We start from the raw sequence: 72,089 nt of genomic DNA on the forward strand, positions 1-72,089 counted from the left end.
CTGCCCCTGGAAGTGTTCTGGGTCATTCTGAGATGAGTGGTGTCAGTAGGAAGGGGTGACCTTTCATCACAGAGAATGTGGAGGAATGATCTGCCCATGGAAGGGTTCTGGGTCATTCTGAGATGAGTGATGTCAGTAGGAAGGGGTGACCTTCCATCACAGAGATTGTGGAGGAATGATCTGCCCCTGGAAGGGTTCTGGGTCATGCTGCTGGGGTCAGTTGTATGGAAGATTTCGGTGTCATTGCTGATTGGGTTCTCTCATTCCGACTTTTATCCTTCTCATTACAAACACACCAGTCAGATAATAAGAAGATAAAAATCTGTTTTCATACTTCACACTATTAAAGATAAATGAAATTTGGCAAATATATCGGAGAAATGTGCTGTTTATGTGTAAAGATGAAACCAAAGAATCAACTGAATTCAAATTAATCTTATCTTTGCAGGTCATCCCGTATATTTCCTCGTAAGGTCTCCGCCACCCCGTGTATTTGGTGTACGTGGTGATGGTTAGTATGTCATTTAAGTAGGGCTCTCCTCATAACTGGCATGGCCTTCGTAATTCAATTGGTGACCCTCATCATACCATAGATGCAATTCCCAGATCCCCAGTAACTGCTCACTGTCTTCATGCCTTCATGTCCTCCACTGGTGTCTGACCTGGAGAGGAGATCATTATCCAGGTGAGGGTGAAGGGAGTGGGGGGATGGTAGCCTCCACCTCACCACCTTTGAATCGATTTGAATAGTTTTCTAATCAATTTCGAAAAGTTTTCAAATTCGATAAGTTTTCAAATTCAAAAAGTTTTTTGAATTTGAATAGTTATTTGAATTTGAATAGTTTTCGATTTTTTTTTTCCAGTTTCCAAAGAGAATAAAATAGAATAGAAAAAAAGGAATATAACAGAAACAAAAATAGAATAGAAAAAAATATAACAGAAATTAAAATAATAGAATATAATAGAGTAAAATAGAATAGAAAACAACAGAATAGAATAGAAACAAATAAAATAGAATAATAAAAAAAAAATTAAATAAAATAGAAAGAATATAACTATGTTCTGAAATTCAAATTTCAAATATAATCAATTTGAATTTGAATACATAAGAAAATAATAAAATTGAAATGAATGGAATAGAAAAAAATAATAATAGAATAGACTGTAATAGAATAGAACAAAAATGGGGGGGCGTGGCTGGCCAGCACGGATGATGGCTGCTTGATCCTTTCGCTCGTCTGCCAGGGAGAGGAACGGAGCGAATAACACCCGCTTTCCCTCCAGTCCTCCCTAATGTCTGACTTATCCTCTATCTTCACTAAACTTTCAGCTGACATGCACGTTGTGGAGGATAGAGTGACCCACTTAGAGAACAGCATGGAGGACTGTACTGCTACAGTGAATGACTTAGTTGATTCATATGGGGATATACAGACAGAGCAGAAATGGGTCAGAGCCAAGTTAGCCGATTTGAAAGATCGTTCCAGAAAAAATTACTTAAAATTGCGGGGGGGTCCAGAATCCATTATGCCTGCTTTTTTTTTTTTTTTTTTTTTCCTTCGCTCCTCGCCCCCCTCCCCACCCCCAGTACCTCCTTTTACTTTTCTATATCTTATAATCAATCTTCTTGTTGCATACTTAGGTTGTATCCCGCCATGAACAGATAGAACTTCTTACATCGTCCTATCCCGTGCCCTATGCACCCATCAACTCTGCAAATACCATAGAGTGTTTGAACTCCGACCATTTCGACCATGTCTTAGCGTATTCCTCCAAACCATCTGTATCGCTAAACCTTAGGAGCTCTAGGTTTTGAATGTAGTTTATTTTGTTAAACCATTCTTTAATGGTGGGACTTTCCTTGTCTTGCCAATGACTAGCTATTAAGCTTTTGGCAGCTGTCAATAGATGGGGTAAAATACTTTTTTTTATATTGTTTCGTTGAAATTCTAATCATTTGGTGTAAACAGCCCCATGGGTCATCTGGTATCTCTATATCTGTTACTTTAGTAATAAGCTGTCTAATCCTTCTCCAGAACCACTTAATTTTAGGACATTGCCACCAAATATGCGACATGTCTCCGGTCTGTCTACATCCTCGCCAGCACAATTCTGAGGCCTCCTTCTTGATTTTGTGGGCCTTGTCTGGAGTAATGTACCATCGCGTCAGACATTTGTAATTTAATTCGATTATCTTACTGTTAACTGACGTGGTGAACACTCTTCTCCATATTTGTTTTATTTCAGGAAGACTCAGGGAATATCCCAGTTCTTCCTCCCATTTTTTGATATATGGTGGGATGTCCATGTGTCCCAATTCTATTAAGCATTTGTATATTTTAGAAATGACTCCTTTCCCGCGATCCTCCTGACTAATTCTCTCTAGGGGGCGAAGATTTTCCATCGATCTGTGTGGCTGTGGGAGAGATTCAAAAAAGTGTTTTAGCTGGCCATACCGCCATTTGTTTATGTCTATTATCTCCCCTCTCTACTTTAATTCTTCGTAGGCACCTAATTTTTCCTGCGTCATGACATCCCTCAACTGAGCCTTTTTTTTCTTGATCCATTTCCCAAAATTTTTCTCTAACCCAGGTGCAAAGTATCTTGAATCCTTTAGTGGTATAAGTGGTGAGTTAAAGTCCCATTTTTCCCTCTTATGGACTCTGTCCCAGACTTTGATAGCGTGCTGTGTAATGTTATGTGATTGTTTATCTAACTCCCTATATTTTTCAGGAATCCAAATAATACTCCCTAAACTGGCCTTGCTCAACTCGTATTCCATGCTTACCCATCTTTTTTGCTTGGTGTCCCTAATCCAATCTATCACTCTAGTGAGTATTACTGCTTCATAATAGCTTCTAATATCCGGTGCTCCCCATCCCCCTTGTGTCTTATTTTTTTTTAAAGTTGCCCAGCTGATACGCGCTTTTTTACCCTGCCAAACAAATTTTAATAAGATCGTTTGTAGGGTCTTAAAATACCTCTGCGGTAAAGCAATCGGTAACATCTGTATCTTATACATGATTTTTGGTAGAATTACCATCTTAAAAATATTCATTCTCCCCCCCCCCCAGGATACCTGTCCAGTGGAAAGTCTGCTCACTTCTGTTTTAATTTCCTCCAGTAAAGGTGCAAAATTTTCTTTATATATCCCATCTTTTGAGATAGCTATTTTTACCCCTAGATATTTTATTTCCTTTTTCCCCCATACAAATGGAAACTCTTTTTGATAAGTATTTTGATCTTTCTTAGTTATATTAATAGAGAGAGTTTCAGATTTGGTTGGGTTCATTTTATAATTGGACAACTCTCCATATTGTTTCATTAGTTTTAGTAAATTTGGTAACGTTGTTCTTGGGCATGTTAAGTAGAACAGGATGTCATCCGCGTATGCCGCGAGTTTATGTTCATCCTGTCCTACTTCTATGCCTTTTATGTCTGGTTTCTCCCTTATACTCCTTAGGAGTGGCTCTAATGCTAGGACAAACAAAAGGGGAGACAAGGGACATCCCTGTCTTGTGCCGTTATAAAGTTCGAACCTCCCTGAAAGAGTCCCGTTGATTTTTACTCTAGCAACCGGTTTGTTATACAATACTTTGATCCAGTTTAACATTTTTGGCCCTATTCCTATTCTCTCTAATGTCATATATATGAAGCCCCAGGCCACTCTATCAAACGCTTTTTCCGCGTCTACTGATAAGAGTAGGCCTGGGGCACCACCGTCCCTAATTTTCTGAATGGCTAACAACGTCCTTATCCCATTATCTCTCCCCTCCCGTCCTGGTACGAACCCCACCTGGTCGGTATGGATCAGGTCCTTCATTATACCCTTCATTCTTTCTGCTAAAATTTTGGAAAAGATCTTGGTGTCACAGTTCAATAGGGAAATCGGTCTATAATTTGTGCATAATGTGCTGTCCTTCCCCTCTTTCAAGATTAGAGTGATAGTAGCTTCAATGGCTTCTTTACTCATATTCCACTTATCTCCTAAGCCATTAAAATACGAGCACATTTTCAGGGCCAGAATGTCGACAAACTTTTTGTAGTATAACACCGTTAGACCATCCGGTCCTGGGCTCTTACCGTTTGGTACGTTTCTGATTATGTCTCTAATTTCTCCTTCAGATATCGGAGCTTCAAGCTTATTAAGATTTTCTTCAGATATTTCCTCCCACTCTATTTTCCTTAGAAATTCATATGTTTTTTTTTCCTTTACACTTTGCTCTTCCTGAGTTTCCTGTTTATTAATTGAATACAGTTTTTCGTAATACTCCTTGAAACTCTCTACTATTTCACTAGATTTATATGCTACTTCCCCCCGACTTGTTTGTATTTTCTCTATAAAGTTAAGATTTTTTTTATTTTGTAATAACTTTGCCAGATGTTTCCCTGGTTTATTATCCCATAGGTACCTCTCTTTCTTTACTTGGTTAAATGTACTTCTGGTTTATTGTTCTATTGTCTCTCTTAACTCTTCTCTCTTAATGTTTAATTTTAGCAGAGTTTCTTTATTTCTGTCTTGTTTGTGTTGCTGTTCTAGTTTATAAATGTATTTTGTAAGGGTTAATCTGTTCTCCTTATTTTTTCTTTTTTTTTCCGCCCCGATCTTAATCAATGCTCCCCGCACGTATGCCTTATGCGTGTCCCAGACTATAGCCTCCAAGACATCCTCTGTCGAGTTTATTTTAAAAAATTCCTCCAATTCCTTTCTTACACTGATTTCTATATCTTTGTCCTGCAGGAGATCTTCATTAAGCCTCCAATTCATATTATTTTCCCGTTTCTCTCCTATTTTAAGTCGCATTGAGATGGGAGAATGGTCGGAGAAAGTTGCTATACTTATACTGGAATCACTTATTTTTTCCAACAGCCTATGTTCCACCAAAAAAAAATCAATCCTTGAGTAGGTCTCGTGCACTGGGGAACGGAATGTATACTCCTGCTGTTTTTTGTGTTGTGTCCTCCATACATCCACTAATTGAAGCTGGTGGAGTTTTTTTTTCAGTTTGTTTCTCCACGCCATTCCGATCCCCTGTGCACGCGATGTACTATCCTAGTCTGGGTCCACATGAAAATTAAAATCCCCCCTATTATAGCAATTCCCCGTTTAAATTCCATGAACTCCGTTATCGTTTTCATAGCATAACGTATAGGATTTTTATTTGGGGAGTATATGTTTGCCAGTGATATCTCTTCTCCATTCAGTTTTCCTCTCAGGAACAAATATCTACCTTCTGGGTCTGCCCTTCTCTCATCTATTATAAACCTGATCTCCTTAGTAAAGCCAATGGCGACCCCTTTCGCTCGACTGATTGGGGAGTCTCCAAAAAACCACATCGGATAATATTGTGTCATATTTTTGCGATTTGCTTCTGTGGTAAGATGGGTCTCTTGCAACAGAATCAAATCCCCCTTCAGTAAACTAAGCTCCTTCATTATATTTGCGCGTTTGATGGGTGCATTTAGGCCTCTTGCGTTATAAGATATTATGTTTACCTCCAACATTTTTGTAAGATACTCTGGCTAATTCATATGTTTCTGGGGTACCCTCCACCCTTCTACCCATCCCCCCCTTACCCCCCCCACTCTACCCCCCCTTTACTTCCCTCCCACTCCCCCCTTCCCCCCCCTCCTCCCTCCCCTCCCTCCCTACCCTTGGAGTAATTACTGGTCTCTCAAAGACCATTGGCCGTGGCCCTCCTTTCCTTTTCCCGGCCGCCGGCTTCTCCTCCTCGAGGTTGAGCTCTGAGAGAGTGCAGAAACTAATCACCCTGCCCACCTATGTGACCCAGAAAAACAGATTGCTCCTTTTATTATATTTTTTCTTCCCTTCTTTTGTCCCCCCCCCTTTTTTTTTTTTTTTTCCTTTTCCCATTCCCTTTTCCTTTCATCCCCTTTCTATCTCTCCCTACATTTTCTTTCTGCCCGGTGGTCTCTTCCAGACCGGCTGCCATTCCTGTGCTTCCTCTGAGTTATCTCTTTGCTCTTGCTTCTCCCACCATCCTGGAATCTCGATTAGTTCTATATCCATTCTCTTACAGAAGTTAGGAGTATCCTCTGGAAATCTTAATGTTGCCGATCGACCCTCCTTACGTCCTGTCAAGCAAGCCGGGAACCCCCATGTGTACTGTATATTTTTTGATCTAAGAAGCTCCAGTAGTGGCTTCAAGATTCTTCTACGGATTACGTTTCTCCTGCTAGATCTGGGAAGATCTGTAAACTGGTCTCTCGATATTTAGTCGGTTGATTCATTTTCATATAACTGTTTATCTGCTCCTTGTCTTGATAATTATGAAATCTAGCTATCACGTCTCTTGGTGCCTCTGCCCCCACCTCTGGTGGCTTTCTAATCCGGTGTATCCTTTCAAACTTAATTTTACTTGGGGCATCTTTTTTTCCCAGCATATGACCAAATATCTCGTCCATTTGTTCTTGTAGATTTTCTTCTCCTTGCTGTTCCGGTATGCCTCTAATCCTTATGTTCTTTCTTCTATTCCTATTCTCCTGATCTTCGATTTTATATCTCATGTATCTCTGTTCTTTACATAGATCTTCCACTTGTTTCTTTAACTCTTTTAATTCTGAGCTATGGCTATCCATTCTTTCTTCTACTTCCTCCACTCTTTCCAGCATATGCTTCATGTCCTCCCGTAAACTGTTTCTAGTTCCTCTCTCAGCAAACTGGCCGAATCCGTATGTATTTTAGATCCCGCCTTATTACCTGGGCTGGCTTTTCCACCCTCCTGTAATATATATTTCCTTATGGATCCGGGGCTCGAGCTAGCTCTGGGTAAATTTGCCGTCGCTCCTCTCCCCGATCTCCCCCTCATTTTTAGACTCATGCGAAGAGCGTTCTGTGTATACCCCTTTTGTTGGGTCGGGCTAGGGATTTGACTAGAGGTGAACAGGCCTCCTATACCAAAATTAGGCCTCACTTAAATTAGACTGGTATGGACTTTTTACCTTCACCCGGCCCCTTCGTGACTACCAGTGCTGGAAAAGATTTCCGCTGTATGCACTTATAGACTTAAAAACTGGTAGTCCTAATGTAACTGATTTCTAATCTGGGGGTTGACACCCTACAAAACCACCTCCCAAAAAGGGGGTAAGGAAGTGGCGGTAAAAATACGAAATAAGGCTTAGAGCATCAAATGTTCTGGTGAAGACCCACTGGTCTATATATGGGTATATGCGGTTGTAAATATAGTACTTGCCAACAGTTTCCTATTGATTCCGGTGGATAAAGATGAGTGAGTACCTTGGTGGAAATCTAGAGGTGTACTCCACCACCACCATAGAATGCCACCTGACAAGTGGGTATGAGCATCCAGTCAGTTAATCATTTGCACTTCTTAGACCAGGTTAAAGCCACTTAGATATACACCAAACTGCCGTCATGCCGTCGGGTCAGTGAGCAGCCAATGGGCAGCCAGCTAACCGCCCCTGCTCACCGCTGCCCGAGCCCCCAGGCACAGCGGTAGCGGCAATAGCCGGGTTGGCACGGGTCAGTACAGATCAATATAGGTCAGTACCGATAGGAACGGAATAAGATGATGAGTATCACACGTATCATAAATGTCATAGGTATCATAGGTCATAAGTATTAGTAGTGCATACACACCTCAAAAACTGTTCAGAACCTGTTCCACCACTGCTGTTCTCACTGATCATACTACAATGCACCGCAGTGCTCAATGGCAGGAGTCTCCATGAAAAAAATGAGCCGCATCGGCGGCAACAGTGAGGGCAGCAGCGGGCACAGCAAATGGCACAGCAAATAGCCGACAGTGGGCACGATGGGTGGGCAACACAGAACGGAGGATCCCGGAAGCAGCATCCAGAAGTACACAACCTGTCCCTCTCCCGATCACTCTTCCATCATATCCCATCATGTCCCACATCCAGGGGACACATAGCCCTGCTGTGACCCGTCCAGCTCTGCTATGGACACAGACTACTTGCCCGCTACACCTACGCTAAGACCAAATAAGAAACAGGGTATGAATATGGGTATGGCTGAAAAAACTGATATGGCTATTATGACTGATATGGTCTGACTGTAGCGTAACTAGACACACAGAGCGCCTGGCTTATCGTAGGCTTGTTATACTTGTAGTTATACTTGCAGTTTTGGCGCTCATCTTACCATTATGCCTGCTGACCTTCCTAAATATGCTAAAGAACTTATGCACCTAATGCTCCCTGACGCATCTCCCAGAGATCTGATAGTTGATCGGATCCACAGGATTGCTAAACCGTCCACCTTGCTGAGACGGTCCCCAGAGATGTACTGATGAGGGTCCATTTTTTTCATGTAAAAGAAAAGCTCCTGTCGGTCGCAAGGACCAACCCACCGCTGCAAGGCCCGTTTGAAAATGTCCTGTTTTTCCCAGATCTCTCGAAATACACACTGCAGCTTAGACGCCAACTCAATCCAATCACCAAGGGCCTTTCTAACCACAAGATCCTGTATAAATGGCGCTACCCTGCCACATTGATAATAACCAGGAATGGTACCACTCAGGTGATACAAGATCTACAGAAAGGAATGCGCCTACTCCACTCCTGGGGAATCATCCTGGAACCGCCACGTGACCTCGCACCTCCGAAGGAGCAACGTAGGACCCGCATGCTCCGACATGACCCTGAAATGGGCGAAGATATTTCAGACCAAGTGGCTTAAATGCCTCCGAGTGTACTTATCTACTTGTTAAATGCTCTCCCTGGCATTCAGCTGCCTGCATGTTTTTTTTTTTTCTTTCTTGCTATCTCCAATATTTTTTCTCGTTTTTTGCACGTTACTGTGACAGCCAAGTGACACTTGTTCCTCCACCCAGTGGTTTAGTTGGATTGTTAGGTCCTTTACTCCACCGCCTGACTTTATCGGTGGCATCTCCACCGTTTGTTATTACTGATAGATCTATCTCTTTCACGTTCGCCAGTTTTTCTTGCTTATTCAAACGATAACATTAGTGTTTCAGTTACAGCATATACAGCTCCAGTGCAAGGCACCACACATTGGTAATCTTCATCTGAAAGCGAATCCGACAGTGGAATCGACTTCCCCGTGCTGCTACCGTGGTCTTCATCTCCAACTCTTTTACGCCGAGAGTGCAGGGACCTGCACTCCTAGGATCTACACCTGACAGCGACCTCCAAAATGATCTTTGGTTAACGCGTACTGACACGCACAACTTCTTCTTCAAACTGTAAGTGACTTCCATCTCATTTTTTGCTCACGCCCAGTCCCCAATGGCTCTCAAGATCCTGTCCCTTAACGCCAATGGGTTGAATCACCCAGCGAAAAGACATTCCCTTTGGAAAATGGCACTAGACCTGAAATGTGACATCGTATGTGTTCAAGAAACACATTTTCTATCTACAGGGGCACCTGTATGCGCTAACAGGAACTTTCCTCACGTGTTTTCGGCCCCTTTCACCTCCAAGCAGAGGGGGGTGTATATAGCGGTTAGAGATACGGTCAAATTCCTTTTGAAACATGTTGAATTAGACCCTGATGGCAGGTATATTGTTCTTGTATGCAACATGAATGGCATTGATTACACCTTGACTAACATTTATGCTCCTAACGTCAAACAGATTGGATTCCTCCGTAAAGTGATGAAAGTCATCCTACCCATTAAACAAGGGCGCATTATCTTGTGCGGAGATTTCAATCTGGTCCCGGATGTCCTTCTGGACTCCCCCACCGCCTCTAAACGTAGAGAATCTCCTCTAAAACAATTCATGACCTCACAAGATCTGTTTGACGTCTGGAGATGCTACCATGGCTCTGAGCGTGACTACACGTTCTTTTCTCCCCTACACAAAACCTATTCACGCATTGACCTGTTTCTTACGGATAAATGGCTCTTGCAATCTATCAGCGCATCTGTGATCCACACCACGACCTGGTCGGACCATGCCCCCATAACACTCACGATATCTCACTCACAAAATGCACGCCCTACCTTTGTTTGGAGGGCTAATAACTATATATTGCAACACCCTTCTTTTTCTCCGGAGATATCTGATCGCCTAAAAGAATACTTTGACACTAACACAGGCTCTGTGCCCGATCCAGGCGTGGTGTGGAACGCGCATAAGGCATTTGTAAGAGGCATTTTGATTAAGCTTAACTCAGCTCATAAAAAATCCAGATCATTGAAGATTGATACTCTTGTGACGCAATTACACCTTGGAACGACTCGACAAATCCAACCCAAACCCTAACAACTCCGCACGACTGTTGTCCCTACGACAGGAACTCAGACTCCTCCTCTTACAGTCATTTGAACGCAACCAACGGAGATTGAAGGCGTTCTCCTACTCCACAGCCAACAAAGCGGGTAGGGTCTTAGCACAACGCATTAAAGGGCGGAGGTTGAAGAATAGAATAGACCACATTTTTCACCCACATACGAAAGAGCGACTTAAAAACCCCCAGGAAATCGCTGATGCATTCAGCACATATTACAGAGACTTGTATAACCTACACACTGACCCTGACACGCACCAACCTTCTTCTAAAGAAATTGACGACTTCCTCAGCCACGTTAGTCTCCCGTCCCTCACCACTCCCCAATTGTCCAAACTGAATGAACCCTTTACCAATGCGGAAATAATAGCTACCATAAATTCCTTACCTTCGGGTAAGTCCCCTGGACCGGATGGTCTCACTGGGGAATACTATAGACAATTTGCTCACCACCTAGCGCCAGCACTGACACCCCTATTTAACCATGCGGCCACTACCTCCAATCTTCCAAAGGAATCCCTACAAGCACTTATTGTAACCCTGCCCAAGCCGGGAAAAGAACCAACGACACCCCAAAACTTCCGTCCCATCTCACTTCTCAATTTAGACCTAAAAATTTATGCGAAAGCGATTGCCACGAGACTCCTTACTATCAGGCCTACGTTGGTCCACAGAGACCAATCGGGGTTCACTACAGGACAGCAGGCGTCCGATGCCACAAGACGGGTAATCGACATCCTACACCATGCTGAAACTAGCGGAACGCCTTCTCTGCTTCTAGCTTTAGATGCAGAGAAGGCGTTCGACAGAATCTACTGGGGGTATATCCGGAAAGTTCTCCAGAAATTTGGATTTCAAGGTCAAATAACGAATGCACTACTCGCCTTATACTCTTCCCCGTCGGTGCGAGTCTTCTCAGCTGACATGCTTTCACAACCCTTTAATATAACGAACGGTACTAGACAAGGCTGCCCCCTCTCTCCGCTGATTTTTTATTTACTTATTGAACCCCTTGCGGAACATATTAGGCAAAATTCAAACATCTCAGGATTCAACATTGGCACCACTTCCCACAAAATCAGTTTGTTCGCAGATGACGTCATCCTTATGTTGACTAACCCGGCTTCGTCACTGGCGGAAGCACAAAAGACCCTTCAGTGGTTCAGTAAAATATCATACTATAGAGTCAACGCCACTAAATCCTATATCCTTGACTTAGGCCTAGACGCCACCACTAGAAACCTTCTCCAAGCCCAATTCCCCTACGCGTGGGCGGACCACGAAATAACCTACTTGGGAGTTCACCTAACGGAATCCACGAAACACCTCTTTAAGAGCAACTTCAAACCCTTCCCGAGCTACACTCCAAACAGAAACTCAATCACTGGCCAAACACAAACTATCCTGGATAGGAAGGCTAGCAGCATTCAAAATGCTACATCTTCCCCAATTGTTGTACTTATTTCGGACAATCCCCATACCCATCCCATTGTCATACTTTCAAGCTCTCCAAACAACCCTGAATAAATTATTGTGGTAAGGCAAAACACCTCGGTGCGCCAAAAAAATTCTCACTAAACACAAAATTGCAGGCGGGGCGGGATCCATAGACTTCAAAGAATATCACTGGGCTACGTTACTCGCCCAGCTTAAAGACTGGTTCCAACCCCGCCCCCTTACTCTTTGGGGGCAGCTGGAATCCATGATGGTTAGACATCACACCCTCCGAAACTGGTTACTGGGGGTCCCACACGGCTCTTTAGTATCCAAATCGCTTCCCCCTACGATGAGGGCTTCGGCCCTAGTGTGGAAATTTCTGGTCACACAGGGTGAATTACATCCCCAGCCGTTCCAACCTTCTCTCCCACTGACCATACTGGAACAATGCACGACCGACCTTAAGCTGTCACACTGGACATCCTCTGGTGTACACTATATACAAGACATCTTCAAAGACTATTCACTGCTCTCAATTACAGGACATATTTAAACTTAAACAGGGGGAGCTCTTCACGTACATTAGGATTAAACATTGTCTGTCTCGGTTGCCAAAACCTTGCTACTCCATTCCTCCTAAACTTTGGTCATACTTGACCGATACCTCCTCCAAGCTGAAAGGAATTTCCGTATTCTATAACTCTTTTCGCCAAAAACAGGTCTTCACCAAAGCCAAACCTCACACTGGCGCTCAGGACTCACATCTGTATACAAGTCCACCCGTAATGCAGCCCTGTGGGAACTCACAATAAAAATCTCTCTCCGGTGGTACCTCACGCCTGCTAAAATAGCTAAGTTTGGGAAGGACATTCCCGACTCCTGCTGGAGATGCACCAAACCCAAGGGTGATATCCTCCACATCTTCTGGACTTGTCCGTCTATCGGGACATACTGGACCAACATTTTTCGCATCCTGTCAGACATTACAGGGACCACCATACCACCCTCGCCAGCAATGGCGTTGCTCAATATGCATGTAGACAGGTTCCCCAACAACTTGAGATTGGTAGTCACCAACATTTTACTTGCAGCCCGACTGAGCGTAACTAGCCTCTGGAAAACTACTCAACCCCCGACAATTGTAAATACAATTGACTTGGTTAATTTACACTACAACTATGAGTTGACGATGGCCTCCAGTTCTGGAAAGTACGCTGAGATTCACACCAGATGGCTTCCATGGTCACGTTGGACCGGGGCAGCAGCAGTTTTGAGAACCCAGCGTCTATTTAGGCTGGGCTTACCCTTCAGGTCATACTGTCCTTTGTAATCTTTTGTAGTCTTCGGTGCTAATTTGTCTTCTTTTTCTCTTTCGGTCATTCGCAGCGAGACCGATCTACCGCTCTTTGATGTATACATTTTATGCATTGAACAATTGCAACTGATTGTAACCTGTTACTTGTCTTAACCACTACATTCTTACTCTTGACGAAAAACTGGATTGTATTATGATACTGTATCTGTGAAAACTCAATAAAAATTATTGTTAAAAAAAAAAAATAGAACAAAAATGGAATAGAATAACAAGTATATAACCATTTCCCAAACTTCAAATAGAATCAATTCGAATTTGAATAGAATAGTCAAGAATAGATTAGAATAGAAAATAATAGTATAGAAAAAATAACAGAATAGAAAATAACCAACTTCTGCATTTTGAAAATAAATGAGAATAGAATAGAAAATAGAAAAGAATAGAATAGAAAAGAATAAAAAACAATAGAATAGAAAAGAGTATAACCATTTCCCAAAATTCAAATAGAATCAATTCAAATTTGAATAGAATAGAAAATAATAGATTAAAATAGGAAGATGGTTATATTCTCAGGTGGATGTATCCCAAAAATACTTAAAGCCGCATCCTGGACTGTCTCAAGTGCTCAAGTCCTACCAGGATACCTTACAACACAAATCATCTTCCCTCAAAATCCCCCCTCCCAGCACAAATTCCCCTCTCTCCCTCCATGAACTTACAGACCTCAGATACAGCACAACAGAATGTTGGGGTGATTGTTTCCCCCAGGTTCCCTCTCATCTTGTGTCATGTGACACAGCAGAGCCAATGAGGAGTCTAGGGGCAACCTCCCTTGACTCTGAATTCTATTGCTCTGACAGCAGCCAGCAGGGAGAGACAAGGGGGTTACACTCACCCATCCAGACGCAGGGCAGCTTAGAAACTAAGGGCCAGATTCTCGTAGACTGGCGTATCTTCGCGGCGGTGTAACGTATCTGATTTACGTTACGCCGCCGCAACTTACATGGGCAAGTGCTGTATTCTCAAAGCACTTGCTCCGTAAGTTGCGGCGGCGTAGCGTAAATCGGCCGGCGTAAGCCCGCCTAATTCAAATGTGGAAGGGGGGGGCGTGTTTTATGTTAACCAACTGTGACCCGACGTGATTGACGTTTTTCACGAACGGCGCATGCGCCGTCTGTGGAAATCTCCCAGTGTGCATTGCTCCAAATACGCCGCAAGGACGTCATTGGTTTCGATGTGAAAGTAAATGACGTCCAGCCCCATTCACGGACGACTTACGCAAACAACGTAAATTTTTAAATTTTCGGACGGGGGAACGACGGCCATACTTAACATTGGCTGCGCCTCATAGACCCAGGGGCAACTTTACGCCGGGAAAAGCCTAACGTAAACGTCGTAACGTTACTGCGTCGGCCGCGCATACGTTGGGGAATTTGCATATCTAGCTAATTTGCATACTCGACTGGGAAATCGACTGAAGCGCCACCTAGCGGGCAAAAAAAAAATTGCATTTAAGATCCAAAGGCATAAGAGACTTACGCCTGTCGGATCTAATGAATATCTATGCGTAACTGATTCTAAGAATCAGTCACATAGATACGACGGCGCTAGGCAGAGATACGACGGCATATCTGGAGATGCGCCGCCGTATCTCTTTTGAGAATCTGGGCCTATGAGCCTAATCTTCACCCATCACGGTGGGTTCCTGGCACTTGAGGACCTTCAGGGACTGGGTACCTTTTCATGTTTAGTGTCCACTCCCTTGGACCTGTACAGCACCCTGTAGAAATGCCTTAGCGCTGTAGTGTCCATGATTCTACTTTGCAGGGTCCAGCACCCGGAGGCAGCTTACAGGCAAAACCTTGCTCAGTCTTCTTTGCAAGGTTCGGGTACCATTTGTCTAAGCATATAGCCTCTGTCAAATGGATTCGATCAGTCATTCCCTTGATTCATTTTTGGAACCGTTTGTGGGAATAGAGGGCCAGATCCTCAAAAGGGATACGCCGGCGTATCTACTGATACGCCGTCGTATCCCTGTTTCTATTTTTGGAACTGATCCACAGAATCAGTTTCCAAAAGATAGGCAGAAGATCCGACATGTGTAAGGGACTTACACTGCCGGATCTTAGGATGCAGTACCGCATCCGCCGCTGGGGGCATTTCGCATCGAAATGCCGCTTCGGGTATGCAAATTAGCACTTACGGAGATCCACAAAGCTTTTACGCTTCATTTTTTCTCCGTAAGTATTAAGTTGCATGTGTAAAATTAGGGCTGCTTTTAAAAAGTGTAAACTGTTTACACCTTGTAAAAGTAGACCCTTCTTACCCGCGACGCTGTTATTTTTTTTTTTTAAAAAAAAAGTTTTCCGCCGTATCTTTTTTTTTTTCCCGACGCAACTTTTTTGACCCGGCGCGATTCACGAAGCTCGGCGTAACGTAATTTCGCGCTATGCACGTCGGGAAAATGACGTCACGAGCATGCGCAGTACGTCCGGCGCGGGAGCGCGCCTAATTTAAATGGGACTCGCCCCCATTTGAATAGGAACGCCTTGCGCCGGCGGAATTTAAGTTACACACCCGAAAATTTCTAGGTAAGTGCTTTGTGGATCGGGCACATAGGTAGAAATTTTGCGGCAGTGTAACTTAAATCAGAATATTGCAGTTACGGCGGCTCTTTGTGGATCTGGCCCAGAGACCTGGAGCTCAGCGAGCTCAAACAAACGTGCCATCCACCTTGTAGACACTGGTAAAAACTGAAGTAACTTCCTGTATGGGAGGCGTTATAGTCTTCCATGTCTTCCTGTCTAAAGACCTGGGTCTACCAGTGTCCATTCACTTGATGATGTAGTATAACCCAGCAGTTAATGAATATTTCCTCTATAGTTTCCTGGGTCACTGGGGTAGCGATCCAGTTGAATACGAGCAACCCACATGACCACAGTGGCCATCTTGGGACAGTCAGAGTCTATTTAAGACCCTGGCTCCTGGGTTTGGCGGGCATTTAGCATGTGGGTAGTGTAGGGAAAGGTCACCCACCTGTTAGGGCCAGTATTAGCAGTAGGGAAAGGTTCCAGAGGAGTAGGGAAAGCTTAGGAACCCTCCATGACTCAGGTAGCCTGGATACCCTGAATTGGACCATTAACGACACTAACCCATACCACCCCCTCTTATGCTAAATTAAAGAAACTGAGGCAACACCTGAGATTGGAGAATAATTGGCCATAGCAGCCGTAACTTTTATTAACACATTTTACATAACAAGAATTTTGTTAACTTTTGCATTATTTTAAAATATATAAATATAATACATTTTCAAACAGCCATATAAAAAATGGCAACCATACACAGACATGTGGTCCAAGGAAGTAACACACCTAACATTTTACACCATTTTACACCATTCTCCTGCGGGACATAAACAAACCCCAGCCGCCAGCCTTAAAGGCATAGCAACACCCCCTATCCCGCAGTACACCAATTCCCGTGTTCCAGCGGACACCATTCCGGTGGAATACGGAGGGGGTCCATAACCGCTGGACCCCCACACTTCCGTCTTAATTGTTCCTTTCTTTGACCTCCTGGACCACCTGACACCGCCACAGCCTGAGAGGTTAACCCCTTATCCTCGAGGGCCACCCCACACCCGCAGGGCCCTACGGATTCCATCCTCCAACCCCAAGGTCCATAGATCAATCCCTATATCAGATAGGTGAACTCCGTCCCCCCTGTGAAACAAACCTACATCCCTCTCCAACTCAGAGTGCCGTATAACTATTCCTCCGTTACGTGCCACAAACCTCCCCACCACTTGATTGACCTTTATCCTAGCCTTGTTCAGCCTATCCACTGATCTAGCCGTCCGCCATGCCGTCCTAACCACCATATCTGACCATACTACGATTAACCCTGGGAATGACATTCGCAGGGACATAAAGTCCGCCTTAATTGCCAGTATCAGCTCCCCCATCGGCCGGACACCCAAATCATTTCCCCCCACATGCAAAACCAGCACATCTGGGGGGCGATCGAGCCGGGCATAATGGCCGACTTCAGGAACCACCCTGCTCCATTCCATCCCCCGAAAACCCAGCCAGCGAACCCATGCCTCCCGCCTAGAAATGCCCAGTTGCCTGCCATCCGGTCGGGCGTTGGCTCTCCTGGCACCCCAGAACACATAGGAGTGCCCCAAAATCCATACGAGGCACGGGAAGCTGTCATCTGTAATAAAAACAATTTTTTGTAGCTATATAACACCAACCTTCGTCTTAACCTTACCCTTCCCCACGCATCACCCTTAATCATTCAGCAAATGTGGACGCACATAGGAGCGGAATCTCCTAGATTCCCACCTGCCTATTTTTCTAACGGCCGCCTCATCCAACCCGCACCGCGCAGCCTCGGTGGCCGCCCCGATGCGGAAGGAGTGCGAAGCATACCGTTTTCCGTCATACCCCGCTGCACACAAGCATTTTCTGAACACCTGTACAAACTGAAATTTTGATAAAAACGTCCCATCCCTGTGTGTAAAAAATTCCCCCAGCCCTATCGGGCGAACGCACACAAACTCCCCAACAGTTCTAACCGGACACACCTCGGAACCCGGTAATGCATAAAGCACCACCCGTGTTCCCCTCCCCACCTGGTCCGTCTTGGACCGGCGCAACATGATCACCACCCTGTCCCCCTCCACTCGCACATCTTGAAAACCGAATCCACCCTCCTCCGATTTTGACGGGCTAACCAATTCACCCAACCGAAAAGCCCCAAAAAACGCCACCGCAAAAACCGCCCGAAAAAGGATCCCCTCATATCCCGACGAACACACCTCCCCCAGCTTGCCGCAGATCGCTTGAAGCACTGCGAACGACACCGGTCTACGCAAATCCCTCCGCACCTTACCCCGCCGGTATCCTTTCACCGTTTGTTTAACCCAAAAATTCTTTGTAAAATCTTGCAACCCCTGTAATTTAAAGAGGAATGCGAGCCCCGCCAGCTTGCGTTCAATGGCGGAAACAGACCCCCCATCTTCCATGTGCCTAGAAACGAAATACAGCACTAACCAAACGCCTTCCTTCCCCCCACCCCCCAAATCAACCCCAACCTGTCGCAGGAAATCGAACCACTCCACCCAGACTCTGGAGTACGCCGTCCACGTCGCCCCACTCACCGACCGTTGGATCCAACGCGCGGCAAGTCCAAAGCAGTGTCCCAAAGCCACGCCGGGCAAGGCACCCCGGTCCGCTCTGCCGTAGGAGCCAACTCCCTGAACCTGCCCCACTGAAAACGAGACAGAGAGTCAGCGAGCGTGTTGTCTACCCCCGGTATGTGCACCGCATATAGAAATACATTAAACTGCAGACACCGTAGTACCAAATGTCTCAGCAACCGGACCACCGGCAATGAGGAAGCGGAGATCCGGTTGATGACCTGCACTACCCCCATATTGTCGCAATTTAGCCTCACCTTCAAATTTTTCCACTCTTCCCCCCACAATTCCATTGCCAGAACCACTGGAAACAACTCCAGCAGTACTAAGTTCTTGAGGAAACCCGCCTTCCTCCATGAATCAGGCCAAGGTTCCGCACTCCAACGGCCCTGAAAAAAGGCCCCGTACCCCGTCGACCCAGCCGCGTCCGTGACTAAGTCCAAGTCGAAGTTACTAACAGGCCCCTCCATCCAAACCGACCGCCCATTAAACGTTTCCAGAAACGTGTGCCATACTCTCAGGTCCTCCTTCAGTTCCCTGGTCAATCTTATGAAATGCCTAGGCGATTTCACCCCTGCGGTGGCTGCCGACAGCCGTCGGCAAAACACCCTCCCCATGGGTATGATCCGACACGCAAAATTGAATTTTCCCAGTAATGATTGCAATTCCCTTAGTGTGACCTTGTTGCGCCCCAAAAAATCCCGAATCGCCAGCCTAAGATTCTCCACCTTGTCCGGCGGCAACCGGCACTCCATTGCCTGGGAATCGATCACAATCCCCAGAAAACTGAGCTCCGTAGTAGGGCCTTCCGTCTTGTCCGCCGCCAAGGGGACCCCAAATCTTCCCGCAATGTGCTGCAATGTCGCCAATAGAATCGCACACACCCTGGAGGAAGGGGGTCCCACGCACAAGAAGTCATCCAAATAGTGGACCACAGAGTCCACCCTAGCCACATCCCGGACCACCCATTCCAAGAAGGAACTGAACGTTTCAAAAAACGCACATGAAATGGAGCAACCCATGGGCAGACACCGATCCACATAAAATTCCTCCTGCCACCGGCAGCCCAACAGGCGAAAACTGTCTGGGTGTACCGGCAACAATCGGAAAGCGGCTTCAATGTCCGATTTTGCCATAAGTGCCCCTTTTCCATACCTCCGCACCCAGCTCACCGCCGCATCAAATGACGTGTATGACACCGTACATGCTTCCGGGTCAATGGCATCGTTCACCGACCCCCCTTTTGGAAAAGAGAGGTGGTGAATGAGGCGGAATTTGTTGGGTTCCTTCTTGGGTACCACCCCCAGTGGAGAAACCACCAAATCCCGTAACGGTTGTTCCTTAAATGGCCCCCCCATCCGCCCCAGCAACACCTCCTTTCTCAATTTTTCCGTAACTACCTCCGGGTGTTCCAAAGCGGATCGCAAATTCCTTGCCAGCGGAGGCGCTGTCGACAAGGTACACGGTATGCGAAACCCCTCCGTAAAACCCGAAGTTAGCAATTGCGCGGCCGCGATGTCCGGATACCTACCTAGAAAAGGACGCATCCTTTCCACTTTCACCGGCGTCACCCCCCTTTCCCGCAGACTCGCCACCCCGCTTGCTACGCTTAAAGCACTTGGACAGAGGGTGGTTACCCCCGCAACCCGAGCACTCGTGCTTGAAACGACAAGATCCTCCAAACTTGCAGGACCCCTCGTTAAATTGCCAGCAAACTCCCCACTTTTTTCCGGCCGACGGTCCCGAGGCTGCGGCCCCCCCGGCCCCCCCCTGAAAAAACTGACCCGGCGCCCGCGGCGCCGACATAAGTCGCATCCACAAGGTGATATCCTTGTGGTCCCACCTAATGGATGGCCGTACCGCCATACGCTGCCGGAATTGCTCGTCGTAACGCAGCCACCCCGTACCACCATAAACTCGGTGCGCTTCCCCGATCGCATCCATGTAACAGAACAATGCTGCACAGTGTTCTGGCTTTTTATCGCCAATAACACTGGCCAGTATTGCATAGGCCTGCAGCCAATTTCCAAAGGTGCGAGGGATGAGGCGGTAACGCCTCTTCTCCTCGTCCTCTTTTTTTGAATCATCGGGCTTAACCCTATCTAAATTAAATTTTTCAAGAGGAAGCAAGGAAAAAATCTCCACATACTCACCCTTCACGATTTTCTCCCTCACTTCCGGCTTCAGATGCGAACCTAGGGGACCCTCAAAACATACATATACCTCACATTTTGCTGCATCTGCAATCCTAACTATATCTGCTCTGGTAGCCGCTGTTTTATCTTTAGTGGTGTCCCCTGCTTCACTGCCTGCCGGAACAGCCGCTGCCGCGCTGACGAGGGGGGCGACCACCACCGCCGCAGGAGCAGCCGCTGCCCCCCCATTTTCCCCAGCCCCCCCACCCATGGTGCAACCTGCGGCGGCACCGCAGGACCCCCAGCAAAACGCTGTAACAGGTCCCGCAGACCCCCCAGCAGGTCCTGCAACTGGCCCGGGACCCCCGGAGCGGCGGGAACCGCCCCCGCAGCCCCAGGCGCCACCGGTCCCTGTGCAACCGCACCAGCAGCCCCCGGGTTAACCCCCCCCACCCCCAATAAGGTACACAAAGCATTAGTGAAATCAAGAGTAGGTAAGGAGGTAGTCCTACCTGGCTGCCTGGGAACCGCACCACCAGCCGCCGCCGCTACATCCACCGATGGTAGTCTGACGTCCTCCTCCTCGTCTTCGGACACCTCGCCCTCCGATCGGTCTTCTGCTGTACCGCACGGCACTTGTGGCCCCCCAGGCGAAGCAGATCTGGGAGCCGCAGACCCCAGGGGACGCCTGGATCGCACTTCAGCAGTCTTCTTCTTGGCTTGGCCCCCCTTCCCCCCCGTGTTCTGCGGCCTAGCCACCTGCTGATCCTCCACACAGTCCTGGGCTTGCTGCCCCCGACCCCCTGATGCAGCTGCCGTGTGGCTGGACGGCCCGCTGTTCCTGGCCCCACTATTCCCTCGCCGGGCCTCTCCACTGAAACCCACACTAGCGCTGGGTGTTGCTGGCCTCTGCACCTGTCTCCCTCTTCCCGGTGAGGACCGGGCGCCATCCCGGCCGTAGGCCCCGCCTCCCGAGCTCCTCCGCGTGCGAGGGTACCGTCCGGACTCCCCCCCGGCCGCAAGCTGCGACCGCTTGGCCGGCGGGGGCGACGGGTCATCCACTGGGCTCCTGGCTGCTCTCCTCAGTCGCCCCGATATCTCGGGCGAGTAACGCACCGGCGGCCGCGATTGCCGTGCGCGCGACGGCGGTTCCTGCGACCCCCCCGCTTGGTCCTCGATGAGCCCCCCTATCTGACACTCCAGCCACTCCGGACCTCGCTCCGCCGCCCTGGCCCTAAGCCTTGCTAACAAAAGGTCCACCTGTGCCATAGCCGTTACTTTGAAGGCGCAGAGCAAAAATCTGCCTCCTTCTGCTGTCTCCCTACACGCTGCTGAGCCCCGTAGCTCCGCCCCTCCCTTAAATAAACTCCCAGAGCCCGGGAAACTGCTCTCCAGCACCGCCTACCCCCCTCTCCTCACAGCCTGGTTAACCCCCTGTGTCCCAAGCACGCTGGTCATGCCCGCCCTCTGCCTATTCCACTGCTTTCCATGCTCCGGGCTTCTCTCTCTTCTTGGACCAACCAGGCCACATGACATAGACAGCTTGGCTGAGGCCTGCTCTGCTACACTCTGTTGTCCCCCGTGAGTGTTCCCGGTTGGGCTTTCATCTGCCCGACTTATGAACTGTTTTTCCTTGTCTTCAATACAAGCCCCACTATTTACATGTGGAGTGACTGTGTGTTATTGCTGCCGCACCACGCTGAACCCACCCACACACTGATATGTAAAAAGGCACAATAGCCGAGATCTTAATGAATAATGAGGTTGATTTACTAAAACTGGAGAGTGCAAAATCTGGTGCGGCTGTGCATGGTAGCCAATCAGCTTCTGAATTCAGCTTGTTCAATTAAGCTTTGACAATAAGCCCCTGTTCATATCGGTACGACTTGACATAGGATTTGCCGCAGCCTATTGCAAGCAACGACTTTACGGCGCCGCACCAATTTCCAAAAGTAGTTCCTGCACTACTTTTTGGCGACTTCGGGGGCGATTTCAATAGACATCTGTGCATGGACCCGCACAGATATCTTCTGAATCGCCCCCCAAACTCGCACTCAATTTCAAACCCGCGTTCAGTGTGACAGGGGTGAAAACCTGGAAGCTGATTGGTTTCTATGCAGAGCTTCACCAGATTTTGCACCCTCCAATTTTACTAAATCAACCCCAATGTGTCTCCACTCTAGGGCTGTCCCCTGAATATTATAGGTTTGCTCATTTGGTGATATCAAAGGCCACATCTAAGGCCTCCTATATCAGGAAATTGGACCATCACTGTCCCCGTAGGGCTTCCTGAGTGTTGACTTCATAGGTCTCTCTCTGGTTACCTGCAGCTGGTTGCCATTGGTTCCCACTTAGGTGCAGAGGGTTCCCACTTAGGTGCTGAGGCTTTCCTGCTTAGTTGCTGAGGGTTCCCGCTGTGTTGCTAGGGGGTTCCCAGTATGTTGCTAGGGGTTCTCGCTTAGTTGCTGAGAGCTCCTACTTGTTCCACCCTTACTCCCATTTGCTCGCTACTCAAAGACCAGTCCAAGGTATTTTTTTTATTTTTTTTTTTATTTGGAACTTGGATGAGAGAAGGGATGGGTGGGATACTCCAACTAGAACTACACTGTATTACCAACAGCTAAGGACAACTCTCACTTGGCCTCACTGGATTATCTGTGGAAGCAGACACACTGCTTGAATCCTACAGCCACAGGTATGGAAGGGTTAAGTATTCTTGCTCTCACTAGCAGCAGACTTGATGCACTACATTATCTTCATTATACTCTCTAGCATCCCCTTTACTGACACCCGTCCACTGACTCTTCTAGCTGAAGGGGGCGGCCCTCACTTGACAGGCCCCAAAGACTCAGATCAGATCCTCCCTGGTGTGCCCCTTTCCAGTCAGGACCACTGGATTTAGCTTCTCTCGCTTTACCACCCAGGTCTGTTCAACCGCCTCCGTGGAGGAGAGGGCAGCTGTCCCTCTCCCTCCTGGGCTCTGTTCCCTGGCTCAACTCACCCCGAGCGCATGTACACTGGCTTTATATACAGCATCCCACCATGCAATGCAGCACTTTTCCTTCTGCCAATTGCCAAGGCTGTAACAAAGCCTGTGCACTCACTTGTCAGGTCCCCTCCCACTGTCTAATATGCCTCCCTATTGGGTCAATGAGGGAAAGTCAGAACAAGCTGAGCTGCACCTGAGTACAATGAGCAGACCTAACCAATAGATCCTGCTCCCTGGTAGGCCGAGAGCACTCTAAGTTTTACCTGACTATCTTCCTGGTAAGCAGAAACTATACTCTCTTCTAGCACCTACCTAGGAGGGTGCTACATAACAAATCATAGGTATGTATTAACACCATAAGGGCTTAATGAAAATATCTTCTACCATGTGACCACAGAAGGGAAAAAAACTGCGCTATTAAAGCTAAATTAAAAATAACAAAAAATATGAAATAAAAATGGATGTACCAATCCAAACCGCAGCAGCCAAATGTGGGATATACACAAAGCAAAGAGGTAGGAAAAAGCCACGCTAATTACAGTCCACAGATAATTGGATCAATTGATTGGAGGGCATACATTTATTCCAATGCTTCCAAAGGCAAATGAGTTCATCCAGTAATAAGCACCACAGTGATTGTTTCACAAAAGTGCACCGCCACCTTAAGGAAAACTCGCTTACCAGATAGCAAGCAAACCGGGCATGTGGCTATGGCCCAGCCAAGGCCTTTGCTTGCACAGAAGATCTCAGGAAACCATTTCAAAGTTTTAAAATCGCGCAGAAACAGTAAAAGCAAACTCCCGTCCTCCTAACGAGACAGCGTGGTGACGTCAGTACGTAACCTCCTCCAGACGCGATTCGTTGACAACGTCACATATGACGAAACGCGCCTGGTGAAGGTTACGTACTGACGTCACCACGCTGTCCCATTAGGAGGACAGGAGTTTGCTTTTAGCCCGCCGGCTTTACTATTTCTGTGCGATTTTTAAAACTTTTAAATGGTTTCCTGAGATCTTCTGTGCAAGCAAAGGCCTTGGCTGGGCTATAGCCACATGCCCGGTTTGCTTGCTATCTGGTAAGCAAGTTTTCCTTAAGGTGGCGGTGCACTTTTGTGAAACCATCACTGTGGTGTTTATTACTGGATGAACTCATTTGCCTTTGGAAGCATTGGAATAAAGTTATGCCCTCCAATCAATTGATCCAATTATCTGTGGACTGTAATTAGCAGGGGTTTTTCATACCTATGTGACCACAGAAACCTGAGCTCTGATTGGTTGCTGGGGCTCAGAGCACGTGGTACATCCTCGTTACTGTGTATAAAATAACTTTTATATCAATGAAAGATCAAACTTAACTCTGTGCCTTCTCTTCTCTTATTTTCAGTGGCCTTTCCCTATCCAGGTAAGGAGCTTCATTACTAAATGTCTTTTTATGTTTCCATCTGTAACGACACCCCGAGTATGAAAGGGGTTAAAGTCGTTTAGGACATTCCATTCCTAAACACAAATAGCTAGATTTAGGATGGCGAGCGCATACTTGCGGCGGCGTAGCTTATGGCATTTAGGCTACGCTGCCTTAAGTTAGCGAGGCAAGTACATGATTCACAATGTACTTGCCTGCTAAGTTACGGTGGCGTAGCCTAAAGCGGGCGGGCGTAAGGGCGCCTAGTTCAAATTAGGCTGAGGGGGTGTGTTTTATGATAATTAGGCTTGATTCGACGTGATTGACGTTTTTTTGGAACTGCGCATGCACCGTGCGCCTACATTTCCCAGTGTGCATTGCGGCTAAGTCCTCCGCACGGGCCTATTGATTTCGACGTGGACGTAAACAACGTAAATCCCGATTCACGGACGACTTATGCAAACGACGTAAAATTTTCGAATTTCGATGCGGGAACGGCAGCCATACTTAACATTACTATTCCATCTATTTGATGGAATAACTTTAGGCCTGCTAATGTGTTACGTAAACGGCGTATCTGTACTGCGTCGGCCGGGTGTACGTTCGTGAATAGGCGTATCTATTGATTTACATATTCTACGCCGATCGCAATGTAAGCGCCACCTAGCGGTCAGCCTAAAAATTGCACTTTAGGATACAAGGGTGTAAGACACTTACGCCGGTCGTATCTGAGCCTAATTTAAGCGTATCTGGTTACCAGAATACGCTTAAATTAGCACTGACGCAAATTCTGTATAAGAAATGTATAAGAAAGAACCGGGATGGCCGCACTCCAAAAATAAAAATGTGTTCCTTTTAATAAAAACTGGTCACAACATGGATGTCACAGCAAAAAATCAGGAAAAGGGGCTAACGCGTTTCACACTCTCATACAGTGCTTATTCATAGCTCAGCCAGCCTAAGTCTCTCTGAATCTAGCTATATGGCAGCTACCGAACGCCAGGCCACTTTTTGCGATTTGGCACTGCGTCGCTTTAACTGACAATTGCGCGGTTGTGCGACGTGGCTCCCAAACAAAATTGACGTCCTTTTTTTCCCACAAATAGAGCTTTCTTTTGGTGGTATTTGATCACCTCTGCGTTTTTTATTTTTTGCGCTATAAACAAAAATAGAGCGACAATTTTGAAAAAAAACAATAATTTTTACTTTTTTCTAAAATTAATATCCACAAAAAATCTATAAAAAAAAACATTTTTTTTCCTCAGTTTAGGCCGATACGTATTCTTCTACCTATTTTTTGTAAAAAAAATTGCAATAAGCGTTTATATGATTGGTTTGCGCAAAAGTTATAGGCCCAGATTCACAAAGCACTTACGCCGGCGTATAACAAGTTACGCCAACGTAAGTGCAAATGTGCGCCGTCGTATCTGTGCGCCCGACCCACAAACAGATCTGCGCCTTAAACCAGGCTACACCCCGCCAACGTATCTTGCTTACGCCGGCATAGGGTGGGCGCACATTTAGGCTGGGTGCATGTTGCCGCTCCCATTGATTAGCCATTAAAACATGCAAATGAGGGAAATACGGCGATTCACGAACCTGCGTGCGCCCGACGCAGGCTACGCGAGGTGCGCGTAAGTTGTACGTTCGGCGTAAAGTTATTCCCCATAAAGGAGGTGCAACCCGGCAGCAGACATGCAAAGGTCTGCACCAGGGAACACAAGCCGGCGTATTTTACGTTGGACGTGTGTCTGGCTGGGCGTAGGTTACGATCACGCCGTACGCAGTGATCTGGTGTAGTTTAGGCAGTTGTTCTGACGTGGTTGTGAGCAGGCGCAGGGGGATGCGTCCACGTCACGGCGCATGCGCAGTTTGTGATACGTATCTGTCTGGCGCTCGGCCCATCATTTGCATGGGGTCACGCCTCATTTGCATGGGTCACGCCCACTTCCACCTACGCCGGCCTGCGCCCTCGAAACCTACGCCACGCTGACGCAGCGTTGGGAGCAATAGCTTGCTGAATGCAATGCTTGCCTCTCTGCACTGCGTTGGCGTAGCGTACATTGGTTACTCTACGGCGGCGTAATGTGCGCCTTGCTCTCTGTGAATCTGGGCCATAGTGTCTACAAAATAGGGGATAGATTTATGGCATTTTCAGTAATCTTTTTTATTTTACTAGTAATGGCGGCGATCAGCGATTTTTATCGTGACTGTGACATTATGGCGGACACATCGGACACATTGGACACTTTTGGGACCATTGTCATTTTTACAGCGCTATAAAAATGCACTGATTACTGTAAAAGTTACACTGGCAGTGAAGGAGTTAACCTGTAGGGGGCGCTGAAGGGGTTAAGTGTGACCTAGGGAGTGCGTCTAACTGTTAGGGGGCGTGGCTTGCCGTGACATGTCACTGATCGTTGTTCCCGATGACAGGGAACAGACGATTAGTGACATGTCACTAGGCAGAACGGAGAGATGTTGTGTTTACACTTACCTTTCCTCATTCTTCAGCTCCTTGACACAATCGTGGGACACCGACAGACATCGAGTCCACGGGTCCCTCGGGCACAGTCACAGAGCTCACGACAGGGTCGCGAGCGTGCCACCGGCGGCACGTGCACAACCACACGGCCAGCAAATTAAAGGGGAAGTATTTATATATACGCCCATTTGCCCAGCCGTGGCAATCTGACGATGTAAATAGGCGTGCGGCGGTCCTTAAGTGGTTAAGGGGGCACATGACAGATGACCAGCTGTCCTCCTGTTTGTTGTAATGTGACAATCATTGTAAAATGTTTCTTGGACAATGACTTCAGCTCATATTTTGATGTTTTCAGACAAAGAAACAACGAACTTTACCCATCGAATCTACATAATTCCATTGAAAATGTATTTGACTAGCTGGTGGCTGACGAGGTTTGTGCCCTCCGTCTATACCGTGGTTCTCCTCGTGGCTCTTCCTCTCAATATAATGGCGATTATTATGTTCTTGGTGAAGGTGAAGGTGAAGAAGCCAGGAGTGGTGTACCTGCTGAACCTGGCCGCTGCTGATGTTCTCTTTGTTAGTATTCTTCCTTTTCACATTGTGTACCGATTCTCAGGAAATAACTGGCTGATGGGGGAAGGGATGTGCCGATTTGTCACTGCCACGTTTTATGGTAACATGCGTGGATCCATCCTGCTGATGACGGGTATCAGTGTGGACCGGTTCCTAGCTCTGGTCTACCCGGTCCAGTCCCTTTCCTGGCGCACAATGAGACGAGCCTGGCTGGTGTGTTGCGGCATCTGGGCGATATCGTTCGCCAGCACCGTGCCGCTTCTCATAAGGCAACAAACCCAAAAATTTCCCAACCTGAAGATCACAACCTGTTCTGATGTTCAGGAAGCCGATTTTTTTTACAAGTTTTATGTTTACTACTACTTTCCCATGTATATAGCACTTTTATATTTCTTACCTTTAATTGTTACAACCTTCTGTTACATTGGAATCTTCGGCACCCTCCGCACACCGAGCATCAAGGGCGCCCAGAAGAAATCCCGAGCCGTCTTCCTGACCGTGGTTGTGCTGTGTATGTTTGTCCTCTGCTTTGGCCCAGCCAATGTTATTTGGTTCTTGCATTACCTGCAGATCTATAAACAAGCCAGTACCTTCCTGTATGTCGTCTACATTGTCTGTGTCAGTATTAGCAGTGTCAGTTGTTGTCTGGACCCTCTTATCTATTACTATGCATCTTCCCAATGGCAGAGACACGTCTACAGCCTGCTGGGTTGTAGGAGAGAATATAAAGCACTTGTCAAACAGCATTGAGTCCTTATCCAAAAAGAGAAAAAGTTCCAATAAACCTCCCGAAACTTCCCGGTTTATATAACTTGATGAGGCAGAAAAATTTCCAGAAAATAATCCCCGTTATAAAGAATTAAAACTAATATATGCTTTACTAATGGCTAAAAATGAAGGGCTTACAGTATATGCCGATGTTGGGTTCACATACCTCCCAACCCGCCCAGATTCTGCGGGAATTTCCCGCATAGACACTTTTTTCCCACAGTCCCGCGTTGGGCTTCCTGAGAAGTTTGCTGGTATATCTCCAGTACTTCTTTGTGTCCCTGGCTTCCTGAGAATATTCCTAGTGTACCCCCAGTTCTTCCTTGTGCCCTTGGCTTCCTTAGAAAATAACTAGTGTACCCCCAGTGCTTTCTCATGTCCCTGGCTTCCACAGAGGAATCCTAGTGTACCCCCAGTGCTACCTTATGTTCATGACTTTCAAAAAAAAAATCCTAGTGTACCCCCAGTGCTTCCTCGTGTCCCTGGCTTCCTGAGAATATTCCTAGTGTACCCCCAGTGCTTTCTCATATTCCTGGCTTCATCAGAATACTCCTATGGTCCCCCCAGTGCTCCCTTGTGTCCCCGGTTTGCTCAGAATATTCCTAGTGTACCCCCAGTGCTTCCTCTTGTCCCTGGCTTCCTGAGAAGATTACAGTTGTACCCCCAGTGCTACCTTGTATCCTTGGCGTCTTGAGAAGATTCCTAGTGTAACCGCAGTGCTACATTGTATCCTTGGCTTCCTGAGAAGATTACGGGTGTACCCAGACTTTTTGAGAAGATAACACAGTGTTTTCTCATGTCCCTGACCTCCTCAGAAGAATCCTAGTGTACCCACAGTGCTTCCTTGTGTCCCCGGCTTCCTCAGAAGATTCCTAGTTCACCCCCAGTTCTACCTTGTGTCCCTGGCATCCTCAGAAGATTCCTAGTGTACCCCCAGTGCTTCCTCTGTCCCTGGCTTCCTCAGAAGAATCCTAGTGTACCCCCAGTGCTTCCTTGTATCCCTAGTTTTCTGAGAAGATTCCTAGTGTACCCTCAGTGCTTCCTTTTGTCCTTGGCTTCCTGAGAATATTCCTAATTTACTCCCAGTGCTTCCTTGTGACCTTGGCTTCCTCAGAAGAATCCTAATGTGCCCTCAATGCTTCCTTGTGTCCCTGGCTTCCTGAGAATATTCCTAGTGTACACTCAGTGCTTTCTTGTGTCCCTGACTTCATTAAAAGATTCCTAATTTACTGCAAGTGCTTCCTTGTGTCCCTGACTTCCAAAGAATATAATTGGTGTACCTCCAGTGCTTTCTCCTGTCTTTGGCTTCCAGAGAATATTCGTAGTGTACCCCCAGTTCTTCCTTGTGTCCCTGGCTTCTTCAGAAGAATCCTAATGTACACCCAATGCTTAATTGTGTCCCTGTTTCCTCAATACTCCTAGTGTACCCCTAGTGCTTCCTGAGAAGATAACTGGTGTACCCCCAGTGCTTCCTTGTGTCCCTGGCTTCCTGGGAATATTTCTATTTTTCTCCCAGTGCTTCCTTCTGTCCTTGACTTCCTCAGAAGAATCCTACTGTGCCCCAAATGCTTCCTTGTGTCCTTGGCTTCCTGAGAAGATTCCCAGTGTACCCCCTGTGCTTCATTATCTCCCTGGCTTTCTGATAATATTCTTAGTGTACCCCCAGCGCTTCCTTGTGTCTCTGGCTTCCTGAGAAGATTTCTAGTGACCCCCTGCACTTCCAGTGCTCTACCGGACTCCTAGTAAACGTAATATTGTTAAGCCCCATACACACTATGGTCCGGATTCACAAAGCACTTATGCCGACGTATCTCGAGATACGCCGCGTAAGTGTAACTATGCGCCGTCGTATCTGTGCGCCGTGCCCACAAAACTGGATACGCCTGAAACTAGGCTTCCTACAACCGACGTAACTTGTCTACGCCGGCGTTTAGTGGGCGCATATTTACGCCGGGCGCATTTGCCGCTCCTATAGATTTTCTATGCACTTATGCAAATGAGGGAGATACGCAGATTCACAAACGTAGTTGCGCCCGGCGCATCATATACGCGGTTTGCGTAAGTCCTAGGTCTGGCGTAAAGTTATTCCCCATATAGGAGGTGCAACTCATGCAAAAGGTATGGATCAGGGAACACAAGCCGTCATATCTTTTGATGTTTACGTTGTACGTGAATATGACTAGGCGTAGGTTAAATTCACGTCGTAGGCAGTGATCAGGCGTATCTTAGGCAGTTCTGACGTGATTCTGAGCATGCGCACTGGGATGCGGCCACGGGACGGCGCATTCGCCGTTCGTTTTAAGTACTTCTATGACGCTTGGCCCATCATTTGCATGGGGTCACGCCTCATTAGCATGGCTCACACTCACTTCCACTGGCTTACGCCGAGAAAACCCAGCGTATCTTTAACAGTGAGTGGGAGCGAGTGCTTTGTGAATCCAGTGCTTGCCTCTGTGCGCTGCGCCGGCATAGCGTAAAAGAGATACGCTACAGCGGCATAAATATGCGCCCATGTATGTGAATCCGGGCCTATCAGTTTTCCTGCAGGTTTTTCTCTTCAGGTTTACCAAAACCATCTAATATGAGGTCAAACCCTAAGAGTTTCAATTTGTGTGCAATCAGGCAGGCCCTTGCACTACATGGTTTTGGTAAACCTGAAAGAAAAACCTGCAGGAAAACTGATAGTGAGTATGGGGCTTTAGTGTTCCTGTAGCCGGTTTCCCGTGTCCTACTGTGGTTTTAAAGTGGTTGAAAAACCCTAGAAAAAAAAGACAAAGGCACAATGAGCTAGTATGCAATAATTACCTTATATCTACGCTCTTGCAGCGGTCCCGGCACACCACTGTGACTGGCGACATGTCTGTCGGAGTTATTTCCAGGTTCACGGGCTCCGGCGCTGTGATTTACCGGGGCTACGAAGTCGTCACTCTCGCGCATGTGCGTGGGAGCCACCGGTCACGGCACGGCTTCTGAAGAAACGGCATGAGCGAGCTGTTTCTTCAGTGCTCATGCGCCGATGACGTATATGGTAAATATTGTGCAGGTTTATAAATATCTCCTAAACTGTGCAGGTTTAGGAGATATTTACAGTGCCTACAGGTAAGTCTTATTACAGGCTTACCTGTAGGTACAAGTGGTGTTACAGGGTTTACATCCACCAGTGTGGTCTCTATACCCCCAGTGTCTTTCAGCCTGTCCCCGGTGGCTCCCAACGTGTTCCTGCTTGAAACCAGTATACTTGCACCTGTTGTGTCCTTTGAACATTTCAATGTCCTCGTGCCTCTGTTCCCCTTGTGTACCTTTGCCAGCTTTCAGCTTTCTTGCACCTCTCTGTCTGCAGTCTGCTTCTGTGTCCTTGGAACATGTTGTTGTGCAGTCTATAGAGAGACGGTTTGTCTCCAAATGAGGTCTTCAGAAATAACAGAAATGAATGTCTCTTGTTACTGTTCTATGTGTTGCAAACTTCAGTGAATGTGTTAAAATGTAACATTCTATATTTTGGTCGTTCATACATTGCAACTGTCCTAGATTAAAGTTTAAAAATCTTGGCACAACCTTCACATGCAAATGCTAATCTTTCTACTTTCTAATATTTATTTTGTAATCCTTTTTTTCTAAATAAACTTTTAAATCCTATCACCATGAACAGAGGTTGTTGTTTTCATTATCAGAGACCCTAATGAGGAACTTCATTCACCCATGGCTGTCTTAATGAGTGGGCACACCTGGGCACTGCCCAGGGGCCCCAGCTGCATGGGGGGCCCTGCACTTTCCCCAAAGCCGCTGGTCCTTGAGCCCACACTGCCCCAAAAATGGGGTCCCCACAATGGCACTGAGAGTGATAGATACACAGGGGAGGCAGGCTGGCACTGGTGCGCTGTACAGCACGATACCTATTATTTTACAGCCAGCAGGGAGGGGCAAGGCCGGAGAGCCAGTGATGCGCTGAATCCACCCCATGCAGCTTGAATGCTTGGGACTTGGAGGCTGCGGGGTAGGAGCTTGAGTGGGAGCTGCTGAGTCGGCAGCACTGAGAGCTCACCTGCAGTAGTAGCATTGTGGATGGTGTCATGGTGAGCCCAGCTATCCAGCACTGTTTGCACCAAAGGGCTTGGAATGCCCAGAGGGATGCTTCTTCCTCTGCCCCTCCTCCTGCCTGCATGATTGGTATAGGTGAGTCCAGTGCTGGAGGTGGGAACATAGCCAAAAGTTTACATGCACTGTATCTCCACTGGAAAAGGAGGGTACTACATGGATGGAATAATGGTGCTGGGGGATTTCAAGGGTGTATAGGGGAAACAATGCTGAGGGGGGGATCTGGGGTAAAGAGGGGTCACAGTGCTGGGGTGGATATCTGGGGTGTAGAGAGGTCAGAGTTCTGGTGGGATATCTGGGGTGTAGAGGGGTCAGAGTGCTGGGGGGATATCTGGGGTGTAGAGGGGTCAGAGTGCTGGGGGGATATCTGAGGTGTAGAGGGGTCAGAGTGTTGGGGGGATATCTGGGGTGTAGAGGGGTCATAGTGCTGGGGGGATATCTGGGGTGTAGAGGGGTCAGAGTGCTGGGGGGATATCTGGGATGTAGAGGGGTCAGAGTGCTGGGGGGATATCTGGGGTGTAGAGTGGTCAGAGTGCTGGGGGGATATCTGTGGTGTAGAGGGGTCAGAGTGCTGGGGGGATATCTGGGGTGTAGAGGGGTCAGAGTGCTGGGGGGATATCTGGGGTGTAGAGGGGTCAGAGTGCTGAGGGGGATATCTGGGGTGTAGAGGGGTCAGAGTGATGGGGGGATATCTAGGGTGTAGAGGGGTCAGAGTACTGGGGGGATATCTGGGGTGTAGAGGGGTCAGAGTGCTGGGGGGGATATCTGGGGTGTAGAGGGGTCATAGTGCTGGGGGGATGTCTGGGGTGTAAGGAGGTGAGAGTGGGGGGGGGAATCAGGGATGTAGAGGGGTCAGAGTGATGGGGGATATCCAGGGTGTAGAGGGGTCAGAGTGCCGGGGGGATATTTGGGGTGTAGAGGGGTCAGAGTGCTGGGGGGATATCTGGGGTGTAGAGAGGTCAGATTGCTGGGGGGAAATCTGGGGTGTAGAGAGGTCAGATTGCTGGGGGGAAATCTGGGATGTAGAGGGGTCAGAGTTCTGGGGGGATATCTAGGGTTTAGAGGGGTCAGAGTGATGGGGTATATCTAGGGTGTAGAGGGGTCAGAGTGCTGGGGGGATGTCTGGGGTGTAGAGGGGTCAGAGTGCTGGGGGAATATCTGGGGTGTAGAGGGGTCAGAGTGCTGGGGAGATATCTGGGGTGTAGAGTGCTGGGGGGATATCTGGGGTGTAGAGGGGTCAGAGTGCTGGGGGAATATCTGGGGTGTAGAGGGGTCAGAGTGCTGGGGGGATATCTGGGGTGTAGAGGGGTTAGAGTGCTGGGGGGATATCTGGGGTGTAGAGGGGTCAGAGTGCTGGGGGGATATCTGGGGTGTAGAGGGGTCATAGTGCTGGGGGGATATCTAGGGTGTAGAGAGGTCAGAGGGCTTGGGGGGATATCTAGGGTGTAGAGGGGTCAGAGTACTGGGGGGATATCTGGGGTGTAGAGGGGTCAGAGTGCTGGGGGGGATATCTGGGGTGTAGAGGGGTCATAGTGCTGGGGGGATGTCTGGGGTGTAAGGAGGTGAGAGTGGGGGGGGGAATCAGGGATGTAGAGGGGTCAGAGTGATGGGGGATATCCAGGGTGTAGAGGGGTCAGAGTGCCGGGGGGATATTTGGGGTGTAGAGGGGTCAGAGTGCTGGGGGGATATCTGGGGTGTAGAGAGGTCAGATTGCTGGGGGGAAATCTGGGGTGTAGAGAGGTCAGATTGCTGGGGGGAAATCTGGGATGTAGAGGGGTCAGAGTTCTGGGGGGATATCTAGGGTTTAGAGGGGTCAGAGTGATGGGGTATATCTAGGGTGTAGAGGGGTCAGAGTGCTGGGGGGATGTCTGGGGTGTAGAGGGGTCAGAGTGCTGGGGGAATATCTGGGGTGTAGAGGGGTCAGAGTGCTGGGGAGATATCTGGGGTGTAGAGTGCTGGGGGGATATCTGGGGTGTAGAGGGGTCAGAGTGCTGGGGGAATATCTGGGGTGTAGAGGGGTCAGAGTGCTGGGGGGATATCTGGGGTGTAGAGGGGTTAGAGTGCTGGGGGGATATCTGGGGTGTAGAGGGGTCAGAGTGCTGGGGGGATATCTGGGGTGTAGAGGGGTCATAGTGCTGGGGGGATATCTAGGGTGTAGAGAGGTCAGAGGGCTTGGGGGGATATCTGGGATGTAGAGGGGCAGCCCGGGCTGCCCCAATTTGAGGGGCAGCCAGGGGTCAAGGACCATCTGCTTTGGGGAAAGGCGCAGGGGCCCCCTCAGTGTGTCTTACAGTTCCTATAATAAAGTACGGCCCGTAGTGCTAGGGAGGCATCAATCTTGCAGATATATGATATGCACAGGACAGCTTTGTTACTTTATGTATGTAGTATTTTCCCCTCTGTTTTCTTTGCTGTACAGAATGATTGTTCATGTAGTTAATGCGGAGCTCCACCCAAAAGGGGAAGCTCCGCTTGTCTGCCTCCTACCTACTTAATGTCTGTTTACCTGCACTGTCTCCATTGTAGGGGCCCCAGAGCATTACTTTGCCTAGGGGCCCATGATGCTATTAAGACTAAGGTGACCAGATTTTTAAAATGAAATCCGGGGACATATTATATTTTCACTTGTAATGGCAGCAATCCGCAACTTTCTGCCCGTTGCCACCCACCTCACAGCCTGTCAAGTCTAATACCGCGTACACACGATCGTTTTTCGGCATGAAAAAAACGACGTTTTAAAAACCTGATCGCTGATGAAGTCCCGTGATCGGTCCCCGGAGCTGAAGAACGGGGAGAGCTGTGTGGAAACACGGCTTCCCCGTTCTTCACTGTGGCGGCGTCATCGATCGTGTGTTCCCTTTTATAGGGATACACAATCAATGACGTCACACCTACAGCCACACCCCCCTACACTTAGAAACACACTTCAGGTCACTTCAGCGCCCCCTTGTGGTTAACTCCCAAACTGCAATTGTCATTTTCACAGTAACCAGTGCATTTTAAATGCAGTTTTTGCTGTGAAAATGACAATGGTCCCAAAAATGTGTCAAAATTGTCGATGTGTCCGCCATAATGTCGCAGTCACGAAAAAAATCGCTGATCGCCGCCATTAGTAGTAAAAAAAAAAAATTTATAAAAATGCAATAAAACTATCCCCTATTTTGTAAACGCTATAAATTTTGCGCAAACCAACTGATAAATGCTTATTGCGATTTTTTTACCAAAAATAGGTAGAAGAATACGTATCGGCCTAAACTGAGGAAAAAAAATATTTTTATATATTTTTGGGGGATATTTATTATAGCAAAAAGTAAAAAATATTGCATTTTTTTCAAAATTGTCGCTCTATTTTTTTTTATAGCGCAAAAAATAAAAACCGCAGAGGTGATCAAATACCACCAAAAGAAATGGTTGAACTCCCGCTTTAAGACAGCCCTGCATTCACACCTATTCATTTTTTACTCCTATTTTAGTTGTCATGTAGAATTGTCCTCAACTCAGACCCAGAGTTATTCTGCTGTGATCCCCTGTGCTGCTGGCAGAGGCTGGGTCCTGTGCCGCCATCTGGTTCAGGCAACCTGGCCCCTGATGATGCCCCCCCCCCTCCCTGGGTCCGCCAATCTCTAGTTTCATGAATGGAACCTGAAGCATCCTGGGCTATGTGACATGAATATCCCAGGAGCAGAGGCATTGATAGGGGGTGCGGGGGGTGCGGTCCGCACCGGGTGACACCCGCTAGAGGGGTGACACCATCCCGTTTTGTTTTTTAGAGCTGACATGCCCAGCCTGCCCTGTGCCACCCCAACTTGCCCTGTGCCACCCTAACTTGCCCTGTGCCACCCCAATCTGCCCTATGCCACTATAACTTGCCCTATACCACCCCAACCTGCCCAATGCCACCCTAACTTGCCCTGTACCACCCCAACCTTTCCCATGCCATCCCAACTTGCCCTATGCCACCCTAACTTGCACTATACCACCCCAACCTGCCCTGTACCACCCTAACTTGCCCTATACCACCCCAACCTGCCCTATGCAACATTAACTTGCCCTATACCACCCCAAACTACCCTATATCACCCCAACATGCCCTATACCACCTTAACCTGTCCTATACCACCCCACTACACCAACCTGCCACTATACCACTCTATACTACCCTAACCTGCCACTATACTGCCCTATACTATCATTTACAGGGGCTGGTTTGGGGTGCGCCCCGTGCGCTGCCTACTTGGTGCTGGGCAGCCTAGACAGAGGGGGGGTGACACCATGTTTTACCGCACCGGGTGACACCAACCCTAGTGATGCCACTGCCCAGGAGTTTTCCCGAACGTCATTCTGGCTAAAACAATAGGGACAGCTGGGGGCGGGGGGTTTGCTTACAAAATTAAGAAAAAAATAGGTGGGCAGGTGCGTGATATGATGCCTAGTTCTGAAAATGGTTGTGAAACCCTCTTATTTATACACAGAAAGATGAAGAGGAACAATGAAAAAAACTATTGGAAATCAAATAATGGGGGTTATATACGAAAGGAAAATCCACTTTGCACTAGAAGTACAAACTACAGCCCGGATTCACAAAGCACTTACGCCGACGTATAACAAGTTTCGCCGACGTAAGTGCAAATGTGCGCCGTCGTATCTGCGCGCCAGACCCACAAACAGATATGCGCCTAAAAACCAGACTACACCCCGCCGACGTAGCTTGCACACGCCGGCGTAGGGTGGGCGCACATTTAGGCTGGGTGCATGGTGCCGCTCCCATTGATCAGCCATTCAAACATGCAAATGAGGGAAATACGGCGATTCACGAACCTGTGTGCTCCCGACGCAGGCTACGCGAGGTGCGAGTAAGTTGTACGTCGGCGTAAAGTTATTCCCCATAAAGGAGGTGCAACCCAGCAACAGACATGCAAAGGTCTGCACCAGGGAACACAAGCCGGCGTATTTTACGTTGGATGTGTCTGGCTGGGCGTAGGTTACGTTCACGCCATACGCAGTGATCCGGCGTAGTTTAGGCAGTTGTTCTGACATGGTTGTGAGCAGGCGCAGGGGGATGCGTCCACGTCACGGCGCATGCTCAGTTCGTGATACGTATCTGTCTGGCGCTCGGACCATCATATGCATGGGGTCACGCCTCATTTGCATGGGTCATGCCCACTTCCACCACCAGTGCCACCTATCAATGCCCTTCAATGCCACCTCTCAGTGCCCACCAGTGCCGCCTATCAGTGCCCATCAATGCAGCCCTTCAGTGCCATTCAGTGCAGCCCATCAGTGCTCATCAATGCAGCCCATTAGTGTCAATCAGTGCAACCCATCAGAGCCCATCAGTGCAGCCTCATCAGCGTACACCAACGAAAGAACAAACATTACTTGCTTGCAAAAAAAATTAACAAAATATAAACAGGTTTTGTATTTTATTTTGTTATTCAACACAAAGGTAGGAGAATTCTTGTTGGGTGGTGTATTGGTTGCTCGGACTAACACATTTACCCCAAATTTTAATGGTTCGGTTCAAAGAATGTCGGGCAAAATGGTCGGCCCTCACGCAGTTTGGACACCCCTGGTCTATAGGGTGTCACCGATCAGGAGGATGATGTCACAGCTGATATTGTATACATAGTATGGTATTTGTGCCCATTGTGTGGCACTGATCAGGAAGATGATGATGTCATGGCTGGTTTATAGTATTGGATGTGTACCCATTGGGCAGCACTGTTGGGGGGGGGGGTTATGATGTCATGCATAATATAGTATTTGTAGTAAAGGATGTGTACCAATCAGGAGGATGGTGATGTATGGCTGGCATTACATGTGTAGTAGTGGATGTGTGCCTATTTGGGTGGCACTAATGAGAATGAAGTTAAATCTTTTATTGTTTCTCTCTCTCTATAATATATTGAAGTAAGGAAGGTTTTGTGGAGTCACTTGGGGTCAGTGGATGGTCGGATCACATGGAAAGTCTAATACTATCACAGCCTATCATCTGGCTTCCTGTATCAGAATGATATGAATCTGATCAACATCTGTCTGTAATCTAGATGAATAATTCCGAGTAAAAATGATGAGTAATATTCACCGAGTGCTCAGATATTTTCCCCCTATTATTTCATAATTGTCCCTTCTCTAATTCACCATTCCCGTGGTCTCCCCATACTAGGTACTCTGCTATGGTCACTTCTACTGATGGAACCACCAACCCCACCCATAACCCAGTACCGTGTTTTGGCCTAAACCAACAAGGCCCAGGCCTAGGGCGGCACTTTGCGGGGGGTGGCAAAAAACCCTCCCCCCAAATCCCGCACGCAGGGCCACCATCAGGGGAGTACAGCTTAGCAGTGCAGTGGTTTGCGGGTGCGGTGGGGGCCAGGAAGCAGTTTAAGTATGAGCCGTCAAGCCAAGCCCCCCCCCCCCACCCACTACAGCCGTGATTCTCTGATTGGCCCTCTGCTGTGGCCAATCATGGGGAGGAAAACAGCAGGCAGGAAGCGGGGCGACGGTGCAGCAAATCCAATTAGAGCCACTCTCTCTTTATCTCTTCTCCCTTCGGCTGACAGAAAGGGGAGGCAGCTCTACTCTCCCTGTCACAGCGCCGCTGCCGAGTTCTCTGGTAAATGCAGCAGCGGAGCTGTGACAGGGAAAGGAGAGCTGCGGGCCGTCTGTATATCTCCCCCCGCTCGCCCCCTCCCCTTTCTGTCAGGCCAAAGGGAGAAGAGAGAGAGAGAGGCTCCAATTGGATTCACTGTGCCGCCGTCCAGCTTCCTGTCCACTGTTTTCCTCCCCAGTGTGTCCACAGACACCATGCTACAGCCCCCAGCATGCAAGAACTCTGCTGGGGGGGTGTTACAAGAGGAGAAAAGAGAATACTGTGCTGGGGGAAGCCAGAGAGGGAGCCACGTTGTACCCCTGTACCCGCACCACAAGAGAGCCACGCTGTACCCGCACCAACAGAGAGAGCCACGCTGTACCCACACCACCAGAAAGAAAGCCATGCTGTAACCACACCACCAGAGAGGGAGCCACGCTGTACCCGCACCACCAGAGAGGGAGCCACGCTGTACCCACACCACCAGAGAGGGAGCCACGCTGTACCCGCACCACCAGAGAGGGAGCCACGCTGTACCTGCACCACTAGAGATGGAGTCACGCTGTACCCGCACCACCAGAGAGGGAATTACACTGTACCTGCACCACCAGAGAGGGTGTCACACTATAACAGCACCACCAGAGAGGGAGAAAGACCAAGCCACTGCCAGAGTACAGACATGCTACACTACTGACTAGGGTCACCCCGGGCATGCTGTAACCACACCACCAGAGAGGGAGCCACGCTGTACCCGCACCACCAGAGAGGAAGCTATGCTGTACCCGCACCACCAGAGAGGGAGCCACGCTGTACTCGCACCACCAGAGAGGGAGTCACGCTGTTACTGCACCACCAGAGAGGGAGCCATGCTGTACCCGCAGCACCAGAGAGAGAGAGCCATGCTTTAACCACACCACCAGAAAGGGAGCCACGCTGTACCCGCACCACCAGAGAGGGAGCCACGCTGTACCTGCACCCCCAGAGAGGGAGCCACGCTGTGCCCGCACCACTAGAGAGGGAGCCATGCTGTACCCTCACCACCAGAGAGAGAGCCCTGCTGTAACAGCTCCACCAGAGAGGGAGAAAGACCAAGCCACTGCCAGAGTACAGACATGCTACACTACTGACTAGGGTCACCCCTGTTCACTGTTGCGGTTTCGCTGGGTCTGGGCCTGTTGGCCATTATCCATCACTGTTCCCAGGGACTGAGTCATTAGGAAGTGCCTAACCTGCTATCCTCGAAGCCTTATTGACCGCCACAATGTCCCTCTCTGTCCTCTTCCCACAGCATCTCTCTGTCCTCTTCCTACGGCGTACATTTGTCCTCTTCCCACAGCGTTCCTCTGTCCAATACCCATGGCGTCCCTCTGTCCTCTACCCACAGCGTTCCTCTGTCCAATACCCATGGCATCCCTCTCTGTCCTTTCCCCCCATGTCCCTCTTTGTCCTCTTCCCACGGCGTCCCTCTGTCCTCTATCCCACAGCATCCCTCTGTCCTCTACCCACAGCGTCCCTCTCTGTCCTCTTTCCATGGCGTCTCTCTCTGTCCTTCTCCCACGGTGTCCCTCTGTCCTCTTCCCACGTGTCCCTCTGTCCTCTTCCCATGGCACCTCTCTGACATAAGCCAGGCCAGGGTCATTAACGGGAGATTAGCAGGTGGGGTAAGGAACAACAGGACAGGGAGAGGATGGATGGATCAGGCTGCAGCACAGGGAAACAAGGTAACAGGTGGGACCGGATGGGGATCAGAACAGGGTGACAGGATCAGATTACAGGTTCAGGTTCAGGATGTGATCACCGAGTCACTGAGACTCAGTGATCACAGATCCGAGTAAGGGGCCGATCCCGGCACCTTACCATGTGATCAGCTGTCAGCCAATGACAGCTGATCACGTGATGTAAACAAAGCTTGGTAATCTTTTTTTTCTCCTAGCTATTGGCACTGCTTAGGCACCCCTAGATGATGTCCAACAGGACGAAACGCGTTAGCTGACGCTCATGGAATTTTTGCATTTGCCTATATTTTAAGTTACAGGCTTGTTTTTAGCAGATTTGCTGTAAGTGTAAATCCCCCCCTTTTTTATTTTTACAATATACCTATCATACAGTCACACTATGTGCGGTTATCTGTTTTTCATGCATATCATCATGGATCACTGCAACATTTGATGTGATTTATCGCTAGACATGTGCTCTGCCAAAAAATGTGTTCATTTTTGTTTTATTTTTTTTGTTTTGTTTTTTTGGGGGGGTCATTCATTATGATCGCAATTCGTAAATTCGTACATTCATAATAAATTCATACGTTCATAAATTCGTACATTCGTAAATTTGAAAATTCGTACTTTCGTAAATTTGTACGTTCGTAAATTTGTACATTCGGAAATTCATACATTTGGAAATTTGTAAATTCTTATGCCGCGTAGACACGGTTGTTTTTTGGCATGAAAAAAAAAGACATTTTTCAGCATGTCCAAAAAACGAAGTTTTTCCAACTTCATAATTAAAAACGATGTTGCCCACACACCATTGTTTTTGAAAAATGATGAACAAAGCGCGGTGACGTACAACACGTACGACGGCACTCTGAAGGGGAAGTTCTATTCGCCTTTGGGCTGCTTTTAGCTGATTCCGTGTTAGTAAAAGACGATTTGCGCTTTTCTGTCTGTTACAGCGTGATGAATGTGCTTACTCCATTATGAATGGTAGTTTTACCAGAATGAGCGCTCCCGTCTCATAAGTCGCTTCTGGGCATGCGCGGGTTTAAAACGTTGTTTTAGCCCACACACAACCCGAAAAACGACATTTTAAAAAAACGACATTAAAAAATGCAGCATGTTCACATTTTTTTTTGTCGTTTTTAAGAAACCAAAAAACGATGTGAAGCCCACACACAATGATTTTAAATTACGTTTTTAAAAATGTCATTTTTTTTTCATGCCGAAAAACGACCGTGTGTACGCGGCATTACATTCGGAAATTTGGAAATTCAAAAATCCGAAAACCCGTAATTCGTAACTTTGGATAAATTTGTATTTGTTACGTTCACTAACAGCCAAATTTAAAAAGGAAATTCCAATACCTATAATTTAATAGTTAGTAATAGTTAAGTTATCATTAGTTAATTAAAACAAAGGGGGGAAGATGTTGCGCTAAAATAAAAAATTTAAACAATAAGATTGAGGTGGATTAATTGATGAAGCCAATAAACCCAAAACGATGGGGGACTAAAAAGAGGAAATGATTCAGTCCCTAATATGTCCACAAAAATAAAGTTCATATGAGAGTAAACAGATGTTGAGGAGCAAATATGAAAACCACCACCACGAACTAGTAAAAATTGGAGGCTTACCACATGGCAAGCATTGTATGCTTGCGGCTGCAAACCCCAGCCAGGGCCTTTAGGTGATCCTCACAGGGGGAGGTGGGAGGGGAAGATGATTCTTGAAGCCTCCAGCGAAAACCAGATTATTGAACCGTATCACAGAAAAAAAATACTCAATGGTGAAGTATGTTTAACCAGCACACACATGAGGTAAAAAGTGTCTTAGAGAACCACCACCACCAGCACCCTATAAGTAGGAGGCTTACCAGAACGTGTATGAACATCAGCGGGTGGCTAAAACCCTAGCCTGGGCCTTTAAACTCCTGGGCTGTAATGGTAGTCCTAAGTGTCCTCCGTGTTCAATGGGTACATAGAAGGAGTGATAGAGCCCACATAGTGAAGTTCGTTTAAACTAAACGTTTAATAGGTAAAAATTACACTTACAGTGTCACAATAGGAATAAAAACAAAGAGAAGCCGGCCGGCTCGGAACAAACGCCCGTCCACTCTACACAACACGTCCTGCGTCAGCACGCTACCTTCCCGACGCGCGTTTCGTCATAAAATGACGTCATCTGGGGCACGGGCGACGTGCTGACACATCGCATTAAATACATTCCAACAGAGCCAAGCCTCGATCTGAATCCACGGGCTAATTGACCGCTCATGGTGGCTGCGCTGGGACAAATTAGAATTGGAATAATCCAAATAGAATAAAAAGGGCCCTCTTGTGGTTGAATTGTATAAAGCAACCAGAGCCTGTACAAGCTTAAATTGAACTTATATGTGAATAAAAAGGAAAAAATTAGAAGGCCATCTTGTGGACAAATTATATATAACAACAAGAGCCTATAAAATATATAATTTGTCCACAAGATGGCCTTCTAATTTTTTCCTTTTTATTCACATATAAGTTCAATTTAAGCTTGTACAGGCTCTGGTTGCTTTATACAATTCAACCACAAGAGGGCCCTTTTTATTCTATTTGGATTATTCCAATTCTAATTTGTCCCAGCGCAGCCACCATGAGCGGTCAATTAGCCCGTGGATTCAGATCGAGGCTTGGCTCTGTTGGAATGTATTTAATGCGATGTGTCAGCACGTCGCCCGTGCCCCAGATGACGTCATTTTATGATGAAACGCGCGTCGGGAAGGTAGCGTGCTGACGCAGGACGTGTTGTGTAGAGTGGACGGGCGTTTGTTCCGAGCCGGCCGGCTTCTCTTTGTTTTTATTCCTATTGTGACACTGTAAGTGTAATTTTTACCTATTAAACGTTTAGTTTAAACGAACTTCACTATGTGGGCTCTATCACTCCTTCTATGTACCCATTGAACACGGAGGACACTTAGGACTACCATTACAGCCCAGGAGTTTAAAGGCCCAGGCTAGGGTTTTAGCCACCCGCTGATGTTCATACATGTTCTGGTAAGCCTCCTACTTATAGGGTGCTGGTGGTGGTGGTTCTCTAAGACACTTTTTACCTCATGTGTGTGCTGGTTAAACATACTTCACCATTGAGTATTTTTTTTCTGTGATACGGTTCAATAATCTGGTTTTCGCAGGAGGCTTCAAGAATCATCTTCCCCTCCCACCTCCCCCTGTGAGGATCACCTAAAGGCCCTGGCTGGGGTTTGCAGCCGCAAGCATACAATGCTTGCCATGTGGTAAGCCTCCAATTTTTACTAGTTTGTGGTGGTGGTTTTCATATTTGCTCCTCAACATCTGTTTACTCTCATATGAACTTTATTTTTGTGGACATATTAGGGACTGAATCATTTCCTCTTTTTAGTCCCCCATCGTTTTGGGTTTATTGGCTTCATCAATTAATCCACCTCAATCTTATTGTTTACATTTTTTATTTAAGCGCAACATCTTCCCCCCTTTGTTCTATGTTGTTGTGTTTGTATAACACTCCGTTGTTGCAGCTTTATTAGCAATTTATTGTTTTTTAGCGCGGTATATTTCTTCTTTTGTTCCATCATTAGTTAATTATTATTTCAGATTACCGAATTTACTCATTTTCAAAGTTCCGAATTTACGACTTCCGAATGTATGAATTTACGAATGTGCGAATGTACGAATGTACAAATTTAAGCATTTTCGAATGTAAGAATTTACGAATGTACAAATTTACGAATGTACAAAATTAAGCATTTCCGAATTTATGAATGTGCGAATGTACGAATTTACAAATGTTCAAATTTAAGCATTTCCGAATGTATGAATTCACGAATGTACAAATTTAAGCATTTTCAAATGTACGAATTTACGAATGTGCGAATGTACGAATTTTTTAATGTACGAATTTACGAATGTACGAATTTAAGCATTTCCAAATGTACGAATTTACAAATGTACGAATGTATGAATTTACAAATGTGCGAATGTACGAATTTAAGCATTTCAAAATGTATGAATTTACGAATGTACGAATGTATGAATTTACGAATGTACGAATTTATGAATGTACGAATTTAAGCATTTACAAATTTACAAATGTACGAATGTACGAATTTACAAATGTACAAATTTAAGCATTTCCGAATGTACAAATTTACAATTGTACAAATTTAAGCATTTCCAAATGTAGGAATTTCCGAATGTACGAATTTAAGCATTTCCAAATGTACGAATTTAAGCATTTCCAAATGTATGAATTTACGAATGTACGAATTTACGAATGTACGAATTTAAGCATTTCCAAATGTATGAATTTACGATTTTAAGCATTTCCAAATGTATGAATTTACGAATGTACGAATTTACGAATGTACGAATTTAAGCATTTCCAAACGTATGAATTTACGAATGTATGAATTTACGAATGTACAAATTTACGAATGTACGAATTTAAGCATTTCCAAATGTACAATTTACGAATGTATGAATTTACGAATGAACGAATTTAATCATTAACGAATATACGAATGTATGAATTTACGAAAGTACGAAATTATGAATGTACAAATTTAAGCATTTACGAATTTACAAATGTGTGAATGTACGAATGTGCGAATTTATGAATGTACGAATTTAAGCATTTAGGAATGTGTGAATGTACGAATTTAAGCATTTATGAATTTACGAATGTACGAATATGCGAATGTATGAATTTTCGAATGTACAAATTTTTGGAAAACATTTTTTAATAGGTTTTCGTTAATTCGGATATTTCCCAATTAACGAATTTGTCGAAATTAGTTAAAAAACTAATTCGGAATGAAACTAATTCCACATCTATTTATCGCACACCTTTGGAGTTCCTTCCCTTGATCCTCAAAACATCTTATAGAAACATCCGGTGCAGTTAATTTCCCAAGGACCGTTCCTGTTTTGGTGGAATCCATTGAGTCTGTTCCCTCAAGACTGCTTGTTTGACCTACGCGCAATACGGTACGTGCGTCCATCGAGTCTGGTAAGCGCGCCAACCTTATCACTTTGATCGCACCTTTAAGGTCAAGTGGAACAGCAAAAGATAGACTTTCACTTATCCGTCAATGTGTCTTTGAATTTTATATGGACTTTCTTAGGGTGTTGTTTCTTTCACCTTGAAACCATTCTGGATTGTTTTTTATATTCTATATATTATTTTTTTTTTAACAGAAAAAATATTTTATATTTTTTACATCAGTATTTATATTTTTCTCCCAATTTTTCAAACTTTTCCACATTTGCCCATTGCAGATGGCTTGTTTTCTCACTTTAGAAAGCTCCAAAACGCTAGAGGGGAAAAGATACATTATTCTCAAAGGAGATGGTTCACATCTCCACTCCAAAACGCCTGACGCCGAACGCCTGAAGCTCAAACAAGTTCCGGATCCTTTTTTGTCGCGTGAATGGGGCGGTTTGGGCGTTTTTGAGCATTTGTAGTTCCCATAGAAAGTAATGGAAACGCTCGATTCAAGCGACTAGCGCGACAACGGTCATTTGCTATGGGCGTTTTGTCGCTTTAATCAATAGAACATTTCACCCAGGCAGAAGATAAAAAAAATCTACCAACATAGCAACAAGTGATGAAAAGATGATAATTTTTCCTATTGGCTAAACATTACTTGAATTTTTTTTTAACAAAATATAAATAGGTTTTGTATTTTTTTTTTCCAACACAAAGGTAGGAGAATTATTGTTGGGTGGTGTATTGGTTGCTCGGACTAACACATTTACACCAAATTTTAATGGTTCGTTCAAAGAATGTCGGGCAAAATGGTCGGCTCTCACGCACGTTCACTTCATCAAATATGGCCCTCTTTAAAAAAAAGTTTGGACACCCCTGGTCTATAGGGTGTCACCGACCAGGAGGATGATGTCACAGCTGATATTGTATACAAAGTATGGGATTTGTGCCCATTGTGTGGCACTGATCAGGAAGATGATGATGTCATGGCTGGTTTATAGTATTGGATGTGTACCCATTGGGCAGCACTGTTGGGGGGGAGGGGTTATGATGTCATGGATAATATAGTATTTGTAGTAAAGGATGTGTACCAATCAGGAGGATGGTTATGTGTGGCTGGCATTACATGTGTTGTAGTGGATGTGTGCCTATTTGGGTGGCACTAATGAGAATGAATTTGAGGCTTTTATTGTATATTTCTCTCTCTATAATATATTGAAGTAAGGAAGGTTTTGTGGAGTCACTTGGGGTCAGTGGATGGTCGGATCACATGGAAAGTCTAATACTATCACAGCCTATCATCCAGCTTCCTGTATCGGAATGATATGAATCTGCTCAACATCCGTCTGTAATCTAGATGAATAATTCCGAGTAAATATGATGAGTAATATTCACCGAGTGCTCAGATATTTTCCTCCTATTATTTCATAATTGTCCCTTCTCTAATTCACCATTCCCGTGGTCTCCCCATACTAGGTACTCTGCTAGGGTCACTTCTACTGATGGAACCACCAACCCCACCCATAACCCAGTGCTGTGTTTTGGCCTAAACCAACAAGGCCCAGGCCTAGGGCGGCACTTTGTGGGGGGTGGCAAAAAACCCTCCCCCCAAATCCCGCACACAGGGCCACCATCAGGGGAGTACAGCTTAGCAGTGCAGTGGTTTGCGGGTGCGGTGGGGGCCAGGAAGCAGTTTAAGTATGAGCCGTCAAGCCGCCCCCCCCCACCCACTACAGCCATGATTCTCTGATTGGCCCTCTGCTGTGGCCAATCATGGGGAGGAAAACAGCAGGCAGGAAGCGGGGCGACGGCGCAGCAAATCCAATTAGAGCCACTCTCTCTTTATCTTTTCTCCCTTCGGCTGACAGAATGGGGAGGGAGCTCTCCTCTCCCTATTACATTGCTGCTGCCAAGTTCTCTGGCAAATGGAGCAGCGGAGCTGTGACAGGGAAAGGAGAGCTGCGGGCCGTCTGTATATCTCCCCCCGCTCGCCCCCTCCCCTTTCTGTCAGCCAAAGGAGAAGAGAGAGAGAGAGGCTCCAATTGGATTCACTGTGCCGCCGCCCAGCTTCCTGTCCACTTTTTTCCTCCCCGTGATTGGTCAGAGCAGAGGGCCATCATGGGAAATGTAGTCCCTGAAGAGTGGCGGCCCCAGTGTGTCCAAAGACACCATGCTACAGCCCCCAGCATGCAAGCACTCTGCTGGGGGGGTGTTACAAGAGGAGAAAATAGAATACTGTGCTGGGGGAAGCCAGAGATGGAGCTACGTTGTACCCCTGTACCCGCATCACAAGAGAGCCACGCTGTACCCGCACCACCAGAGAGAGCCACGCTGTACCCACACCACCAGAAAGAGAGCCATGCTGTAACCACACCACCAGAGAGGAAGCCACGCTGTACCCGCACCACCAGAGAGGGAGCCATGCTGTACCCGCACCACCAGAGAGGGAGCCACACTGTATTCGCACCACCAGAGAGGGAGCCACGCTGTACCCGCACCATCAGAGAGGAAGCCACGCTGTACCCGCACCACTAGAGAGGGAGGCACGCTGTACCCACACCACAAGAGAGGAAGTCACGCTGTACCCGCACCACCAGAGAGGGAGTCACGCTGTACCCGCACCACCAGAGAGGGAGTCATGCTGTACCCGCACCACCAGAGAGGGAGCCATGCTGTATCCGCACGACCAGAGAGGGAGAAAGGCCGAGCCACTGCCAGAGTACAGACATGCTACACTACTAACTAGGGTCACCCCGGGCAACCCAGCCAGAGGTATCACTGTTGCGGTTTTGCTGGGTCTGGTAAGAGGGCCTATTGGCCTTTATCCATTACTGTTCCCAGGGACTGAGCCATTAGGAAGTGCCTAACCTGCTATCCTCTAAGCCTTATTGACTGCCACAACGCCCCTCTCTGTCCTCTTCCCACAGCATCCCTCTGTCCTCTTCCTACGGCGTCCATTTGTCCTCTTCCCACAGCGTCCCTCTGTCCTCTACCCACGGCATCCCTCTCTGACCTTTTCCCACGGCGTCCCCCTCTGTCCTCTACCCACAGCGTTCCTCTGTCCTCTACCCACGGTGTCCCTCTTTGTCCTTTTCCCACGGCGTCCCTTTTTGTCCTTTTCCCACGGCATCCCTCTCTGTCCTTTTCCCACAGCGACCATCTGTCCTCTTCCCACGGCGTCCCTCTGCCCTCTACCCACAGCGTCCCTCTCTGTCCTCTTTCCATGGCATCCCTCTCTGTCCTTCTCCTACGGCAACCATCTGTCCTTCTCCCACGGCGTCCATCTATCCTCTTCCCACAGCGTCCCTCTGTCCTCTTACGGCGTCACTCTGTCCTCTTCCAACGGTGTCCCTCTGTCCTCTTCCCGCGGTGCCTCTCTGATATAAGCCAGGCCCATCAACGGGAGATCAGCAGATGGGGTAAGGAACAACAGGACAGGGAGAGGATGGATGGATCACGCTGCAGGGCAGGGATACAAGGTAACAGGTGGGACCAGATGGGGCTCAGAACAGGGAGACAGGATCAGGTAACATATTACAGGTTCAGGTTCAGGATGTGTTTACCAAGTCACTGAGACTCGGGTGATCACAGATCCGAGTAAGGGGCCGATCCCGGCACCTAACCACATGATCAGCTGTCAGCCAATGACAGCTGATCACATGATGTAAACGAAGCTCAGTATTTTTTTTTTCTCCTCACGCTGACAACGTGAGTTGAAAAAAAAAGCCGATCACCAGCTCTTGTGCAAGGGACATCGGTCCCGAAGAGAAAGAGGCACATCCGCCTCATCTGTGCCCACCAGTACCGCCTGCCAGTGCCACCTGCCAATGCCACCTGCCAGTGCCACCTGTCAGTGCCGACCAGTGCAAAAAAGTGCCACCTATCAATGCCCACGAGTGCCACCTATGAATGCCCACCAGTGGTGCCAATCAGTGCCTCATTAATGCCACCTAGCACTGCTGCCTATCAGTGTCACCTACCAGTGCCGATCAGTGCCTATCATTGCCACCCAGTGCCCATCACTGCCACCTATCAGTGCCATTCACTGCCACTTATCAGTGCCACGTCTCAGTGTCACCTCTCAGTGCCCACCAGTGCCACCTATCAGTGCCGCCTATCAGTGCGCATCAATGCAGCCCATCAGTGCCAATCAATGCAGCCCATCAGTGCAGCCTCATCAGTGTACATCAATGAAGGACAAAAATTACTTGTTTGCAAAATTTTATAACAAAATATGAACAGGTTTTGCATTTTTTTTTAGTACAGCACAAAGGTAGGAGAATTGTTGGGTGGTGTATGAGTTGCTCAGACAAACACACCTAATTTTAATGGTTCAAAGAATATCGGGCAAAATGCCTCACGCATGTTCACTTCATCAAATATGGCCCTATTTTAAAAAAGTTTGGACACCCCTGGTCAACAGGGTGTCACCGACCAAGAGGATGATGTCACAGCTGATATTGTATACATAGCATGGTATTTGTGCCCATTGTGTGGCACTAATCAGGAAGATGATGATGTCATGGCTGGTATATAGTATTGGATGTGTACCCATTGGGCAGCACTGTTGGGGGGGGGGGTGTTATGATGTCATGGATAATATAGTATTTGTAGTAAAGGATGTGTGCCAATCAGGAGGATGATGATGTAAGGCTGGCATTACATGTGTGATAGTGGATGTGTGCCTATTTGGGTGGCACTGATGAGAATGAAGTTAAGGCTTTTATTGTATATTTCTCTCTCTATAATATATTGAAGTAAGGAAGGTTTTGTGGAGTCACTTGGGGTCAGTGGATGGTCGGATCACATGGAAAGTCTAATACTATCACAGCCTATCATCCGGCTTCCTGTATCGGAATGATATGAATCTGCTCAACATCCGTCTGTAATCTAGATGAATAATTCCGAGTAAATATGATGAGTAATATTCTCCGAGTGCTCAGATATTTTCCTCCTATTATTTCATAATTATCCCTTCTCTAATTCACCATTCCTGTGGTCTCCCCATACTAGGTACTCTGCTATGGTCACTTCTACTGATTGGAACCACCAACCCCACCCATAACCCAGTGCTGTGTTTTGGCCTAAACCAACAAGGCCCAGGCCTAGGGCGACACTTTGCAGGGGGGGGGTGGCAAAAAAGCCGCCCCATCCCTCCCCCCAAATCCCGCATGCAGGGCCACCATCAGGGGAGTACAGCTTAGCAGTGCAGTGGTTTGCGGGTGTGGAGGGGGCCAGGAAGCAGTTTAAGTATGAGTTGTCAAGCCGCCCCCCCCACCCCCTACAGCCGTGATTCTCTGATTGGCCCTCTGCTGTGGCCAATCATGGGGAGGAAAACAGCAGGCAGGAAGCGGGGCGGCGGCACAGCAAATCCAATTAGAGCCACTCTCTCTTTATCTATTCTCCCTTCGGCTGACAGAAAGGGGAGGCAGCTCTCCTCTCCCTGTCACAGCGCCGCTGCCGAGTTCTCTGGCAAATGGAGCAGCGACGCTGTGACAGGGTAAGGGGGGCTGCGGGCCGTCTGTATATCTCCCCCTGCTCGCCCCCTCCCCTTTCTGTCAGCCAAAGGGAGAAGAGAGAGAGGCTCCAATTGGATTCACTGTGCCGCCGCCCAGCTTCCTGTCCACTGTTTTCCTCCCCATGATTGGTCAGAGCAGAGGGCCATCATGGGAAATGTAGTCCCTGAAGAGTTGCGGTCCCAGTGTGTCCACAGACACCGTGCTACAGGAGAAAAGAGAATACTGTGCTGGGAGAAGCCAGAGAGGGAGCCACGTTGTACCCCTGTACCCGCACCACCAGAGAGCCACACTGTACCCACACCACAAGAGAGCCACGCTGTACCCGCACCACAAGAGAGGGATCCACGCTGTAACCGCACCACCAGAGAGGGAGCCACGCTGTAACTGCACCACCAGAGAGGGAGCCACACTGTACCCGCACCAGCAGAGAAAGAGAGCCACGCTGTAAATACACCACCAAAGAGGGAGCCACACTGTACCCGCACCACCAGAGAGGGAGCCACACTGTACCCGCACCACCAGAGAGGGAGCCACACTGTACCCGCACCACCAGAGAGGGAGCCACGCTGTACCTGCACCACCAGAGAGGGAGCCATGCTGTACCTGCACCACTAGAGAGGGAGCCACACTGTACCCACACCACCAGAGAGGGAGTCACGCTGTACCCGCACCACCAGAGAGGGAGTCATGCTATAACAGCACCACCAGAGAGGGATAAAGACCAAGCCACTGCCAGAGTACAGATATGCTACACTAAAGACTAGGGTCACCCTGGGCATGCTGTAACCACACCACCAGAGAGGGAGCCACGCTGTACCCACACCACCAGAGAGGGAGCCATGCTGTACCCACACCACCAGAGAGGGAGCCACGCTGTACCTGCACCACTAGAGAGGGAGCCACGCTGTACCCGCACCACCAGAGAGGGAGTCACGCTGTAACCGCACCACCAGAGAGGGAGCCACGCTGTACCCGCAGCACCAGAGAGAGAGAGAGAACCATGCTGTAACCACACCACCAGAGAGGGAGCCACGCTGTACCTGCACCACCAGAGAGGGAGTCACGCTGTACCCGCACCACCAGAGAGGGAGCCACGATGTGCCCGCACCACTAGAGAGGGAGCCACGCTGTACCCGCACCACCAGAGTGGGAGTCACGCTGTACCCGCACCACCAGAGAGGGAGCCATGCTCTACCGGCACCACCAGAGAGGGAGTCCCGCTGCAATAGCACCACCAGAGAGGGATAAAGACCGAGCCACTGACAGAGTACAGACATGCTACACTACTGACTAGGGTCACCCTGGGCAACCCTGCCAGAGGTATCACTGTTGCGGTTTCGCTGGGTCTGGTAAGAGGGCCTGTTGGCCATTATCCATTACTGTTCCCAGGGACTGAGTCATTAGGAAGTGCCTAACCTGCTATCCTCTAAGCCCTATTGACCGCCACAACTCCCCTCTCTGTCCTCTTCCCACAGCATCCCTCTGTCCTCTTCCTACGGCGTCCATTTGTCCTCTTCCCACAGCGTCCCTCTGTCCTCTACCCACGGCGTCCCTCTGTCCTCTACCCACAGCGTCCCTCAGCCCTCTACCCACAGCGTCCCTCTCTGTCCTCTTTCCATGGCTTCCCTCTCTGTCCTTCTCCCAAGGCGTCCCTCTGTCCTCTTCCCACGGTGTCCCTCTGTCCTCTTCCCATGGCACCTCTCTGACGTAAGCCAGGCCGGGATCATCAATGGGAGATCAGTAGATGGGGTAAGGAACAACAGGACAGGGAGAGGATGGATGGATCAGGCTGCAGGATGGGATACAAGGTAACAGGTGGGACCGGATGGGAATCAGAACAGGGTGACAGGATCAGATTACAGGTTCAGGTTCAGGATGTGATCACTGAGTCACTGAGAGCGTGAGTTGAAAAAAAAGCTGTTGGCACTGCTTAGGCACCCCTAGATGATGTCCAACAGGATGAAACGTGTTAGCTGACACTCGTGGAATTTTTGCATTTGCCTATATTTTAAGTTACAGGCTTGATTTTAGCAGATTTGCTGTAGGTGAAAATCCCCCCCCCCCTTTTTTATTTTTACAATAAACCTATCATACAGTCACACTATGTGCGGTTATCTGTTTTTCATGCATATCATCATGGATCACTGCAACATTTGATGTGATTTATCGCTAGACATGTGCCAGACATGTGCTCTGCCAAAAAATGTGTTCATTTTTGTTTTATATGTTTTTCTTCATTTTTTTTTTTTGGGTCATTTGTTATCATCGCAATTCGTAAATTCGTACATTCATAAATTCATACATTCGTAAATTTGGAAATTCTTACATTCGTAAATTTAGAAATTCGAAAATTCAAAAATCCGAAAACCCGTAATTCGTAACTTTGGATACATTTGTATTCGTTACGTTCACTAACAGCCAAATTTAAAAGTAAATTCCAATACCTATAATTTAATAGTTAGTAATAGTTAAGTTATTATTAGATAATTATTATTTCAGATTTCCGAATTTACTCATTTTCGAAGTTCCGAATTTACGATTTCCAAATGTACGAATTTACGAATGTACGAATTTCCGAATGTACAAATTTAAGCATTTCCGAATGTACGAATTTCCGAATGTACAAATTTACGAATGTACAAAATTTATTTCCGAATTTTTGAATGTACAAATGTGCGAATGTACGAATTTACAAATGTACAAATTTAGGCATTTCCAAATGTATGAATTTATGAATGTACAAATGTGCAAATGTACAAATTTACGAATGTACGAATTTAAGCATTTCAAAACGTACGAATTTATGAATGTGCAAATGTACAAATTTATGAATGTGCAAATGTACAAATTTACGAATGTACGAATTTAAGCATTTCCAAATGTACGAATTTACGAATGTATGAATGTATGAATTTACAAATGTACGAAATTAAACATTTCTAAATGTACGAATTTAGGAATGTACGAATTTAGGAATGTATGAATTTACGAATGTACGAATTTAAGCATTTCCAAATGTACGAATTTTGGAATGTACAAATTTACGAATGTACGAATTTACGAAAGTACGAATTTAAGCATTTCCAAATGTATGAATTTAGGAATGTACGAATTTATGAATGTACGAATTTAAGCATTTCCAAATGTACGAATTTAGGAATGTACGAATTTAGGAATGTACGAATTTAGGAATGTACGAATTTATGAATGTACGAATTCAAGCATTTCCAAATGTACGAATTTACGAATGTGCGAATGTATGAATTTACGAATGTACGAATTTAAGCATTTCCAAATTAACGAATCTACGAATGTACGAATTTAATCATTTCCAAATGTACGAATTTACGAAAGTACGAATTTAATCATTTCCAAATGTACGAATTTACGAATGTACGAATTTAAGCATTTCCAAATGTATGAATTTAGGAATGTACGAATTTACGAATGTACGAAATTAAGCATTTCCAAATGTACGAATTTAGGAATGTACGAATTTAGGAATGTACGAATTTACGAAAGTACGAATTTAAGCATTTCCAAATGTACAAATTTACGAATGTACGAATTTAAGCATTTCCAAATATACGAATTTACGAATGTACGAATTTACGAATGTACGAATTTACAAAAGTACGAATTTAAGCATTTCAAAATGTACGAATTTATGAATGTACGAATTTAAGCATTTCCAAATGTACGAATTTACGAATGTATGAATTTAAGCATTTCCAAATTTACGAATCTACGGATGTATGAATTTACGAATGTACGAATTTAAGCATTTCCAAATTTACGAATCTACGAATGTATGAATGTACGAATTTACGAATGTACGAATTTAAGCATTTACGAACGTAGGAATGTATGAATTTATGAATTTACGAAAGTACGAATTTAAGCATTTCCAAATTAACGAATCTACGAATGTACGAATTTAATCATTTCCAAATGTACGAATTTACGAATGTACGAATTTAAGCATTTCCAAATGTATGAATTTAGGAATGTACGAATTTACGAATGTACGAAATTAAGCATTTCCAAATGTACAAATTTACGAATGTACGAATTTAAGCATTTCCAAATGTACGAATTTAGGAATGTACGAATTTAGGAATGTACGAATTTACGAAAGTACGAATTTAAGCATTTCCAAATGTACAAATTTACGAATGTACGAATTTAAGCATTTCCAAATATACGAATTTAGGAATGTACGAATTTACGAATGTACGAATTTACAAAAGTACGAATTTAAGCATTTCAAAATGTACGAATTTATGAATGTACGAATTTAAGCATTTCCAAATGTACGAATTTACGAATGTATGAATTTAAGCATTTCCAAATTTACGAATCTACGGATGTATGAATTTACGAATGTACGAATTTAAGCATTTCCAAATTTACGAATCTACGAATGTATGAATGTACGAATTTACGAATGTACGAATTTAAGCATTTATGAACGTAGGAATGTATGAATTTATGAATTTACGAAAGTACGAAATTGTGATTGTACGAATTTAAGCACTTACGAATTTACAATATGTGTGAATGTACGAATGTGCGAATTTACGAATGTACAAATTTAAGCATTTCCGAATTTACGAATGTGCGAATGTACCAATTTAAGCATTTATGAATTTCGGAAAGTGCAAATGTATGAATTTTCGAATGTACAAATTTTCGGAAAAATTTGTTTAATGGGTTTTCGTTAATTCGGATATTTCTCAATTAACGAATTTGTCGAAATTTGTTAAAAAACTAATTCGGAAAAAAAATAATTGCACATGTCTATTTATCACACACCTTTGGAGTTCCTTCCCTTGATCCTCAAAACATCTTATAGAAACATCCAGTGGAGTTAATTTCCCAAGGACCGTTGCGGTGGAATCCATTGAGGCTATTCCCTCAAGACTGCTTGTTTGACCCACGTGTTATACAGTACGTGCGTCCATCGAGTCTGGTATGCGTGCCAACCTTATCAATTTGATCGCACATTTAGTGAGACTTTCACTTATCAGCCAATGTTTCTTTGAATTTTATATGGACTTTCTTAGGATGTTGTTTCATTCACCTGGAAAACCATTCTGGATAGTTTTTTATATTTTATATTTTTTACATCACTATTTATATTTTTCTCACAATTTTTAAAAATTTTCCACATTTGCCCATTGCGGATGGGTTGTTTTCTCACTTTATAGTTTTGGATCAATATGATTTTTTATTTGTTTATTATTTAGCGCCACACTGTTATTTTGTTATCATTTTGCACTAGATGTCTAGTGGTGTGCTGGCAGTTTATCCGCTCTCTATGTGCAATTTTTCTTGCATTTACCCCAGATGTACAGTACAGACCAAAAGTTTGGACACACCTTCTCATTCAAAGAGTTTTCTTTATTTTCATCACTATGAAAATTGTAGATTCACACTGAAGGCATCAAAACTAAATATAAAAATAAATAAAATATATTTCACATTCTAGGTTCTTCAAAGTAGCCACCTTTTGCTTTGATTACTGCTTGGCACACTCTTGGCATTCTCTTGATGAGCTTCAAGAGGTAGTCACCTGGCGCAGCACCCCGTCACTCTCCTTCTTGGTCAAATAGCCCTTACACAGCCTGGAGGTGTGTTTGGGGTCATTGTCCTGTTGGATGGAATAGCATGCCGCTGCAAGATGCTGTGGTAGCCATACTGGTTCAGTATGCCTTCAATTTTGATTTAATCCCCAACAGTGTCACCAGCAAAGCACCCCCACACCATCACTCCTCCATGCTTCACGGTGGGAACCAGGCATGTAGAGTCCATCCGTTCACCTTTTCTGCGTCGCACAAAGACACGGGGGTTGGAACCAAAGATCTCAAGTTTGGACTCATCAGACCAAAGCACAGATTTCCACTGGTCTAATGTCCATCCCTTGTGTTCTTTATCCCAAACAAGTCTCTTCTGCTTGTTGCCTTTCTTTAGCAGTGGTTTCCAAGCAGATATTCTACCATGAAGGGCTGATTCACACAGTCTCCTCTTACCAGTTCTAGAGATGTGTCTGCTGCAAAAGGTGGCTACTTTGAAGAACCTAGAATATGAAATATATTTTCAGTTGTTTCACACTTTGTTGTTATGTATAATTCCACATGTGTTCATTCATAGTTTTGATACCGTCAGTGTGAATCTACAATTTTCATAGTCATGAAAATAAAGAAAACTCTTTGAATGAGAAGGGGTGTCCAAACTTTTGGTCTGTACTGTAGGTACCCACATTTCTACTGAACAAATTTCTAGCTGCGTACCACAATGTCCTATATTTGGGTCACACAAATGACATTTCTTTACTTTTTTCAATAGCATTACACACACAACTTTCTCCGCTGTGATCTGTCCGACCCCAGTGATTCGCTGGTCGGGCGCTGGTTCCGCTGTCCCCTGGTGACGCATGGAGGACAATATACAGTAACATTTTTATTTCTAGGTATTCATTCAAGACTTACTCACTGCCTTAACCACTTCAACACCGGGCACTCTCAGCCATTCCTGCCCAGGACAATTTTCAGCTTTCAGCACTGTTACACTTTGAATGACAATTGCGCTGTCATGCAACACTGTGCCCAAACTACATTTTTTACATTTTCTTCAAACAAATATAGCTTTCTTTTTGGTTGTATTTGATCACCTCCACGTTTTTAATTTTTTGCTGAACAAACTAAAAAAGACCTACATTTTTGGAAGAAAAAATTTGTAGTTTTTGTCATAAAATGTAGTTTTGCCCTTCACTGACGGGAACTGATGAGGCGGCTCTGAAGGGCACTGATGAAGCGGCACTGATAAGTTGGTACTGATAAAGTGGCACTGATGAGGCGGCACTGATGGGCACTGATGAGGCGGCACTGATGAGTTGGTACTGATAAAGTGGCACTGATGGGCACTGAGGAAGCACTGATATGTAGAATTGATGGGCACTGATAGGCAGCACTGATATGCAGCACTGATGGGCACCAATAGGCGGCACTGATATGCAGCACTGATGGGCACTGATAGGCGGCACTGATGGGCACTGACAGGCAGCACTGATGGGCACTGACAGGCGGATATGATGGGCACTGTCAGGCGGCACTGATTGGCACTGATTGGTGGTACTGATTGGCACTGACAGGTGGTACTGATGGGCAGCACTGATGATGAGGTACTGATACATTACTGACAGGTGTTACTGCTGGGCACTGATTGGCACTGTGGTGGGCTCTGATTGGCACTGTGGTGGGCACTGGCACACTTTATTGTTGGGACACTGCTGGGCACTGATTGACAGGTGATTTGCACAACTGAGGGGGCTGTGCTGATAATCAATGTGCTGCACCTCTGAAGCCTCGTACACACGGCCGAGGAACTCGACGTGCCAAACACATCGAGTTCCTCGGCCAGTTCAGCACTGAAGCCGCCGAGGAGCTCGGCGGGGCGAGAGCTCCCATAGAACAACGAGGAAATAGAGAACATGTTCTCTATTTCCTCGCCGAGCTCCTCGTCGGCTTCCTCGGCCGAAAGTGTACACACGACCAGTTTCCTCGGCAGAATTCAGCCAGAAACTCGGTCGGAAGCTGAATTCTGCCGAGGAAACTGGTCGTGTGTACGAGGCCTGACAGGAAGAGCCGCCAATCGGCTCTTCCTTGTCAGCACGGACTGAGAAATGCCGTTTTCCGGTTCACGCGATGATCAGCTGTGATTAGTCACAGCTGATCATGTGGTAAGAAGCCTCTGACAGAGGCTTCTTATCACAAATGGAGATGCGGCATGCCAGACTGACGCGCTGCACTCGCGATCGGCGCGTTGCACGCCCTCACGGGCGCACGCCAGCATGTTATTCTGCTGGACGTCATATGACGTCCAGTCAGGATAGCAGAACCACTTCCCGGCCGTCATTCTGCATACGTATGGCGGGAAGTGGTTAAAGGTACTAATAATATATATAACAATGAAATGCTTTTCTTCTAGAAAATAACTTCCTTTCCCCATTGTTTATGCATCCCTGAAGAAGATAGTTTTGTTGAAACGCGTTGGTATGTTCACCATCTGAACCTCATGTTTGACAATTGCAATTGGAAATCTGTTAGAACCATCTTTTTTATGCTGTAACTTTTTTTACATTTTGTATTAACAGCGGGCTGGATTCAGATAGAATGGTCTATCTATGTGCCGGCGTAACGTATATCAGATACGTTACGCCGCCGTAAATCTGGGCGCAAGTTCCGTATGCAGAAATAACTTGCGCCCTTAGTTACGGCGGCGTAATGTATGTGTGGTGGCGTAAGCCCGCCTAATTCAAATGGGGATGTTGTGGGCGTGTTTTATTTAAATTTCACTTGACCCCGCGTATTTGACGTTTTTTGTGAACGGGGCATGCGCCGTTCGTGAGAAAAAAAAAGTTTGCGTGCTCGAAATTACGCCGCAAAGCCTCATTGGTATCGACGTGAACGTAACTTATGCAAAGCCCTATTTGCGAACGACTTACGCAAACAACGTAAAATGTTCAAAACTCGGCGCGGGAACGACATCCATACTTAACATTAGCTACGCCTCATATAGCAGGGGTAACTTTACGCCGGTAAAAGCCTAACGTAAATGACGTAAAAAAATGCGCCGGCGGGACGTACGTTTCTGAATCGGCGTAAATACCTAATTAGCATATTCCTTGCGTAACTATACGGAAGCACCACCTAGCGGCCAGCGTAAATATGCAGCCTAAGATACGACGGTGTAAGAGACTTACGCCGGTCGGATCTTAGGGATATCTATGCGTAACTGATTCTATGAATCAGGCGCATAGATACGACCGACGCACTCAGAGATACGACGACGTATCCGGATATATGCCATCGTATCTCATATCTGAATCCGGGCCAGAGACTTTATCATATTTTAATTCACTCCGAGTCACATTTCATTGTGCAAAATACCTGTTGCCGCTAAAATCCCATCATGAGGGTTTCTTTCTCTACATATAAGTAGTTCAGGGATGTTGGCAACCAATCAGCTATTAGTCTTATTCTTTTTTTTCATTTGTTTTGCAAAATTTTTTTAAAACTCAGCGATAATTAACCACTTGCCTACCGGGCACTTTCACCCCCTTCCTGCCCAGGCCAATTTTCAGCTTTCAGTGCTGTCGCACTTTGATTGACCATTGCGCGGTCATGCTACACTGTAACCATGTGAATTTTTTATCATTTTCTTCACACAAATAGAGCTTTCTTTTGGTGGTATTTAATCACTGTTGGTTTTTTTATTTTTTACAAAAAAAAAAAAGAAGAAAAAAGATCGAAAATGTTGAAAAAAAAGTTTTTCTTAGTTTCTGTCAGTAAATTTTCTAAATAAGTAAATACTTAAATGCAAAAAAAAAAAATGAATTCAAACGCGTTTTTGAATTCTGATACCAAATCGAAAATTTGTTAAGAATTTCTTCGAATGTTTTTACGAATCCGGTTGAATTTTTTCGAATTCAAATAGGAAACTAATAAAACCAATTCCGCAAACGACTGAAATGAATGTAGCAAATTTAACAAAACTAATTAATTTAATCATTTAACCACTTAAGGACCGCCTCCTGCACATATACGTCGGCAGAATGGCACGGCTGGGCACATGCACGTACAGGTACATCCTCTTTAAGTGCCCAGCCGTGGGTCACGGGCGCGCGCCCGCAGCGCACGCCCGCGACCCGGTCCGAAGCTCCGTGACCGCGGGACCCGCAGACCCGATCGCCGCTGGAGTCCCCTACAGTTATAAACACAGATGAGGTCATACATAACCCCTTCCCAAACTGCAATAGTCATTTTCACAGTAAACAATGCATTTTAAATGCATTTTTTGCTGTGAAAATGACAATGGTCACAAAAATGTGTCAAAAGTGTCCGATGTGTCCGCCATAATGTCGCAGTCACGAAAAAAATCGCTGATCGCTGCTATTAGTAGTAAAAAAATAAATAATTAATAAAAATGCAATAAAACTATCCTCTATTTCGGGGATATGCAATTAGCGGACCTCCAGCTGTTGCAGAACTACAATTCCCATGAGGCATAGCAAGACTCTGACAGCCACAAGCATGACACCAGAGTCAGAAGCATGATGGGACTTATAGTTTTGCAACAGCTGGAGGTCCGCTAATTGCATATCCCTGCTCTATTTTGTAAACGCTATAAATTTTGCGCAAACCAACCGATAAACGCTTATTGCCATTTTTTTTTTTTTTAGATATTTTTTGGGAATATTTCTTATAGTAAAAAGTTAAAAAATATTATTTAAAAAAAAAAAAAAAGACACACCGGACACTTTTGACACATTATAGTTTATAGCGTTTATAGCGCAAAAAATAAAAACCGCAGAGGTGATCAAATACCACCAAAAGAAAGCTCTATTTGTGGGGGGGAAAGGACGCCAATTTTGTTTGGGAGCCACGTCGCATGACCGCGCAATTGTCAGTTAAAGCGACGCAGTGCCGAATCGCAAAAACTGGCCGGGTCCTTTAGCTGCCTAAAGGTCCGGGTCTTAAGTGGTTAAAGACCAAACCTCTTTCTGAGATTTGGTGTTTACAAGTTAAAAACATTTTCTTTTGCTAGAAAATTACTTAGAAGCCCCAAACATTATATATATATATATATATATATATATATATATATATATATATATATATATATATATATATATATTTATCTAACACCCTAGAGAATAAAATGGCGGTTGTTGCAATACTTTCTGTCACACCGTATTTGCGCAGCGGTCTTACAAGCGCACTTTTTTTGGAAAAAAAAACATTTAAAAAATAAATAAATAAGGCAACAATAAAGTTAGCCCAAATTTTTTATATTGTGAAAGATGATGTTATGCAGAGTAAATTGATACCCAACATGTCACGCTTCAAAGTTGGAACAGCGACAAACTTTTACCTTTAAAAATCTTCATAGGCGACGTTCAAAAAATTCTACAGGTTGCATGTTTTGATATACAGAGGAGGTCTAGGGCTAGAATTATTGAAAAACGGAAACTTATAAGCTCCACAGGTGACTTCAAGTCAAGGTCCCAATGCAGACTCCTGAAAATCAAAGGCAATAACAAGCCTTGTGGGCTAATATAGGCCACATAATATGGCAGGTCAGAAAGCAGCGTTTGCCCCCAGGAGACAGCCTGTGGAGCTTATACGTTTCTGTGATCCCTATTCCTGGATTGCCTCCCGATCAATACATCTTTGCTTTTGAGCCAATTTGTATTTCCATACTGGATTTGAGGTATTCTCTCACATCAACAATTTCTCCTTATAGAGAGAACTTGTTATGACTACTCAATGCTCCCTTGATTTTGGAGATATCCTTGTGTATACGTGTTTTCCTGTTTTTTCCATGGAATTTCCCTACCTGTAAAGTTCCTGACTTATGGATATTTTTATACCTATGTGATTCGGATGACTTTGAGATAGTGAAATTTATTTTTCTACTATTTTCCTCTTTTGTCGGTCCTGAAGAAGCCTCACGGCGAGACGCATAGACGCACAGGGGACATTTTTCATACCCGACATGTTGTATGGTTTCCTTTTAATGTTTGTGACGGTATTACAATGATATCCCCGTCAAAGATTCCCTTCTTCCATAAGAACATCACCCAATATTCCACTAGGAGGAATATTCCTGAGATTGCCCATTAAGTCACACATGAGTCCAGGCTTACTGCTAGAACAAGACAGACTTTAATGTTATAACACAGAGCTTATATGTAATTTCCAAAACTGTTACAATGACAAATCTCTGCCCCCTCACACTGGGGCTTCCATACAGATGATTAGGCAGACACGACGGAGTTGTACTGAATACATTAACTAGACAGCTCGACCCCGCATATAGAGAGATAATTACCACAATGGAGCAATCAGAATAATTAAGACAAGCCACTTAAACACAGATCTCCTTCACACAACACAATAGATCAATTAACCTTTAGAAATAGTGAGGGGACATTAGCACGTCAATAACCTGTTGGCCAGGACTGAATCACACAGGGCAAGCAGGGAGAATTAAACTGAGACATATAGGCAAATGCATCACAATGTTGTTTTATGCAACTATTTTGTAATAAAATTATATTTTTTGTTATTCCTGTCTGTGTTGCCTGTTAAGTCCGACCATTGGTTGCTTTTCTTGAGCAATTTTGTATATCTTTATATCCGTAACGGTCACCACCGTTTACGATATCCCATTCCATCACCCCACGACAGCTTATCCGACACTCCAACCATCCAACAGACACGATCCATTCCCCCAGAATTAAGACGAGACAAGCTCTGTTCTTTCTGAGTCAAACAAATGAATGAATGCTTTAATGGTTAGCTCTCTTATATACAGTACAGACATTTTACAGTAATCAAAGGAACAAAGACACACTCCACCCACACATCACACAATGGGGCTTCAATCACATTCTTTTAGATCAAGGATATGCAATTAGCGGACCTCCAGCTGTTGCAAAACTACAAGTCCCATCATGCCTCTGCCTCTGGGTGTCATACTTGTGGCTGTCAGAGTCTTGCTTTGCCTCATGGGAATTGTAGTTCTGCAACAGCTGGAGGTCCGCTAATTGCATATCCCTGTTTTGGATAATGACATTCAGAGGAGTTAATTATCCCCCAGACGTTCTGTCTCCGACAATAAGTGATTCACCTGCATAATACACATTCCTATGTCAGACGTTTTGGCACCGGTCTGACATAATTAACATGACCTAATTATTAATCAGTATCCAGACAGCCTGTCTCCGCATACAGCTTGACAAGTCACATTCCACATCTTATACTTTTCACACAAAACAGTGTTATTAGCATACATAATGAAAGGTCTTAGAAGCCAGGCTGAATTAACACCTAAAAGCTAGACATCTGACCTTTACAGACTTAATTAGCATCTCAACAGCCTAGGTTAAGCATTGAAGGAGACATCCTATTGACCTGTTGTGGACAGCATTAACCAAACTGTAATATTCCAAGATATCCTGCAAAACATGAATTATCATTTATCAGTCACCCTATGCCCAAAAGGGGCACAGGGTGACCCCAGACCCAAGAGTCATTAGTGACGCTGGCACAGGAGTACCCCACATCCTTCAAAGGTCTCTGGGTGTCACGGATCATTCCGTTACAATATCCTATATATTAGAACCAGTATAGTCCCAGTACTAAAAGACGATGCACATAGACTACCAATGCGTTATTGGATGAGGCCGGCTGTATTATTTATTGATGTTTTTTTTTTTTTTTTTCGGCATTACAGGAGAATACGTTTCTTCTCACAGATGTACGTGAATTGGTGGGAGCAACTTTCCTGACTCCATGAATCTCTCTTTACCAAAACGGCACAATCTCCTTTTCCTTCGAGATCAGAAGCTGGAGAAGTGTAAGTCATGCCATAAAGCCATTGCCTGCAGGAAAACAAGAAACATTAATGACACAGATAAACACAGATAATCTGAACAGCAGGACCTTAAAGGGGTTGTAAAGACAAAAAAATATTTCCAGCTAAATTTAACGTTTGTTAGGTGCATAAATCGAAAAAAGTAATTGTAACGGTCACCACCGTTTACGATATCCCATTCCATCGCCCCACGACAGCTTATCCGACAGTCCGACAAGCCAGCAGACACGATCCATGAGGCCCCGTACACACGACCGAGTTTCTCGGCAGAATTCAGCCAGAAACTTGGTCGGAGCTGGATTCTGCCGAGAAACTCGGTCGTGTGTACACTTTTCAGCGAGGAACCCGTCAAGGAACTCGTCGGGCCGAAAAGAGAACATGTTCTCTATTTCCTCGTTGTTCAATGAGGAAAGTGGGCCCGCCGAGCTCCTCGGCGGCTTCCACACTGAACTCGACGAGGAACTCGATGTGTTTGGCACGTCGAGTTCCTCGGTCGTGTGTACGGGGCCTAAGAATTCCCTCAGAAAGACGAGACATACGCTCTGTGTTCTGAGTCAAATGAATGAACCCATGCTTTAATGATTAGCTCTCCTATATACAGTACAGGCATGTTACAGTTAATCAAAGGAACAAATAAACTCTCCACCCACACATCACACAATGGGGCTTGAATCACATTCTTTTAGATAATGACATTCAGAGAAGTTAATTATCCCCCAGACGTTCGGACTCCGCCAATAAGCGATTCACCTGCATAATACACATTCCTATGTCAGACGTTTTGGCACCGATCTGACATAATTAACATGACCTAATTACTACAGTTGACAAGTACATTCCACACACAAAACAGTATTATCATACATAATGAAGGGTCTTAGGAACCAGGCTGAATTAACACCTAAAAGCTAGACATCTGACCTTTACAGACTTAATTAGCATCTCACAATGGATTGTCTAGGAGCAGACGCAATCAACACCTCAAAAGCATGTGTCCCCCCATTGAATGAAAACACTCCATTTGGAGTCAAACTTTAACAACTTGTAATATTCCAAGATATCCTGCAAAACATGAATTATCAGTAATGTCCCATCTCATGTAATTTATATTTAATATTTCTCAGTCACCCTATGCCCAAAAGGGGCACAGGATGACCCTAGACCCAAGAGTCATTAGTGACGCTGAGTACCCCCCATCCTTCAAAAGTCTCTGGGTGTCACGGGTCATTCCGTTACAGTAATGATTGCGATTCAAATAATTTGTATACCTGTGTAAATCCAGCGTTTAGATCACCCTCCAGCTTTCCTGTATCCTTGCTGTGCTGTATTTCCGGGTTTGCGGTGCGCGTGCATTACGGCGGTGTCACCGTTCCGATTATGCTCAGCGGCATCGCGCATGCGCAGAGCATTTTTTTTCGCCGGCACGAGAATGAGCAAAGTTCTCTTGCACACGCCGCCCACTAGTTACACCCATTACAGCCTCCACAGCCTACGAAGCAGCTCATTAGAATCCACAATGGTAAAGTTTCACAATTTGATATTTTGATATATATATATTGGAACGGGAGGGCCTGTGGGACCCAGAAGCACTTAGAGAGTATGAAATACTCCTGTTTCAGCTTCACTGATGCCTCTTATGTGTAGATCACCCTGTGTCTCTAAAAGGGGCACAGGGTAAATGAGAACCCCACTATGGTCTGTGCTAGTCACATTTAATGCGGTATAGATATTGTATATATATTGTGTGTTGGCTGATGTGTACTATTAAGCTTGCTGTGGTAATTAAATCTGCTACTGTGATGTAAATGAAGCTCGGATGGCTTCTGAAAGACCTTTCATTGTGTTAGGCTAATTGACACTGTATTTTGTGAAATTCTATTGATGATAAATGTGAATTGTGAGTTAGCACAGTCTAAAGGTCAGATGTCTGACTTGGCAGCTGTAGTTAATTAGCTCATGTAGATTATCAGAATGAAAAGTAGATGGAAGATGGATAGCCGCACTCCAAAAAAAAACGTGTAGGTTGTCTTTTATTCAAATAAACAGCAAATACATCACCGAATCATAAAACAGGAACAGGGGAACAGCCGACGTTTCGCACAAGATTAGTGCTTATTATTGAGCCATGAATAAGCACTAATCTTGTGCGAAACGTCGGCTGTTCCCCTGTTCCTGTTTTATGATTCGGTGATGTATTTGCTGTTTAGTTGAATAAAAGACAATCTACACGTTTTTTTTTGGAGTGCGGCTATCCATCTTTCATCTACTTTTCATGCTTGCCCAGTGCACTGCCAGCACCCTTGGAATTCTGTTTTAAACGTGTGACCATATAGTAGACCCACCTAGAGCGGTGACTCTCTTTCTTAGATTATCAGAATGTCTGTCTACTAAAACATGTGTATTGAGGGGGGCTCGTTAGTAACCATTGTCTGATGTTGTGGGTGGAGTGTGTCACTGTCCATTTGATTACTGCAAGTATTCCTTTTGGTGTATATAAGAGCCTGCCTTCTCAATAAAGATGGGCTATTCCTGTTGAACCAGAGAACAGAGCTGTGTCTTGTTTCTGGGGGGGAAATCCGTATGGGTCGTGTCGCCGGATTGTGGAGTGTCGATAGGCTGTCTTGGGTTCGGAATGGATTATCTTTAACGGATTTAACCCCTGTCCCATTTGGGGTTCCGTTACATATATACACATGACAAATTTAGCACAGGGTTCCCCTTAAAATCCATATCAGACCCAAAGGGCCTGGTATAGATTGGGGGGGGACCCCACGCTAGTTTTTTTTGTTTTACATTTTGAGATTTTGGGGGGGCGGAAGTGTCTTACCGTGGAGTCGTCACATAAGAAGTGTCGTCCACCCATTCCCAGGTTCCATGATTTTCCGCAAGACCGATCCATGTGGCATTCTTCTCCGAAAAGTGATAAAGAAAATTCTTCAGAAAGAAAAAAAAAGACAAACTGTTACCATGGGGGATTTTCTTGCATTTGGTTCTTTTTTTATTATACAGACAGAATGTTCTGGGGGGGGGGGGCACCCCCAACAGCCAGATGTGTACAAGCCCATGATCTTTACTTATATATTGAAATGTAATGACTCAATCAAGTTGGTTTATGGTCACATTGGGTAGACTTTGTAAAGTCATGGATACAGGAAAAATAAATCTCGCGCCAAATGAATTACACTAAATTATATACTTGATAAATCAAGTGACTAACTGAGTGAAGCTGCTCCCAAATAAAATCAGGTGACTGACTTGCATATATTGTATAGTGAGGTGAGGGGCGCTATATCAAAATAGTGGATGCGTGTCACAATGTGCGTTTGAGTAGTGCACAGTGTAACTGTGTACCCAAATCTATGTGAAAAACCAAACAGATTATAGTCTAAACTCTATAAGTACAATAGTGCCAAATGCCGTGGAAAATAAATAAAATATAAAAAAAAAAAAATTTAAAAGAATGTCCAGCAAATAAATAGTTAAGTGCAAAATGGATCCAGTGTTGTATCAAGTCCAGGTGCAAAATGCAAATAATCCAATCCCAAATCGCAGGGAAAAGTGCAAATGCTAAAGTGCTTGTGAATCTTCAAAATAGCCAAAGTGCGAGAAAGAAGTGGTCCGCCTTCACCTATAGGTCACCAGAATAATAATGGATGGCTCCTTACCACACGGTCTTGACCAGATTACTTAAAATATGGTCAATCAGGCTTGTTTTAAATGAGGATCAGCAGGGTCTCATTGGGTTCCAATGTCAGCGATTGCAGCAAATGGTGTACCAAGAAAGGAGAAGAGATACCACCATAGTGTAAAACCATTTAATATACAAAAGTTAAAATTACAATGCCAAATGGCCTCTTACTGTTGCTGGTGCCCGTTCCCGGCACTGAGGCTGTAGGTGGTGGGGATAGTAAGACAAGATAAGAGATGGCCGCGTCCTGGTCCACTAGCGTGCGTTCCACCGCTAGTTGTCCATCAACCAGTGAGACCGGAAGTGCGTGGCTATGCGTGTGCGCTCGGATACCGCCTCGACGTCACATTTCAGTTAAACCGTCTTCAGGAACGCTTCTTTCTCGCACTTTGGCTATTTTGAAGATTCACAAGCACTTTAGCATTTGCACTTTTCCCTGCGATTTGGGATTGGATTATTTGCATTTTGCACCTGGACTTGATACAACACTGGATCCATTTTGCACTTAACTATTTATTTGCTGGACATTCTTTTAAATTTTTTTTTTTTTTTATATTTTTTTTATATTTTATTTATTTTCCACGGCATTTGGCACTATTGTACTTATAGAGTTTAGACTATAATCTGTTTGGTTTTTCACATAGATTTGGGTACACAGTTACACTGTGTACTACTCAAACGCACATCGTGACACGCATCCACTATTTTGATATAGCGCCCCTCACCTCACTATACAATATTTGTAAAGTCATGACTTATTATATATCAATGTTCAAGTCTACAGTTCTAAAATACGTGATAACTCACACCCCCCCCCCCCCATACCTCACAGTGTGCAGTTATTACAGCCAAACTCTGGTTGCATGGAAAGGTTCATAGATGTAGCACTACCCTGAAGGGTCTGGTATCTTGAGGGGGACCCCTACGCCATTTAAGAAAATAAATAAATTGGCACCTGAAGGTCCTGGTATGGAATTTGGAATTTGGGGGGACCCCTACACCATGTTTTTTTTACATTTTGGTTTGGGGTTCCCTTTAATATTCATACCAGAACCAAAGGGCCTGGTAATGGACTGGGGGGGGGGGGGGGGGCAATGCCATTTTTTTCAATGACTTTTATCTGTATTGACGGGAACCGACAATTCATTATAGCCGCAAGCAGTTTTAAATGACTTTTTGCTTTAGAAATGTCATTTTGTGCAGGGACAGTTCGAAACACAGGAAACATGCGCTACTTTACAGGCATACTATAGACACCCCCCCCCCCCAGGTACGAAATTTAAAGGAATATTTCACTTTGGTTTTTCACTTTAAGCATTATTAAAATCACTGCTCCCGAAAAAAACTGCAGTTTTTAAAACTTTTTGTTGCATTGATACATGTCCCCTGGGGCAGGACCCGGGTCCCCAAATCCTTTTTATGACAATAACTTGCATATTAGCCATTAAAATTAGCACTTTTGATTTTTCATGTTCGTGTCCCATGGACTTAAACCGGGTTCGCGCGTTCAAACTAATTTTTTGCCTGTTCACATGGTCTGCTGCGAACCGAACCGGGGGGGTGTTCGGCTCATCCCTAACTATCAGTGGCAGTCTGTCCATTAAGGGTGCATGGGCTCCGCCCCCCCCCCCATCCATGCATCTAGCCCCCTAATCTACATGCAGGGTGCCAGATGCATGGAGTCCAATGGGGGATTGTTTTTTTTAAGCATGTGATTAGAGACATCGCGCTCTGAGCCTACCTAGTTGTGTGAGAGTAGAAAATTAATATTCACTATTCTCACACTAATCTTCCTCCCGGCCAATTAGTAAGCGTGTCCTGATTGGCTGAGAGGACAGGCGATCCTATTGGATGCCTAGGAGGAGGAGGGAGGAGTCTCCTAGGGTTGCCACCTCATCCCTTTAAACCTGAACACATATTAATTACACAGGTTTTGTGGCTGATTAAAGAGGATGTCCGCTGAAAAAAAAAAATATTAAAAGTCAGCAGCTACAAATACTGCAGTTGCTGACTTTTAATATTAGGACACTTACCTGTCCTGGAGTCCAGCGCCGTCCGCAGCAGAGGACGAGCGATCGCTCGTCACTCTGCTGCTCCCCCCTCCATTCTCGGTGAGGGAACCAGGAAGTGAAGTGCTCAAGCTTCACTGCCCGGTTCCCTATGGCGCATGCGCGAGTTGCGCTGCGCCTGCTGATTGGCTCCCGCTGTGTACTGGGAGCCGAGTGTTCCCAGCACACAACGGGGGGGGGGGCGGGGGATGACGTAATGCCCGCAGTCTGCCCGAGACTGTGTGGCCGGAAGTGGGTGCAAATACCTGTCTTTAGACAGGTATCTGCACCCCCCTCCCCCCTGAAAGGTGTCAAATGTGAGGAGGGTTCCGATCAGCGGGAGTTCCACTTTAGGGTGGAGCTCCGCTTTAAGGTGGTCATTAAACTCACAAGTTTCAAGAAATTGCTATTTCTTGCTGTGTGGATTGCGGGACCACAATCAAAGAGAAAGTGTGTTGTGCCATGGAGGAGAATCAGTGGGAGACCCGGGTCCAATTATTCAAAAGTGACTCCTGCGGGGGTAGCGCTACACGTGGGGGCTCGTCCGTCTGGAGCTATCTGCTAAATTATCGCAGCAGTTGCTACAGTCAAAGTTTGATGGACTCGCTATGTCTTGCTGTGTGGATTGCAGGACCGCAATCAAAGAGAAAGTGTGTTGTGCCATGGTGGGGAATTAGTGGGAGACCCAGGCACAATAATTCAAGCGGATCCTGTGGGGGTAGCGCTACGTGTTTGTTGTTTTTAAGTTTAAGTTTTTAAGTTTAAGTTTTTAGGCTTTAGAACCAATTCAAGCACTGGCATTATTACCACTGCTAAATGTGGCAGCTTTCTCCTGGCTGTTAGCGAGCTGGCACCCAACGTCAACCAGTCCCCCATCACCACCTGGAATATTCAGCTGTCAGCTCTCCGGTGAAAAAGGCCCACCAGCGGATCAGCAATGAAGTCACTTTTGTGTCCCTCTTGCTATCTCTACAGCAGCAGATTCTTCCTACTCTCCTGGCTGGCCAACCCCACCCCCCCCCACTACACCTCCCAGCATTCAACGTTCAGCCTTTGTAATTCAGAAGCACAGTATGTCTATGAGATCCATCTTATGGCAGAAAGAAGGAAGCTTTTTCAGGTGACTTTGACAATAACCATAAACTTAATACACTGGAACCTCAGATTGCGAGTAACGCGGTTAACGAGCGTTTCGCAATACGAGCGCTGTATTTGAAAAAAATCCTAACTCAGTTTGCGAGTGTTGTCTCGTAATACGAGCAGGATTTAGGCCAAAGCGGTATGCAGTACCGTGTTTGGCCTGAGGTGGGGGGCGCCGGAGCCAAGTGGCACCGATCCCAGCCATTCGTAAATGCTCAGAAAGACACTAAAATACTCTGGGCCAGATCCACAACCAGCGGGCGCAACGTAACTTT

The 72,089-nt window shown here is 45.9% G+C and overlaps 2 protein-coding genes across 4 annotated transcripts in view; one reads left to right on the plus strand and one right to left on the minus strand.

The window, feature by feature from the left end:
- The first annotated feature begins 27,601 nt into the window (after positions 1 to 27,601).
- On the plus strand, positions 27,602 to 30,378 carry LOC120925100 (proteinase-activated receptor 1-like). Its single transcript, XM_040335974.1, has one exon. The coding sequence runs from the start codon at positions 27,632 to 27,634 to the stop codon at positions 28,550 to 28,552; it is 921 nt and encodes a 306-aa protein (XP_040191908.1). The 5' UTR covers positions 27,602 to 27,631; the 3' UTR covers positions 28,553 to 30,378.
- A 34,200-nt stretch (positions 30,379 to 64,578) lies between these two features.
- The window catches only part of LOC120924690 (C-type lectin domain family 10 member A-like), a 76,288-nt gene continuing 68,777 nt past the window's right edge, over positions 64,579 to 72,089 (minus strand). For all 3 annotated transcript variants that reach the window (XM_040335698.1, XM_040335697.1, XM_040335696.1), the window contains 2 exons: positions 67,766 to 67,872; positions 64,579 to 64,945 (listed from right to left, as the gene is read on the minus strand). In XM_040335698.1, coding sequence (XP_040191632.1) covers positions 64,792 to 64,945; positions 67,766 to 67,872 — 261 coding nt within the window. In that variant the 3' untranslated portion in view covers positions 64,579 to 64,791. The remainder of the gene's footprint in view (positions 64,946 to 67,765; positions 67,873 to 72,089) is intronic.

The sequence above is a fragment of the Rana temporaria genome, chromosome 1 (assembly GCF_905171775.1).
Source record: "Rana temporaria chromosome 1, aRanTem1.1, whole genome shotgun sequence".
In the NCBI taxonomy this organism is placed as follows: Eukaryota; Metazoa; Chordata; class Amphibia; order Anura; family Ranidae; genus Rana; species Rana temporaria.

What these genes read in the sequence shown, in the direction of transcription:
- LOC120925100 (XM_040335974.1), top strand. Translation starts at nt 27,632, where the DNA reads ATGTATTTGACTAGCTGGTGGCTGACGAGGTTTGTGCCCTCCGTCTAT.